This window comes from Oncorhynchus kisutch, linkage group LG21 (genome assembly GCF_002021735.2).
Source record: "Oncorhynchus kisutch isolate 150728-3 linkage group LG21, Okis_V2, whole genome shotgun sequence".
Taxonomy (NCBI): Eukaryota; Metazoa; Chordata; class Actinopteri; order Salmoniformes; family Salmonidae; genus Oncorhynchus; species Oncorhynchus kisutch.
This window is the reverse complement of record NC_034194.2, coordinates 28940292-29012380: the sequence shown is the minus strand read 5'-3', so window position 1 is coordinate 29012380 and position 72089 is coordinate 28940292. Positions and strand designations below refer to the sequence as shown.

The 72089-nt window shown below is 42.7% G+C and overlaps 3 protein-coding genes and 1 long non-coding RNA gene across 7 annotated transcripts; 2 read left to right on the top strand and 2 right to left on the bottom strand.

The window, feature by feature from the left end:
• Positions 1-7960: 7960 nt before the first annotated feature.
• On the bottom strand, positions 7961-8851 carry LOC116356170 (sorting nexin-9-like). Its single transcript, XM_031800166.1, has 3 exons — positions 8717-8851; positions 8332-8446; positions 7961-8070 (listed from the first exon to the last, which is right to left on the bottom strand). Exons 1-3 carry the CDS (start codon positions 8780-8782, stop codon positions 7961-7963), a joined length of 291 nt encoding a protein of 96 aa, XP_031656026.1. The 5' UTR covers positions 8783-8851.
• A 23929-nt stretch (positions 8852-32780) lies between these two features.
• Positions 32781-52115, top strand: LOC109866320 (glycerophosphocholine phosphodiesterase GPCPD1-like). 3 transcript variants are annotated; one of them, XM_020454936.2, is made up of 22 exons: positions 32781-32911; positions 33350-33485; positions 33784-33876; positions 34205-34295; positions 34399-34483; positions 36626-36701; positions 37332-37373; positions 38123-38246; positions 38572-38812; positions 39000-39162; positions 40147-40279; positions 40728-40782; positions 40876-40968; positions 41050-41127; positions 41317-41356; positions 45502-45557; positions 45696-45761; positions 45991-46127; positions 46321-46456; positions 46537-46697; positions 47994-48058; positions 49420-52115. In XM_020454936.2, exons 3-22 carry the CDS (start codon positions 33828-33830, stop codon positions 49461-49463), a joined length of 1935 nt encoding a protein of 644 aa, XP_020310525.1. In that variant the 5' UTR covers positions 32781-32911; positions 33350-33485; positions 33784-33827; the 3' UTR covers positions 49464-52115. The 3 variants fall into 3 exon arrangements, with proteins under 3 accessions (XP_020310525.1, XP_020310523.1, XP_020310524.1); XM_020454934.2 differs by lacking the exon at positions 47994-48058; XM_020454935.2 differs by lacking the exon at positions 47994-48058 and having other exon boundaries at positions 33769-33876.
• Positions 52116-54630: 2515 nt separating this feature from the next.
• LOC109866592 (beta-soluble NSF attachment protein-like) lies at positions 54631-65732 on the top strand. 2 transcript variants are annotated; one of them, XM_020455338.2, is made up of 10 exons: positions 54631-54858; positions 58237-58316; positions 58713-58829; positions 61302-61348; positions 61867-61944; positions 62150-62290; positions 62423-62527; positions 62628-62696; positions 64648-64698; positions 64894-65732. In XM_020455338.2, exons 1-10 carry the CDS (start codon positions 54761-54763, stop codon positions 64993-64995), a joined length of 888 nt encoding a protein of 295 aa, XP_020310927.1. In that variant the 5' UTR covers positions 54631-54760; the 3' UTR covers positions 64996-65732. The 2 variants fall into 2 exon arrangements, with proteins under 2 accessions (XP_020310927.1, XP_031656503.1); XM_031800643.1 differs by lacking the exon at positions 61302-61348 and having other exon boundaries at positions 54662-54858.
• Positions 65733-66190: 458 nt separating this feature from the next.
• LOC116356205 (uncharacterized) lies at positions 66191-67515 on the bottom strand. The gene is made up of 3 exons (XR_004204692.1): positions 67381-67515; positions 67049-67147; positions 66191-66241 (listed from the first exon to the last, which is right to left on the bottom strand). It is a non-coding gene; the product is annotated as an uncharacterized LOC116356205 (long non-coding RNA).
• Between the last annotated feature and the right edge of the window lie 4574 nt (positions 67516-72089).

The window sequence follows — 72089 nt, the reverse complement described above, 5'->3', positions numbered from 1 at the left end:
GTCCACTGTTTTAGTCAACAACCCACTGGTCCACTGTCTTAGTCAACGACCCACTGGCACACTGTCTTAGTCAACAACCCACTGGTCCACTGTCTTAGTCAACGACCCACTGGTCCACTGTCTTAGTCAACAACCCACTGGCACACTGTCTTAGTCAACGACCCACTGGCACACTGTCTTAGTCAACAACCCACTGGTCCACTGTCTTAGTCAACGACCCACTGGCACACTGTCTTAGTCAACAACCCACTGGTCCACTGTCTTAGTCAACAACCCACTGGCACACTGTCTTAGTCAACAACCCACTGGCACACTATCTTAGTCAACAACCCACTGGTCCACTGTCTTAGTCAACGACCCACTGGCACACTGTCTTAGTCAACAACCCACTGGTCCACTGTCTTAGTCAACGACCCACTGGCACACTGTCTTAGTCAACAACCCACTGGCACACTGTCTTAGTCAACGACCCACTGGCACACTGTCTTAGTCAACAACCCACTGGCACACTGTCTTAGTCAACAACCCACTGGCACACTGTCTTAGTCAACAACCCACTGGTCCACTGTCTTAGTCAACAACCCACTGGTACACTGTCTTAGTCAACAACCCACTGGCACACTGTCTTAGTCAACGACCCACTGGCACACTGTCTTAGTCAACAACCCACTGGCACACTGTCTTAGTCAACAACCCACTGGCACACTGTCTTAGTCAACAACCCACTGGTCCACTGTCTTAGTCAACAACCCACTGGTACACTGTCTTAGTCAACAACCCACTGGCACACTGTCTTAGTCAACAACCCACTGGCACACTGTCTTAGTCAACAACCCACTGGCACACTGTCTTAGTCAACGACCCACTGGCACACTGTCTTAGTCAACGACCCACTGGCACACTGTCTTAGTCAACGACCCACTGGCACACTGTCTTAGTCAACGACCCACTGGCACACTGTCTTAGTCAACGACCCACTGGCACACTGTCTTAGTCAACGACCCACTGGCACACTGTCTTAGTCAACGACCCACTGGCACACTGTCTTAGTCAACGACCCACTGGCACACTGTCTTAGTCAACGACCCACTGGCACACTGTCTTAGTCAACGACCCACTGGCACACTGTCTTAGTCAACAACCCACTGGCACACTGTCTTAGTCAACAACCCACTGGCACACTGTCTTAGTCAACAACCCACTGGCACACTGTCTTAGTCAACAACCCACTGGCACACTGTCTTAGTCAACAACCCACTGGCACACTGTCTTAGTCAACAACCCACTGGTCCACTGTCTTAGTCAACAACCCACTGGCACACTGTCTTAGTCAACAACCCACTGGCACACTGTCTTAGTCAACAACCCACTGGCACACTGTCTTAGTCAACAACCCACTGGTCCACTGTCTTAGTCAACGACCCACTGGCACACTGTCTTAGTCAACAACCCACTGGTCCACTGTTTTAGTCAACAACCCACTGGTCCACTGTCTTAGTCAACGACCCACTGGCACACTGTCTTAGTCAACAACCCACTGGTCCACTGTCTTAGTCAACGACCCACTGGCACACTGTCTTAGTCAACAACCCACTGGTCCACTGTCTTAGTCAACGACCCACTGGCACACTATCTTAGTCAACGACCCACTGGTCCACTGTCTTAGTCAACAACCCACTGGCACACTGTCTTAGTCAACGACCCACTGGCACACTGTCTTAGTCAACGACCCACTGGTCCACTGTCTTAGTCAACGACCCACTGGTACACTGTCTTAGTCAACGACCCACTGGTACACTGTCTTAGTCAACAACCCACTGGTACACTGTCTTAGTCAACAACCCACTGGTACACTGTCTTAGTCAACGACCCACTGGTACACTGTCTTAGTCAACAAACCACTGGTACACTGTCTTAGTCAACAACCCACTGGTACACTGTCTTAGTCAACAACCCACTGGTACACTGTCTTAGTCAACAACCCACTGGTACACTGTCTTAGTCAACGACCCACTGGTACACTGTCTTAGTCAACGAACCACTGGTACACTGTCTTAGTCAACAACCCACTGGTACACTGTCTTAGTCAACAACCCACTGGTACACTGTCTTAGTCAACGACCCACTGGTACACTGTCTTAGTCAACGAACCACTGGTACACTGTCTTAGTCAACAACCCACTGGTACACTGTCTTAGTCAACAACCCACTGGTACACTGTCTTAGTCAACAACCCACTGGTCCACTGTCTTAGTCAACGACCCACTGGCACACTGTCTTTGTCAACAACCCACTGGTCCACTGTCTTAGTCAACGACCCACTGGCACACTGTCTTAGTCAACAACCCACTGGTCCACTGTCTTAGTCAACGACCCACTGGCACACTGTCTTAGTCAACAACCCACTGGTCCACTGTCTTAGTCAACAACCCACTGGTACACTGTCTTAGTCAACGACCCACTGGTACACTGTCTTAGTCAACAACCCACTGGTCCACTGTCTTAGTCAACAACCCACTGGTCCACTGTCTTAGTCAACAACCCACTGGTCCACTGTCTTAGTCAACAACCCACTGGTCCACTGTCTTAGTCAACGACCCACTGGCACACTGTCTTAGTCAACAACCCACTGGTCCACTGTTTTAGTCAACAACCCACTGGTCCACTGTCTTAGTCAACGACCCACTGGCACACTGTCTTAGTCAACAACCCACTGGTCCACTGTCTTAGTCAACGACCCACTGGTCCACTGTCTTAGTCAACAACCCACTGGCACACTGTCTTAGTCAACGACCCACTGGCACACTGTCTTAGTCAACAACCCACTGGTCCACTGTCTTAGTCAACGACCCACTGGCACACTGTCTTAGTCAACAACCCACTGGTCCACTGTCTTAGTCAACAACCCACTGGCACACTGTCTTAGTCAACAACCCACTGGCACACTATCTTAGTCAACAACCCACTGGTCCACTGTCTTAGTCAACGACCCACTGGCACACTGTCTTAGTCAACAACCCACTGGTCCACTGTCTTAGTCAACGACCCACTGGCACACTGTCTTAGTCAACAACCCACTGGCACACTGTCTTAGTCAACGACCCACTGGCACACTGTCTTAGTCAACAACCCACTGGCACACTGTCTTAGTCAACAACCCACTGGCACACTGTCTTAGTCAACAACCCACTGGTCCACTGTCTTAGTCAACAACCCACTGGTACACTGTCTTAGTCAACAACCCACTGGCACACTGTCTTAGTCAACGACCCACTGGCACACTGTCTTAGTCAACAACCCACTGGCACACTGTCTTAGTCAACAACCCACTGGCACACTGTCTTAGTCAACAACCCACTGGTCCACTGTCTTAGTCAACAACCCACTGGTACACTGTCTTAGTCAACAACCCACTGGCACACTGTCTTAGTCAACAACCCACTGGCACACTGTCTTAGTCAACAACCCACTGGCACACTGTCTTAGTCAACGACCCACTGGCACACTGTCTTAGTCAACGACCCACTGGCACACTGTCTTAGTCAACGACCCACTGGCACACTGTCTTAGTCAACGACCCACTGGCACACTGTCTTAGTCAACGACCCACTGGCACACTGTCTTAGTCAACGACCCACTGGCACACTGTCTTAGTCAACGACCCACTGGCACACTGTCTTAGTCAACGACCCACTGGCACACTGTCTTAGTCAACGACCCACTGGCACACTGTCTTAGTCAACGACCCACTGGCACACTGTCTTAGTCAACGACCCACTGGCACACTGTCTTAGTCAACAACCCACTGGCACACTGTCTTAGTCAACAACCCACTGGCACACTGTCTTAGTCAACAACCCACTGGCACACTGTCTTAGTCAACAACCCACTGGCACACTGTCTTAGTCAACAACCCACTGGTCCACTGTCTTAGTCAACAACCCACTGGCACACTGTCTTAGTCAACAACCCACTGGCACACTGTCTTAGTCAACAACCCACTGGCACACTGTCTTAGTCAACAACCCACTGGTCCACTGTCTTAGTCAACAACCCACTGGTACACTGTCTTAGTCAACAACCCACTGGCACACTCCCTTAGTCAACAACCCACTGGTCCACTGTCTTAGTCAACAACCCACTGGCACACTGTCTTAGTCAACAACCCACTGGCACACTGTCTTAGTCAACAACCCACTGGTCCACTGTCTTAGTCAACAACCCACTGGTCCACTGTCTTAGTCAACAACCCACTGGCACACTCCCTTAGTCAACAACCCACTGGTCCACTGTCTTAGTCAACAACCCACTGATACACTCCCTTAGTCAACAACCCACTGATACACTCCCTTAGTCAACAACCCACTGGTCCACTGTCTTAGTCAACAACCCACTGGTCCACTCCCTAGCACTAACTGTATTGTTGAACTTGCTGAGATTGTTCTGACTAAGAACTTTTTAATGCTTGAAAATGACATATTCGTTCAACAGAAGGGAACTGCTATGGGTAGTAAAATGGAACTGAATCATGCCAATCTGTATGTGGGGTTGTTTGAGGAGAATTTGATTTTCAGCCCATTCTTGCGATATATCAGACTCTGGAAACGCTTCATTGATGACATATTTCTTCTATTGCAGGGCACAGCAAAGGAACTTCATCGATTCCACTCCTTCATCAATACAAGCAGGGAACATTTGAAATTCACCCTGACCTATGATGCGCATGAAACAAGTTTTCTTGACTTTTTGATTGAGAGGGAGGTGGCGGTTTTAGTATGAATCTATACAAGAAGCCGAAGGACAGGAATTCCCTGTCAAGCGGAGACACCTTCCACCCTACACCCCTAAAAAAGAGCCCCCCCATTAGCCAATACAGTCGCATACGCAGGATTTGTAGTACAAAGAGTGTACACGACAAACAAGCCAACTATCTGGGTGAGCGTTTCAGAGGAATGCTTCCTCTACCCAGAGGAATGCTGCATGACACAAGGGAATGTTTTAAAAATATGATGACAGCCTTACGCTCAAATCTCCACTCCCTCCTGACCAACGCATTCAATGCTTCCTTCAATACTCCCCACCTGGTAAACACTAAAAAACAATGCTTATAATTACATTGTTTACAAACACAGGAGTAAAACAAAGGTATATTTTGGGTTCTGATTGGGTAGACAGTTAAACTAAGCTCATGAGTCATTTCTAAGTTATATTCTTCAAGAATAAAGGGCTATATATCATGCATTTAAAAGTTTAAAAAAAATAGATGTAGCAATCACAGATTGCCCCTTTAAGGTATTTGTCAGAGGGTTTTAGGAGATACAGTATATATTTTATATTTTTTATTTTACCTTTATTTAACCAGGTAGGCAAGTTGAGAACAAGTTCTCATTTACAATTGCGACCTGGCCAAGATAAAGCAAAGCAGTTCGACAGATACAACGACACAGAGTTACACATGGAGTAAAACAAACATACAGTCAATAATACAGTATAAACAAGTCTATATACAATGTGAGCAAATGAGGTGAGAAGGGAGGTAAAGGCAAAAAAGGCCATGATGGCAAAGTAAATACAATATAGCAAGTAAAACACTGGAATGGTAGTTTTGCAATGGAAGAATGTGCAAAGTAGAAATAAAAATAATGGGGTGCAAAGGAGCAAAATAAATAAATTAATTAAATACAGTTGGGAAAGAGGTAGTTGTTTGGGCTAAATTATAGGTGGGCTATGTACAGGTGCAGTAATCTGTGAGCTGCTCTGACAGTTGGTGCTTAAAGCTAGTGAGGGAGATAAGTGTTTCCAGTTTCAGAGATTTTTGTAGTTCGTTCCAGTCATTGGCAGCGGAGAACTGGAAGGAGAGGCGGCCAAAGAAAGAATTGGTTTTGGGGGTGACTAGAGAGATATACCTGCTGGAGCGTGTGCTACAGGTGGGAGATGCTATGGTGATCAGCGAGCTGAGATAAGGGGGGACTTTACCTAGCAGGGTCTTGTAGATGACATGGAGCCAGTGGGTTTGGCGACGAGTATGAAGCGAGGGCCAGCCAACGAGAGCGTACAGGTCGCAATGGTGGGTAGTATATGGGGCTTTGGTGATAAAACGGATCGCACTGTGATAGACTGTATCCAATTTGTTGAGTAGGGTATTGGAGGCTATTTTGTAAATGACATCGCCAAAGTCGCGGATTGGTAGGATGGTCAGTTTTACAAGGGTATGTTTGGCAGCATGAGTGAAGGATGCTTTGTTGCGAAATAGGAAGCCAATTCTAGATTTAACTTTGGATTGGAGATGTTTGATATGGGTCTGGAAGGAGAGTTTACAGTCTAACCAGACACCTAAGTATTTGTAGTTGTCCACGTATTCTAATTCAGAGCCATCCAGAGTAGTGATGTTGGACAGGCGGGTAGGTGCAGGTAGCGATCGGTTGAAGAGCATGCATTTAGTTTTACTTGTATTTAAGAGCAATTGGAGGCCATGAAAGGAGAGTTGTATGGCATTGAAGCTTGCCTGGAGGGTTGTTAACACAGTGTCCAAAGAAGGGCCGGAAGTATACAGAATGGTGTCGTCTGCGTAGAGGTGGATCAGGGACTCACCAGCAGCAAGAGCGACCTCATTGATGTATACAGAGAAGAGAGTCGGTCCAAGAATTGAACCCTGTGGCACCCCCATAGAGACTGCCAGAGGTCCGGACAGCAGACCCTCCGATTTGACACACTGAACTCTATCAGAGAAGTAGTTGGTGAACCAGGCGAGGCAATCATTTGAGAAACCAAGGCTGTTGAGTCTGCCGATGAGGATGTGGTGATTGACAGAGTCGAAAGCCTTGGCCAGATCAATGAATACGGCTGCACAGTAATGTTTCTTATCGATGGCGGTTAAGATATCGTTTAGGACCTTGAGCGTGGCTGAGGTGCACCCATGACCAGCTCTGAAACCAGATTGCATAGCAGAGAAGGTATGGTGAGATTCGAAATGGTCGGTAATCTGTTTGTTGACTTGGCTTTCGAAGACCTTAGAAAGGCACGGTAGGATAGATATAGGTCTGTAGCAGTTTGGGTCAAGAGTGTCCCCCCCTTTGAAGAGGGGGATGACCGCAGCTGCTTTCCAATCTTTGGGAATCTCAGACGACAAGAACGAGAGGTTGAACAGGCTAGTAATAGGGGTGGCAACAATTTCGGCAGATACTTTTAGAAAGAAAGGGTCCAGATTGTCTAGCCCGGCTGATTTGTAGGGGTCCAGATTTTGCAGCTCTTTCAGAACATCAGCTGAATGGATTTGGGAGAAGGAGAAATGGGGAAGGCTTGGGCGAGTTGCTGTTGGGGGTGCAGTGCAGTTGTCCGGGGTAGGAGTAGCCAGGTGGAAAGCATGGCCAGCCGTAGAAAAATGCTTATTGAAATTCTCAATTATGGTGGATTTATCAGTGCAGTGGGCAGCTGGGAGGAGGTGTTCTTATTCTCCATGGACTTTACAGTGTCCCAGAACTTTTTTGAGTTAGTGTTGCAGGAAGCAAATTTCTGCTTGAAAAAGCTAGCCTTGGCTTTTCTAACTGCCTGTGTATAATGGTTTCTAGCTTCCCTGAACAGCTGCATATCACGGGGGCTGTTCGATGCTAATGCAGAACGCCATAGGATGTTTTTGTGTTGGTTAAGGGCAGTCAGGTCTGGGGAGAACCAAGGGCTATATCTGTTCCTGGTTCTAAATTTCTTGAATGGGGCATGTTTATTTAAGATGGTTAGGAAGGCATTTAAAAAAAATAACCAGGCATCCTCTACTGACGGGATGAGATCAATATCCTTCCAGGATACCCCGGCCAGGTCGATTAGAAAGGCCTGCTCGCAGAAGTGTTTCAGGGAGCGTTTTACAGTGATGAGTGGAGGTCGTTTGACCGCTGACCCATTACGGATGCAGGCAATGAGGCAGTGATCGCTGAGGTTTTCTATTTGAGAAGTAGAAGCTGACCTTTTAAAATTGTGTTCTTACCGTCTCGTAGAACTTCACTTGCTCCTCCAGGTACAGCTGCATCACCCTGTTGTAGTCGTAGATACGGTTGCTATGGAAGTGGTTCATCTCAGCTGTGGGCGGGGGGAAAACAGGATATCCACTGTCACGTGATTTAGTATAGATGATGGAACCATCTCTTTATACACCATAGGCTTACAGTACTTTGTGCTAGCACATTTAACCATCGCTAACACATTTAGCATTAGATCAGTAGCCTTACCTTGTAGTGCATATGACATGGTGCTAACACGTTTAGCATTAGACCAGTAGCCTTACCTTGTAGTGCATATGACATGGTGCTAACACGTTTAGCATTAGACCAGTAGCCTTACCTTGTAGTGCAAATGACATGGTGCTAACACGTTTAGCCATGGTCACTTTGTCTTGAGGGGTGATCTTGCTAGCTGCCACCAGCCGGTCTCCCTCCTTCACCTTCTCTATGGCCGCCTAACAGTGAAAAGACAGAGCAGTCTTGAGCTTTACACAAAATCCTAGGGATTCAACTTTACAGCTATACTGGATTAAACAGGGATCTACATTAATAGCAAAGACACTGTAGGCCCTAACCAAAATAAAATGGTTTTGTTCTTTTAGCAATGTTATTTTCATATGGTTGTTATTCTCTCGCTCGCTCTCCTCTGCCCTAGGCTCAGTATCATGTGAATACCAATTTCTCTCTCTCTCTCTCGCTCTCCCTCCCCCCCTGTAGGAGCCTACCTTGTGTACTCCAATGGTGTCAGGGAAACATCCCAGAAGGCCTTTGTACTCATTGTTGTTCTCCATGAGGAAGTGCAGGTCTTTCCTGGGCTACAGGGAGAGAACATGGACAATTAGATATCAAATCACACACACAGCCGCACAACCCAATATCCTCTGCAAACAGAGCAAAAGCCAATTCACATTACACTTTTGGTACTGAGCCAGAAAAGCCAATGAACAAGATGAGTACAATAATACAACTGTGACATCATCAGAAAGAAATGTAGTAGCAATGTCTCAAATAGCAAAAAACAGGAAACCACTTAAAAACTATAGAAATATGACCAAAAACTGAGATAATAAAGGACCATGTAGGGAAAACAACATCCACAAAGGCGTGCTTGGTCATGGAAGAGATCCATAACACATCCATCCAAACATTACCAGAGAACCAAGGTAGGGAACTGTAGGTTTACTATAATGTGGAACTCACACACACACACACACACACACACACACACACACACACACACACACACACACACACACACACACATATATATATATATATATGTATATATAGACAGCACTGTGTCTGAGTGCTAGTAACTACCCAGGACTGGAACTACACAGCTAATGCTAATGATTGGTGGAGGTCAAAAGGTCAAAAAGAAGTCAAACAGAGTCTGGACCAAGGACAGAAACCTCTGGACTGGAGCAACACATGCTTACCAGATGAGTCCTCCATGTCGACGCTGCTGCGACAACATCAAAAACAGGGTGGGGCTTTGATTTCATTACAAACCACACTACACTGTCATGGATATAAATCAGAGAACTGATATTCAAACATTATGTTCAACTGAATTGTCAGAGGAACATAAGAGAACATATTTTGCTCTGGTGGCCTTAAATGTAGTGCTGGTGGCCTTAAATGAATGTCATGGAGTAAAATCATACAAGTCTTGACCCCTTCCCTGCAGATAACACACACACCTCACACACAGGATGCTTAGTGAAAGGGTCAGAACAAGGTCAGAACAAGGATATAAAACACTGTGAGGTCACAGGAAACGCACACAGACGTCCAGGAAGTGACATCAGACAGGAGCAGCTTGGGGCGATGAAGAAAAAAGAGAGACCAAAGGAACGGGAATAGAGCACAAGGCCTTTGGGGCTAAAGGAAGTACACAACGTAGACTAGCATACATTCCCTCAAAGGCTTATTTTGGACAGCAGAGGTGTATTTAGAGGGGAAGTTGGTTAGGATGATATCTATGAGGGTGCCCGTGTTTAAGGCTTTGGGGAGGTACCTGGTAGGTTCATTGATAATTTGTGTGAGATTGAGGGCATCAAGTTTAGATTGTAGGATGGCTGGGGTGTTAAGCATGTTCCAGTTTAGGTCGCCTAGCAGCACGAACTCTGAAGATAGATGGGGGGCAATCAGTTCACATATGGTGTCCAGAGCACAGCTGGGGGCAGAGGGTGGTCTATAGCAGGCGGCAACGGTGAGAGACTTGTTTTTAGAGAGGTGGATTTTTAAAAGTAGAAGTTCAAATTGTTTGGGTACAGACCTGGATAGTAGGACAGAACTCTGCAGGCTATATTTGCAGTAGATTGCAACACCGCCCCCTTTGGCAGTTCTATCTTGTCTGAAAATGTTGTAGTTTGGAATTAAAATTTCTGAATTTTTGGTGGTCTTCCTAAGCCAGGATTCAGACACAGCTAGAACATCCGGGTTGGCAGAGTGTGCTAAAGCAGTGAATAGAACAAACTTAGGGAGGAGGCTTCTAATGTTAACATGCATGAAACCAAGGCTATTACGGTTACAGAAGTCGTCAAAAGAGAGCGCCTGGGGAATAGGAGTGGAGCTAGGCACTGCAGGGCCTGGATTCACCTCTACATCGCCAGAGGAACATAGGAGGAGTAGAATAAGGGTACGGCTAAAAGCTATGAGAATTGGTCGTCTAGAACGTCTGGAACATAGAGTAAAAGGAGGTTTCTGGGGGCGATAAAATAGCATCAAGGTATAATGTACAGACAAATGTATGGTAGGATGTGAATACAGTGGAGGTAAACCTAGGTATTGAGTGATGAAGAGAGAGATATTGTCTCTAGAAACATCATTGAAACCAGGAGATGTCATTGCATGTGTGGGTGGTGGAACTAATAGGTTGGATAAGGTATAGTGAGCAGGACTAGAGGCTCTACAGTGAAATAAGCCAATAAACACTAACCAGAACAGCAATGGACAAGTATACAAGTATACATATACAAAAGTATGTGGACCGGGGCAGTTCTGCCCTGCAAGAGCTGCCCCGGTCAACTGTAAGTGCTGTTATTGTAAAGTGGGAACGTCTAGGAGCAACAACGAATCAACAGCAAAGCGGTCGGCCACACAAGCTCATGGAACAGGACTGCCGGGTCTTGAAGAGCGTATCTCGTAATAATCACCTGTCCTCGGTTGCCACACTTACTACCGAGTTCCAAATTTCCTCTGGAAGCAAATGTCAGCACAATAACTTTTAGTTGGGAGCTTCATGAAATGGGTTTCCATGGCAGAGCAGTCGCACACGAGCCTAAGATGACCATGTGTAATGCCAATCGTTGGCTGGAGTGGTGTAAAGCTCTACGCCATTGGAATCTGGAGCACTGGATGCACCTCCTCTGGAGTGATGAATCACGCTTCACCATCTGGCAGTCAGACTGGCGAATCTCGGTTTGGCAGATGCCAGGAGAACGCTAGCTGCCGGAATGTATAGTGCCAACTGTAAAGATTGGTGGAGGAGGAATAATGGTCTGGGGCAGTGTTTCATAGTTTGGGCAAGGCCCCTTAGTTCCATTAAAGGGAAATCTTAACGTCACAGCATACAATGGCATTCTAGATGATTATGTGATTCCAAATTTGTGGCAACAGTTTGGGGAAGTCTCTTTCCTGTTTCAGCATGGCAATGCCCCTGTGCACAAAGCGAGGTCCATACAGAAATGGTTTGTCAAGATCGGTGTGAGTGGCCTGCACAAAGCCTGACCTCAACTCCCTTGAACACCTTTGGGATGAATTCGAACGCCGACTGCGAACCAGGCCTCATCGCCCAACATCAGTGCCCGACCTCACTAATGTTCTTGTGGCTGAATGGAAGCAAATCCCCGCAGCAATGTTCCAATATCTAGTGGAAAGCCTTCCCAGAAGAGTGGAGGCTGTTATAGCATCAACAGGGGGACCAACTTCATATTAATGGCCATGATTTTGGAATGAGATGTTCGACGAGCAGGTGTCCACATACTTTTGGTCATGTGGTGTACTAATTCATACTTGAAAATAGTTGAAAAGGAGATAAAAAATCTAGTGCTGATAACATAATAGACATAACTAGGACAAATATCAAAGGAAGTTTCTTTATTACGTTCCAGGAGCTAATGCATCCTAGTTCCATACTGTACTGTATAGTGCTCAATGTTTTCTTTGTCAAAGCTTACAGTAATCCTCTTCGTTAATGCTTGACATCCAATGCAACAAGCCTCGGGGGTATATTCTACACAATTATCTTTCTCTGGCCACTGATCTATTTATATATCTATGCCTCTACCACTTGAAGACAGATACTGCCATTTACCGTAATTACATCGACATTATCATTTCCCCAGGGCAGCATTATAATTATGCTGGCTCCTATGGATGAACTCATCAGCAGAGAAGCAGAATAGAAGGTCTTTCCATTGTAGTTTCAAACGAAGAGATTATGATAGTGCCTTGAGGACAACAGTAGTTATCATAAGAGTGAGGTCATTCACTAACTCTTCCTTCACCCAGTCCATATAGATATGCCCCCTCTACACTGAGCTTCTGTGGTTTGAAAGCCTTTTAAACAGTAATGGGGAATGTGTAGCTGTGTTACATCTAAACGTGCTCTCCTTCCCTGGGCTTTCGCTAACGCTAACATCAGTATAGATCTCAAAGTGTCAACGCAATATAGCATCCTTATAAACACAACACTGTCTGGCCAGCAGGAATCAATATCCACAGCCAATTTGTCCCCTGACTGAACCAGGGCCACAATTAGCTTAGTAAAAGGCAGTAAAAGCCTCGTAGGCTTGTGTTGTATTCGATCTTGATCTTACGGACAAACACACGCATATGCACACTCTACACACACTCTACACACACTCTACACACACTCTACACACACTCTACACACACTCTACACACACACTCTACACACACACTCTACACACACTCTACACACACACTCTACACACACACTCTACACACACTCTACACACACTCTACACACACTCTACACACTCTACACACACTCTACACACACTCTACACACTCTACACACACTCTACACACACTCTACACACACTCTACACACACTCTACACACAGCCACACACACTCTACACACACTCTACACACACTCTACACACACTCTACACACACTATACACACTCTACACACACTCTACACACACTCTACACACAGCCACACACACTCTACACACACTCTACACACACTCTACACACACTCTACACACACTATACACACTCTACACACACTCTACACACACTATACACACTCTACACACACTCTACACACACTCTACACACACTCTACACACACTCTACACACAGCCACACATTGTAATATTGTAATGTGGTACATTTTATACTGTACATGTATAGTAATGGAGCAATGTACTGTACATACTGCACAATGTCTGGTTTGATGTACTGTTTTATTTATGATGTACGTTGATGTATTGTTTTATTCCTGTTTGGACCCAAGGAAGAGTAGCTGCTGCCTTGTCAGCAGCTAATGGGGATCCTAATAAAAACAAAATACTAAAATACTACGCCTGTATGGTTTTGGAAAGGAGGAAACTGATCTGATTCTTTGTCTGGATTCCGTGGGCTTTCACTATACCACGTTTTCTCTGTGAAGACATAGACTAACTTTATTATACAAATACTTTAGTGGGTTGTCAGAAAAGGAATGACTCGCTTTCAGAAAACTAGTAGAATATCAGATTCCTACCTTTTCGTCTTCAGCTCACTTTTTATTTTACAGACACACACAGAAAAGACAAATGCTATAAACTTAGTGTACTTGTTAATCCGATGCACAAGCGCAGGGGTTGGAACAAAGATTGTTGAGAGATTGCTTCATTTCTTCAACCCAGACAGTCTAGCAATTATAAACGTGTCGTTTAGTAGAATACAAATCTACCAGGATCGTAAACTTAAAAATTCGATCTGGTTTCATTTCCGATATAATTCTAAAACCCAATGTGCAACGTCTAAAACATACACAAAGATAATGTTATGGTATAGCAACAGTTCACCGAATCCTATTAAGAGGAAGAAATGTTTATGTTATCTCAAATCCCAACAAGCTGATATACAGTTGAAGTCGGAAGTTTACATACAACTTAGCCAAATATATTTAAACTCAGTTTTTCACAATTCCTGACATTTAGTCTTGGTAAAAATTCCATGTCTTAGGTCAGTTAGGATCACCACTTCATTTTAAGAATGTGAAATGTCAGAATAATAGTAGAGAGAATGATTTACTTCAGCTTTTATATCTTTCATCGCATTCCCAGTGGGTCAGAAGTTTACATACACTCAATTAGTATTTGGTAGCATTGCCTTTAAATAGTTTAACTTGGGTCAAACGTTTCGGGTAGCCTTCCACAAGCATCCCACAATAAGTTGGGTGAATTTTGGCCCATTCCTCCTGACTGAGTTGGTGTAACCGAGTCAGGTTTGTAGGTCTCCTTGCTCGCACACGCTTTTTCAGTTCTGCCCACAAATTTTCTATAGGATTGAGGTCAGGGCTTTGTGATGGCCACTCCAATACCTTGACTTTGTTGTCATTAAGTCACTTTGCCACAACTTTGGAAGTGTTCTTGGGGTCATTGTTCATTTGGAAGACCCATTTGCGACCAAGCTTTAACTTCTTGACTGATGTCTTGAGATGTTGCTTCAATATATCCACAGAATTTTCTCTTCTCATGATGCCATCTATTTTGGGAAGTGCACCAGTCCCTCCTGCAGCAAAGAACCCCCACAACATGATGCTGTCACCCCCATGCTTCCCGGTTGGGATGGTGTTCTTCGGCTTGCAAGCCTCCCCCTTTTTCCTCCAAACATAACGATGGTCATTATGGCCAAACAGTTATATTTTTGTTTCATCAGACCAGAGGACATTTCTCCAAAATGTCTTGGTCCCCATGTGCAGTTGCAAACCGTAGTCTGGCTTTTTTGTGGCAGTTTTGGAGCAGTGACTTCTTTCTGAGCGGCCTTTCAGTTTATGTCGTTATATGACTAGTTTTACTGTGGATATAGATACTTTTGTTCCTGTTTCCTCCAGTATCTTCACATGGTCCTTTGCTGTTGTTCTGGGATTGATTTGCACTTTTTGCACCAAAGTACATTCATCTCTAGGAGACAGAACACATCTCCATCCTGAGCGGTATGACGGCTGTGTGGTCCCATGGTGTTAATACTTGCGTACTGTAACGGCCGTTGTCGGTGGAAGAAGGTGAGGACCAAGGTGCAGCGTGGTAAGTGTTCATGATTTTTAATATAATCAAAACTGAACACTAAACAAAATAACAACGAGGAAGAACGAACAAACGAAACAGTCCTGTCTAGTGATGACACACAAAACAGAAAATACAGAAAACAAACACCCACTAAACACAGGTGGAAAAAGGCTACCTAAGTATGATTCTCAATCAGAGACAACTAACGACACCTGCCACTGATTGAGAACCATACCAGGCCAAACTCAAAACCTAGAAAAACAAACATAGACTGCCCACCCCAACTCATGCCCTGACCATACTAAAACAAAGACAAAACAAAGGAACTAAGGTCAGAACGTGACAGTACAAAAAAATGTATAAAGGTGCCCCCCCCCCCCCCCCAAAAGGTGCGGCCGCAAAATCTGAACCTATAGGGGAGGGTCTGGGTGGGCGTCTGTCCGCGGTGGCGGCCCTGGCGCGGGACGTGGACCCCACTTCACCATAGTTTTTCTCCACCTCTTTATCCGCCTCCGTGGCCTCTTAAAAACGGCGACCCTCGCCGCCGACCTCGGACTGGGGACCCTAGCCCCGGGTCCCGAATTGACGGGAGATTCCGGCAGCACCAGACGGACGGGAGACTCCGGCAACTCCGGAGTGAAGGGCGATTCTGGCAGCGCCGGCGTGACGGACGGCTCTGGCAGCTCCTGGCTGACTGGCGGCTCTGGCAGCTCCTGGCTGACTGCCGGCTCTGGCAGCTCCTGGCTGACTGGCGGCTCTGGCAGCTCCTGACTGGCGGGCGGCTCTGGCAGCTCAGGACAGACGGGCGACTCTGGCAGCTCAGGACAGACGGGCGACTCTGGCAGCTCAGGACAGACGGGTGACTCTGGCAGCGCTGGGCAGGAGGAAGGCTCTGGCAGCGCTGGACGGGCGGGAGCACCTGTAGGAAGGAGATGGAGAGACAGCCTGGTGCGAGGAGCTGCCACCGGAGGGCTGGTGCGTGGAGGTGGCACCGAATAAACCAGACCGTGAATGCGCACTGGAGGTCTCGAGCACCGAGTCTGCCCAACCCTACCTGGCTGAATGCTCCCCGTAGCCAGGCAAGTGCGGCTAGGTGGAATAGCCCGCACTGGGCTGTGCTGGCGAACAGGGGGGAAACCATGCATAGGGCTGGTGCCATGTACCCCGGTCCGAGGAGACGCATTGGAGACCAGATGCACTGAGCCGGCTTCATGGCACGGGGCTCGATGCCCACTCTAGCCCGGCCGATACGAGGCGCTGCAATGTACCGCACCGGGCTATGCACACGCACCGGGGACACCGTGCGCCTCACGGCATAACACGGTGCCTGCCTGGTCCCTCTCTCTCAAGAAGGATAGAGGCCCCACAGACCCAGGGAGTTTTCGCCCTATCAGTTTGAACCTTTTCCCTAAATGCGGAGAAGGCATTTGATAGCGTGGAGTGGGGCTTTTTGACATATACCCTTGAAAAGTTTGGCTTTGGCCCTGGATTAACCCAAGTGGGTTAAGGTATTATAGATGATCTCACAAATATCTGGTTATAAGATTCATTGGAAGAAGTCAGAGGCTATGCCTGTATCCAAATGATGTCATCCTGAAATGCCTGGGTATTAGACTGAACAAAGAACTACAGAATATCAGGCAAATTAATATGATGCCACAACTACAAAAAATTAAAGAATAATCTGGATGAATGGAGGTTGATTTTACAATATCGGTCAAATTATTATGGGTTATCTTTTGGATGGGAAAAAAACTGAATTAATGTGAACAAGTTATATGCTCCAAGGGATAGAGGAGGACTAGCATTACCCAATGTGGAATCATACAACATATCATTTGTAGTAGGAATAGGAAATATAGTCAAGACATTGACAAGGTTATAAATAATAATTGTCCTTCAAACTTTGCTTTCATCAAATAATCCTCAATTTGCAGCAATTACAGCCTTGCAGACCTTTGGCATTCTAGTTGTCAATTTGTTGAGGTAATCTGAAGAGATTTCACCCCATGCTTCCTGAAACACCTCCCACAAGTTGGATTGGCTTGATGGGCACTTCTTACGGTGATGCTCCAAACAACAGCTCAATAGGGTTGACATCTGGTGACTGTGCTGGCCACACCATTATAGAGGCATCTGTTTCTCAAACTAGAGAACTTACTTGTCCTCTTGCTCGGTTGTGCACCGGGGCCTCCCACTCTTCTTTCTATTCTGGTTAGAGCCAGTTTGCACTGTTCTGTGAAGGGAGTAGTATACAGCGTTGTACCAGCGTTGTATCTTCCGTTTCTTGGCATTTCTCACATGGAATAGCCTTAATTTCTCAGAACAAGAATAGACTGACGAGTTTCAAAAGAAAGTTCTTTGTTTCCGGCCATTTTGAGCCTGTGATCGAACCCACAATTTCGGATGCTCCAGATACTCAATTATTCTAAAGAAGGCCAGTTTTATTGCTTCTTTAATCAGGACAACAGTTGTCAGCTGTGCTAACATAATTGCAAAAGCGTTTTCTAATGATCAATTAGCTTGATAAAATTATAAACTTGGATTAGCTAACACAACGTGTCATTGGAACACAGGAGTGATGGTTGCTGGTAATGGGCCTCTAAAAATCAGTCATTTCCAGCTACAATAGTAATTTACAACATTAACAATGTCAACACTGGATTTCTGATCAATTTTATGTTATTTTAATGGACAAAAAAATGAGCTTTTCTTTAAAAAACAAGGGCATTTCTAAGTGACCCCAAACTTTTGAACGGTAGTGTATATAAGGGAGTTGCGGGTGAAAAGCTGGGGCATAAGTTAGTACCAATGTGTGTGTAATGGATATTTTTGTTTATTATGTATTATTACTCTTTTATATTACTATTATGAATTTTTAATATTCCAACCACTGATATATGGTTGAAAGGTGGTGTTTTGTTTGTCGTCTTATTGGGTGTTTTTGTTTTTAATGTGATGTAATGGTGTTATGTCATATCGATAGAAAATGTATAAAAAACTTGATTGACACAGTATATGTATTCGATCTGGTAATATAAAATAACCCCAGATCCTCATGGTGATATTAATAGCTGCAGCAGTAATTGCTAATTAAGAAAAGCTACCATACCACTATCCATACACTTGAGAGCTATGGGTTTTCATCATTACAGGCAATTGCTGCAGTGGTCTTTGTTTGTTTGGACCTGTGCAGGTCTCTCAGTGTGACCATGCTGGAATATCCCAGTTTACTTAACCTAACCTGACATACTATTTTACATTTTCATAAAATACAAGCGTGGGCTGCTAGCACACAATACTGTTGCTCCTGGATTGCCATTTAGTTGTGTTCACCCTGGGTAGTTAGCTGTGTTAATTCTGCATCGTAACTTAGCCGTGTAGATCCTAGATCGTCATTTACCTCCCATTGATACTGGATTGTCATTTGAAACTACTGAAAGGAAAGGGGGATACCTAGTCAGTTGTACAACTGAATGCATTCACCTGAAATGTGTCTTGAAATGTGTCTTCCGCATTTAACCCAACCCCTCTGCCATAATCGACATCCACAGAGCCCAGGGAACAGTGGGTTAACTGCCTTGTTCAGGGGCAGAACGACAGATTTTTACTTTGTCAGCTCAGAGATTCGATCAAGCAACCTTTCGGTTACTGGCCCAGTGCTCTAACCACTTGGCTACCTGCCGTCCCTGACAGCTCTTAGATCATGCTACGATTAGATATAAAACACATTCACCAAAACCAACACCTTGGGATGGACGACTGATTGATATTGGCACTGTCGTTCACCCTTCTCTGTTTACGAGGAACATTCACAATGACAGATGCCTTTTCAATCTGGCCAAACCACAGGCAGTGGCCTTTCAGGACATTGGGTTAAATTGACACGGATTCTTAAGGGTTTTTATTTTCTCAGGGGTCTGTGGAGATGTGAGTAGACAGGAAAGACAGCAGACCTGTCTCTATGACCTGGAGAGGGTGATGGAAAGAAAGAGAGCGAGAGAGAGAGAGAGAGAGAGAGAGAGAGAGAGAGAGGGAGAGAGAGAAAGAGAGAGAAAGAGAGAGAGAGAGAGAGATACAAATATAGGGAAGAGAGAAAGAGTGAGAGAGAGAGGGAGAAAGAGTGAGAGAGAGAGGGAGAAAGAGTGAGAGAGTGTTGGAGAGAGGTAAATTAGATTGTTTTGTTTATCACCTTCTTCCCCCAGGCGGTAGAGATGAATGGGGATGGAGGCAGAGGCAGAGGCAGCACACAGCTTCATCCATTTGGACATGATGTGGTAAAAACCTCACCTTAGATCAGCCCTTATGGGCATATTTATATATGCTAATAATAGGCTATTTGAGTCAACTGTAATAATTCTTCACCCATGTCTTACTAATAGGCTTGGTGACTGTCTCACAACTCAGAGATTGACACTAACCACTGGAGTCAGGTCAATGGCAATTTCCAAGAACAATCCAGTTTATCCTACCCTTACAAAACGTTGAAACAGATTGGAGTTGACGTGGGGTTTGTTTTCTAGCTGGTCCTGTGCTGCAGGACTATAGACAGGATACACGCTGGATGAAGATGGATCTCTAACGGAGAAGGAAGGTAATTTCTGCTGAGGGCAAGTGCCTCAATAGCCTCTCCCCTGTCAGAGAGATGCCCTCACAAGCCCTTCAACTGCCTTTCAGGAAACACCAATGTGTGATATCAACATGCTGTGGGGTAACAGCTCGATAACACCACCAAATCAACATGCTGTGTGGTAACATTTGTACAATACTACCATATCAACATGCTGTGTGGTAGAAGCTAGCTATAAAATACCAACATATCAAAATGCTGTGTGGTAACAGCTATAAAATACCAACATATCAAATTGCTGTGTGGTAACAACTATTAAATACCACCAAATCAACATGCTGTGTGGTAACAGCTATACAATACTACCATATCAACATGCTGTGTGGTAGAAGCTAGCTATAAAATACCAACATATCAACATGCTATGTGGTAACAGCTACAAAATACAATCATATCAACATGCTGTGTGGTAACAGCTATAAAATACATCATATCAACATGCTGTGTGGTAACAGCTATAAAAAACCACCATATCAACATGCTGTGTGGTAACAGCTATACAATACCACCTTATCAACATGCTGTGTGGAAACAGCTATACAATACCACCATATCATCATGCTGTGTGGTAACAGCTATACAATACCACCATATCAACATGCTGTGTGGTAACAGCTATACAATACCACCATATCAACATGCTGTGTGGTAACAGCTATAAAATACATCATATCAACATGCTGTGTGGTAACAGCTATACAATACTACCATATCAACATGCTGTGTTGTAGAAGGATTTTTCTTTATTTTTGCAATTCTATACATTGTAGAAATATAGTGAAGACATCAAAACTATGAAATAACACATATGGAATCATGTAGTAACCAAAAAAGTGTCAAAACAAATCAAAATATATTCTTCCAAGTAGCTACCCTTTGCCTTGATTTTGTCACGTTCTGACCTTAGTTATTTTATTATGTCTTTGTTTCAGTATGGTCAGGGCGTGAGTTGGGTGGGTTGACTATGTTCGTTTTTTTATAATTTGGGATTTCTGTGTTCGGTATGGTATGGTTCTCAATCAGAGGCAGCTGTCAATCATTGTCAATCATTGATTGAGAATCATACTTAGGTAGCCTGGTTTCACTTTTGAGTTGTGGGTGTTTATTTTCTGTGTTAGTGTCTGTGCCACACGGGACTGTTTCGGTTTGATTTACTTCACGTTTATTGTTTTGTTCAGTGTTTGTTATTCATTCAAAAACATGAACACTTACCACGCTGCATTTTGGTCCTCCCATCCTTCATACTACTCCTCTTAGTGAGAAGAGGAGGACGAAAACCCTTACAGATGTCAGCTTTGCACTCTCTTGGAATTCTCTCAACCAGCTTTATGAGGTAATCACCTGTAATGCATTTCAATTAACGTGTGCCTTGTTATAAGTTAATTTGTGGAATTTATTTCCTTCTTAATGCATTTGAGCAAATCAGTTGTGCTGTGACAAGGTAGGGGTGGTATACAGAAGATAGCTGTGTTTGGGAAAAGACCAAGTCCATATTTTGGCAAGAACAGCTCAAATAAGCAAAGAGAAATGACAGTCCATCATTACAATAAGACATAAAGGTAAATCAATCCTGAACATTTCCAGAACTTTGAAAGTTTCTTCAAGTGCATACGCAAAAACCATGTGCTGTGATGAAACCGGCTCTCATGAGGACCGCCACAGAAAAGGAAGACCCAGAGTTACCTCTACTGCAGAGGATAAGTTCATTAGAGATAACTGCACCTCAGATTGCAGCCCAAATAAATGCTTAGCAGAGTTCAAATAACAGAGTTTAAATAACAGACACATCTCAACATCAACTATTCAGAGGAGACTGCGTGAATCAGGCCTTCATGTTCAAATTGCTGCAAAGAAACCACTACTAAAGGACACCAATAATAATAAGAGACTTGCTTGGGCCAAGAAACAATGGACATTAGACTGTTGGAAATCTGTCCTTTGGTCTGATGAGTCCAAATTTGAGATTTTTGGTTCCGACCACTGTGTCTTTGTGAGACGCAGAGTAGGTGAATTGATGATCTCTGCATTTGTGGTTCCTACCGTTACACATGAAGGAGGAAGTGTGATGGTGTGGAGGTGCTTTGCTGGTGACACTGTCTGTGTTTTATTTAGGATTCAAGGCACAACTTAACCAGCATGGCTACCACAGCATTCTGCAGCGATACGCCATCCCATCTGGTTTGCGCTTAGTGGGACTATCATTTGTTTTTCAGCACTACAATGACTCAATACACCTCTAGGCTGTGTAAGGGCTATTTGACCAAGAAGTGCTGCATCAGATGGAGTGCTGCATTAGATGACCTGGCCACCACAATCATCCTATCTCAATCCAATTGAGATGGTTTGGAATGAGTTGGACCACAGAGTGACAGAATAGCAGCTAACAAGTGCCCAGCATATGTGAGAACTCCTTCAAGACTGTTGTAAAACATTCCAGGTGAAGCTGGTTGAGAGAATGCCAAAACTGTGCAAGGTTGTTATCAAGGCAAAGGGTGGCTATTTTTGAAGAATCTCAAATATAAAATATAGTTAGGTTTTTTTAAACACTTTTTTGGTTACTACATAATTCCATATGTGTTATTTCATTATTGTGATGTCTTCACTATTATTCTTCATTGTAGAAAATAGTACAAATTTAGAAAAACCCTTGAATGAGTAGCTGTCTCCAAACTTTTGACTGGTACTCTATACTTCCATTCATTTTTTTAACAGGTACCAGCCTACCTTCAGACAGGTCTTGTGAGGCCTGGGGCATCCTAGAGTAAAACAACATGCACATTTTAGTGAGAGTCTCACCTTTCAATAGTGGGGTCATATTAGTGTGTAGCCCAAACCATTCGGATGCTACAGACAGAAGTTAGCAGATCGGCAATACCAACTTTAGACGAGTCCCGTGCGCATGTGGGGAGCAAAACAGAGAACATCATCAAGTTTATGAGAGTTTCATCTTTCTATATTAGTTTGTAGGCCAAACCGTTCGGATGCTACAGACGTTTTCGTGAGAAGACCAATTTTCGAGATGGTCTCTCCTGGTCTGACAAACAGCTCTGCCACCTTCCACCGCAGATGCAGAAGGCCGACATTGCCGGATGTGTTGGATTGAGACGCAGCCCATGCAAAAGAAACAGGCCTCTCTCGAGCTTAAACAGACAGATTTTGATGAGGAATTGTTTATTATGCAAATTAGATGTCCGCGTGGGAATAACCTAAGGGCAGTCTTAGGTTATAGTGAGCAGGTGTGGTGGTGTTTCTTGGTGATGTCCCACTCAGTAATGACAAGGTTGTAATGGGAATTTCCTGGTGAACAAAAAGGAGCGCAGTTGTTGATAACATCACTAATTACAAGTTGCAACAGGGAGACACCTCCAGCACTGAAGCAGAGAAAATATCTGACCTGACCTTCTCTGAGAAGGCCTTATATCCTAATTACACAGCACCAAATGTTCTGTAAACACCAGCTGAGAGGCTTGTAGGAAGTCAAAACATCTTTGTCAACTGCTGTAGAATCACACAGTGTTTAGTAAAAATACAATAATTAATCAGTGTCCTTGGTCCTTGTACCTCCAGTCTGGCGTCAATCACTATCAACAGATATGAGTTGAATCCATAACATACAGTATCAAGTCCAGTGACCATCAACACACACACAGAACACTGGAGAACAAGTATATTACAACCTTGTCATTACTGAGTGGGACATCACCAAGAAACACCACCACACCTTACAGACAGTGAAAATATAGAAATATGCTAATCATTGTGTTAATAACGCTAAACTGAATAGGAACTTTATTCACCAAATTTTTCCCGTTACAAAGGTAAGTACTGCTCACATACAACAGTCAATATATGTTTACCTTGTAGTTAAAATTATTTTTCTTATCTGAGGTGGAAATGCCCTAAGAAGTTATACAGGAATCCTGCATAAAATATCCTGCAGGAGTCCTGCAGAATATACAGTATATCATGCAGGAATAAGTAGTCCTGTCGGATATCCCACAGGATTTTCGGGGCCACTTTCCTGTAGGACAACTCCTGCAGGATCCAGTAGGAATCCTGCAGGTTGTCCTTCAAGAAAACATTAATGCAGGAATCCTGCAAATAGTCCTCAAATAAATCCTGCAGGACTACATCCAGGAATTGTCCTACAGCAAAATCCTGTAGATAAGATTCCTGCAGGTTATGCCACAAGATTGGAGGTGGGGAAACAGTCCAAGCAAGCTAGGGTAAAACAGAGAGAAAGTGATGTTACAATTATACATTTCTATTTGAATCAAACTATTAGTTTATTCAATTATAACCAATTTAATTCATTATAATGTAATTCAGTGAAAACAATGTGATACAAACCATGTTGTAAACCATGTTGTCAACTACATTCCTCCTGACAGAGCTGGTGTAACTGAGTCAGGTTTGTAGGCCTCCTTGCTCGCACACGCTTTTTCAGTTCTGCCCACAATTTTGCTATAGGCTTGAGGTCAGGGCATTGTGATGGCCACTCCAATACCTTGACTTTGTTGTCCTTAAGCCATTTTGCCACAACTTTGGAAGCATGCTTGAGGTCATTGTCCATTTGGAAGACCCATTTGTGACCAAGCTTTAACTCCCTGACTGATGTCTTGAGATGTTGCTTCAATATATCCACATAATTTTCCCCATCTCATGATGCCATCTATTTTGTGAAGTGCACCAGTCCCTCCTGCAGCAAAGCACCCCCACAACATGATGCTGCCACTCCCGTGCTTCACGGTTGGGATGGTGTTCTTCGGCTTGCAAGCCTCCCCCTTTTTCCTCCAAACATAACGATGGTCATTATGGCCAAACAGTTCTGTTTTTGTTTCATCAGACCAGAAGACATTTCTCCACAAAGTACGATCTTTGTCCCCATGTGCAGTTGCAAACCGTAGTCTGGCTTTTTTATGGCGGTTTTGGAGCAGTGGCTTCTTCTTGCTGAGGGGCCTTTCAGGTTATGTCGATATATGACTTTTTTTTACTGTGGTCGTAGATACTTTTGTACCTGTTTCCTCCAGGATCTTCACAAGGCCCTTTGCTGTTGTTCTGGGATTGATTTGCACTTTTCGCACCAAAGCACTTTCATCTCCAGGAGACAGAACACATTTCCTTCCTGAGTGGTATGATGGCTGCGTGGTCCCATGGTGTTTATACTTGTGTACTATTGTTTGTACAGATGAACGTGGGACCTTCAGGTGTTTGGAAATTCCTCCCAAGTATGAACCAGACTTGTGGAGGTCTACAATGTTTTTTCTGAGGTCTTGGCTGATTTCTTTTGATTTTCCCATGATGTCAACCAAAGAGGAACTGAGTTTGAAGGTAGGCCTTGAAATACACCCATAGGTACACCTCCAATTGACTCGAATGACGTCAATTAGCCTATCAAAGCTTCTAAAGCCATGACATCATTTTCTGGAATTTTCCAAGCTGTTTAACGGCACAGTCAACTTAGTGTATGTAAACTTAGTGTATGTTCTGACCCACTGGAATTGTGATACAGGGAATTATAAGTGAACAATCTGTCTGTAAACAATTGTTGGAAAAATTACTTGTGTCATGCACAAAGTAGATGTCCTAATGGACTTGCCAGAACTACAGTTTGTTAACAAGAAATTTGTGGAATGGTTGAAAAACGAGTTTTAATGACTCCATCCTAAGTGTATGTAAACTTCGGACTTCAACTGTACATGACAAGTGTAGATTGATGAGGGGAAAATAATTTAATCAATTTTAGAATAAGCTGTAATATAACAAAATGTGTAAAAAGTCAAGTGGTCTGAACTTTCTGAACCCACTGTACATAACTGGAACCTAGAATAACAGTGGCTGCGTGATCTCTCAGTCAGATAGGAGAAGTTAATCACTTTCGAGGGTTGTTATCTCTTTATCTACCAATCCTCCCTGTTATGTCTTGTTGAGGTTTAGGGTATTGGAGGGTGGAAATGTTGTGTTAGATCAAACGCTTGGTCCAGTGGAACCGTAAGGGGCTGGGAGGAGATGGAGGCAGGAATCAGTCACGCTGTCTGTCTGTCTCCGTTCTGCTTTCAAAGGAAACAGAAGAGGGCTTATTGCTGAATTAATCATCACACGGCACTATTACCACGCTGATCAAAACATCTACTCAGAAGCTCTAAAGCAGTGGTGTACACTTATCGCAGCTGCAGGGGTTCTTGTTGGCCTTTTATCTACCGTCACAGTTGGATGGGTGTGTGTGTGTGCGTGCGGCGTGCGCGTGTAGAATAGTAATGTCTTTCTTTCATTCTTCTCCCTCCTCTACTACCTCTCTTCCTCCTTCCATCTTCATCCATCCTACCCTCTTTCTTCACCTCCTCCCCTTATTTCTTTCATTCTAAATGTTCTCTCATCCCCCTGTCCTCAACCTCTTTCACCCCCCCCCCACCCCCCTAACATGTCCTGTCTGTAACCAGTTTGAACAGGCAGTTTGGATATTGCATGATTCAGGCAGGCCAGTCAGGGCACCATCAGGTCCGACAATCGGTCAGTAGAGATCTGGGGGATATCTGCACTCTGTAATGCCTGCTCAAATAACTGCCATTCAGTTTTACATTAGAGGGTGGCTTCCCTCGCTGATGAGTGTGTACGTGTCCCAGATCACTAGACGGGGTTGGGACTGCAGGCATACATTCTTATAAGAAAGGGTTCCAAAAGGGTTCTTTGGTTGTCCCTATAAGTGAACCCTTTTGAGTTCCAGATAGAACCCTTTTTGGTTGCAGGTAGAACCCTTTTGGGTTCCATGTTGAACCCTATATGGAAAGGGTTCAAATAAAATAAAATAAAATAATAATGTATTGGCCACATACGCGTGATTAGCAGATGTTGTTGCGGGTGTAGCGAAATGCTTTTGCTTCTAGTTCTGACAGTGCAGTAATATCTAACAAGTAATATCAAACAAATTACACAATATATACCCAGATACACACACATCTAAGTAGGACTGAATTAAGACTATATACACATATGGATGAGCGGAATAGACTAAGATACCGTAGAAGTACAGAAAACAGTGTATACATATGAGATGAGTAATGCCAGATATGTAAACATTATTAAAGTGACAAGTGTTCCATTCCTTAAAGTGGCCAGTGATTTCTAGTCTATGCCTATAGGGAGCAGCCTCTAATGTGCAAGTGATGGCTGTTTAACATCTGTAAAAGCTTCTGAGGGTTTTAGGTGACAAGCCAAATGTCTTTAACCTCCTGAGGTTGAAAAGAATCTGTTGTGCCTTCTTCACCACACTGTCTGTGTGGGTGGTCCATTTCAGTTTGTCAGTGATGTATACGCCAAGGAACTTGAAGATTTCCACCTTCTCCACTGTGGTCCCGTCGATGTAGATAGAGGGTTGCACCCTATGGTGTTTCCTGAAGTTCCTGACGTTCACAATCATCTCCTTCGTTTCTAACTGGAACCAAAAAAGGGTTCTAACTCTAACCAAAAAGGGTTCAATAAAGGGTTCTTCTATAAGTACAGCCAAAGATCCCTAAAAGTTTGGAACCACAGGAGACCTCTTCACAGCAATGCACTGATGTGTTCAACAATCCTTTAAATTGGTTAAGAAAACCTGTATACATTCACATTGCTATTGAAGCCATTCTCTTGACCAAGCAGTAATTCATTTCTCTGCCCTCTTTTATGATGTCATCATGAACCAGATCTGCCTATCATCACTTTTCTGCCTGGACCTTCATAAGCCGCTGTAGACTAGCAGAAGATCAGCACACAAGAGATGATTAGATCTGGAGGAGTAAAACTCAGAACTCTGCTTTAATGAACACCCTAAAGGGGAAGGTTTCTTAATCTACAGTTTGAAGGTTATTTTTTAAATCATTTCTTCATTCTGATTTTATGCATGACAACTTAGATTCTCCTCCCAGGAATTGGTCACTGTGTTTCCGATTTCTCTTTGACTTGAGAACCTGCAGAAAGTGGTGATAACTTAATTTTACAGTTCTATTTTATCTGGTGTTTACCTGGGATTGTAGAGACCCACTCACAGAATATGCCTAAAGAAATTACTAGTTAGCAAACCTTACTAGCAACATGTTGGTGTCAGTTTAAAGGAAACTCATTCAAGTTGATTCCTAACTGTTACATTTACAGCTGCTCTCGTCAAGTTTTTAATAGACCACATTCAATATTCAATTTGGCCTTAAATCAGGAACAAGCAATTTTGGAGATGTTCTGGGATTTGTTCCTTCCTTACATAAACCAGCTCATCCCAGAAATAAATCAGAACAGCACATGAAATGACAAATTATTTCAGGCTGATTCAAAATCCACAGAGAAGCAAATTATTAGCTAATGTTCTCTGTTAAAAATAATGTTTCTAATGACTTTTAAATATGACACCGATGATGAAGACCTACTATTACGAATGGGAATGCATATTAACCTGGCCATAATATGCTATTTGAATGGGAATGCATATTAACCTGGCCATAATATGCTATTTGATTGGGAATACATATTAGCCTGGCCATAATATGCTATTTGATTGGGAATACATATTAGCCTGGCCATAATATGCTATTTGAATGGGAATGCATAATAGCAAACCATAATATGCTGTTATGAATTCATATCAATCATAATCCATACAGTGTGGCATACATTATGATAGTTAATGGTAATGACCACCCTAAAATAGAGTGGTCATTAAGAACCTCAGCACTGCTAATTTAGTCTGGGCTACAAACTACCCTATTATACAACAGCATTACTCTATAGCCAACACATCTGGTCATACATTGCTAAGTGCATATACGTACATTCCCCAGGAATACTTGATACTCAAACTTCCCCAGAAGTTTGCATGATACTCAAAATGGGTTTGAAGTGTTCTTAGGCTTATTGCTGTGTACTTATAAATACAAGCACTCTTCATCACATCAGCATCAGTAGTGTTTTAATGTTTGAGTCTGTGGCAGTGAGTTATCTCTGAGAGAGGAGGAGAGAAACGCAATAAAGTTGAGGAGACGAGAGAAAGACTCGTTCTGGGAGGGTTAAATATTTAGAATGCTGCAGTTTCTCCCATCATTGTTTTCTCTTTCTTTCTCTCTCTCACCCCCTGCAGTAGCAGCCACTGACAGACATCGATCAGTGTTGTGTAGCAAGACCTTGCTGTGAAGACACAATCTCTCCCCTTTCTATTTCTTCTCTCTCCAGGAAGTCTTCAGCGTATTCTTTACACATAACACAAACAAGCAACAATTGTAGCTGCAGCAGAAATGCTTTTCAACATAATGCCACAGGCACAGCAGGTTCACGAAGAATAAATCTGCCTCTCTTTCCCCAGGACCGTACCATGGCTCACTGGTGTCCCACTAGACTCCCACTGGAACACAGTCCACATAAGAATTTAATAATATCCTGGTCCAAATAAATATCACAGTGGTTTTCTATGGCTCAACATTCATCATACACTTCCACTGTGCTGCAGCTTTCAGAATTGATTTCCCCCTCAGACTCAACGTCATAAAGTGAGAGACAGATATAAGATTATAAATTTATGAATATAAAGTACCTCGTACATGACCGTGCTTTAAGTTTATCGGTGTTTGAAGGGTGTTTGAAAAAGTGTTTCAGCGTGTTGGGTGGGGAATTATTGATAGGCTAAGAAACTGTCTTTTAAATCCGCTTCTCTCCTCTTTTCTCCTCGGCAGAAAGGAGGGATACCTCCTGTTTATGCAATATGCAATACCCTTTGGGAACATTGGAGGGGGCTAAAGTCACATAAAATCTTTATGCAACCACTACTTCTCTGGCCTGGTCTGGTGAATGAACATGTTGTCATGACAACACAAACTGCTACAGCAAAATAATGTGTGGTTGCCACCATGGGAAACTTAACCTGGATAATGTGCTTTTTGACAATAATTCAAAACAGGTTAATGGTTATGGTTACACTCTCTATTACTCCCTAACCCCACACACACAGGGTCAGTCATGGTTGTGTAAGTGGGAACCCTAGTAGCCTAGGACACATGATGCCTATCATCCACTTTGGTATTTAGATTCAGTCTGTCTCTCGGTCGATTCTCTTGCGAAAGAGGGTCAGGGCTAATGTCACTGTAAGGTCATTGTCTGTAGCCATATTCTGTAAACCAGGATCCTGGTTCAACCTCATGAACAGAAGCCAGGATCCTGGCTCAACCTCAAACAGGGGCCTTATGAGGTCAGAAACACAGGCAATTGATGGATGGTTAGAAGGTGTGCTGATCTACACAGTATACATATCCATAGCCTGTACATATATTGCCTTTGAACTATAAATAGCTGTTCTGTATTCCAGCAATACAAGGACAGAAACACGAATGCTCTGCACACTAGGCTGAGTCAAGACGGGTTTCCCTAATATCATTAGGCTGTACTTCAGGAAAACATGCTGGTCTTTTCCTTAAGCAAGCGTTATAGAAACTCATTTGACTGGTACATCATTTTTTTGTCATGACATAGGGATTAATACTTTACAGTCATTTACTCACTTAGAATGTAAATGGACAAACACAATAACAGGTAGCCCAGTTCAGGAGGTGTTAGTTTAAATGTATAGTCCAATATTTACACGTGTTTTAGGGAAGGGGGGATTGGGGGGCAAGTGTTAAAGCAATACTAGCAATACTGCACAATTTTGGGAACATGAGAAGCTTGGTTTTTCTCAGTGATCCTGTAATAATCCAATTCGAGGAACGGACACTTGAGCATGGCCTAAAAGCACCTGATCTCGCTCTCCTTCAGGCAGAGACAGGCACACATTCACTGGTGGGACTGTAAATAGTCTACTGACTGTTAACTGCCTTATAGCTGTAGTGGGACATTGATGTTTCAGAGCTGCTGATAGTCCTAAAGTAAAATATTGAGTGTCCTGTTAAGCAATGTCTTCATTTAATATTTATTTATAATTTCCTTCTCTTGCATTTGAGAGTGATAGCTGAAATCAAATGGAAACTGAAGCAAAGCAAGCATATCAACAGGAGTTGAATTTTGGCTGTGAGTCACGGGGGTTAACGGGTTTATCCTTGAAAATTTAGCCTCGCTGACGCGACCCACGTGATTCACAGCGCAAGGGGGTCTGTGAGGACTTGGAGAGATGTATGCCGCATTCAAAACAAATGGGAAGTCTGAACTCGGAAATCTCCGACTGGGAAAGTCTTTTGAACGGTCATCCAACTTGGAAAAAATCAAGAAAGAATTCCATATATATATATATATTTATTATCTCCCGAATTTCGTGATATCCATTTACGATCTTGTGTCAACGAGCATCTTTCTTGAGCTCCGACTTTCCGACCTAAGATCACGAGGTCAAATCATGACGTCAGTGATAGGATTTCTTTTCAGACCTTAAGATCACTGACGTCATGATTTGACCTCGTTTTTTCCGAGTTCTTAGTTCGGAAGTCGGATATTTCAGGCTATGTGCACACTGCCCACAACATGAGTTTGACTTCCTAACCTCCTGCCAAATGTATGACCATATTAGAGACACATATTTCCCTTAGATTACACAGATCCACAAAGAATTCGAAAAAAAATCTAATTTTGATAAAATCATATCTATTGGGTGAAATACCACAGTGTGCAATCACAGCATTAATATTTGTGACCTGTTGCCACAAGAAAAGGGCAACCAGTGAAGAACAAACACCATTGTAAATACAACCTATATTTATATTTATTTTCCCTTTTGTACTTTAACTATTTGCACATCATTACAACACTGTACAGTATATAGACATAATATGACATTTGTCTCCCGAGTGGCGCAGCGTTCGGAGGCCTTTATTGTAAAATAATAATTTGTTCTTAACCGACAATTTTTGTTGTTGAAATGTCTTAAAAAGCCGCTTAAATTGAAATTGATTTTCGAGTTCCCAGTTCCGACATTTGTCTCCCGAGTGGCGCAGCGTTCGGAGGCCTTTATTGTAAAATAATAATTTGTTCTTAACCGACAATTTTTGTTGTTGAAATGTCTTAAAAAGCCGCTTAAATTGAAATTGATTTTCGAGTTCCCAGTTCCGACTTCCCACTTGTTTTGAACGCGGCAATAGAACCGGCTACGGTCCTCTGGCGTAACCGAGCAAAACCAGCGGGTGAAAAGACCAGTGTGAAATGAACAGCATTAGCGATGAGTAGCAATAGTGGAATCAGCATTTCGCCTTTTTCCAAATACAAGTCCCACATTGAAACTGATGCAAGCAGGTACAAATAGCCGAATCACACCATAATTGGATTAGATAATGACAAACAAGTTTGGAAAGTTGTTTAATGAATTCAATAAAATACAATAATTATTAATTTTACAAAAATTGTTTTTTGTTGAAATCGCACTCTGGATGTATTGGACTACATAAATGCATAGGGAACATACAGTATATGCACTGTAGGATTACCTGTGAATCTTGGGTTCATGAAATGGGGTATCAGCCTACTCTTATTGCAAAACTTTGACTGGGAAATCTGTCCGATTTGACTCTGATATGCTTGTAGAACATGCACTGTACACAATTTTCTGTACAGTAGGCTATATGTCGCAGTAAAAGCGAGGTTTGTTCAACTGGAGCACCTCTAGTATCCAAATCCACAATGTTTACACACCCAGGGTTGTCGCTGCCCTTATTGTGGCCCTTAAAGACAATCTGCCGGATTATCTGATATGCGTATTGAACATAGGCCTACATATTACACTGTCAACAATTTTCTGAACATTGTGTTGCATTAAAGTGGGGACTCTTCTACTCAGGAGAAACTCTGGTACTGATTTGTGTTTAGCATTATCTATTCCAATTATGGCATGGTGATTACACTATTTGAATCCGGTTGCATCCGTTTTAATGCGGGACTTTTATTTTGAAGGTTAAACGTTGAGTTCACTATTGTTTCTGATCATTAATGTTGTTCATTTCACACCGATGAAAACAAGACTTACTCGGCATCACAGACGTTGTTGATAACTATGCCAAATACTCCACATCGAACAAGATCTGGCCGCTGATGGAGAAATGTAAATGGATACCATCTGTGCTTTATGCGACGATATTGTTTATTTACAATGGTTAAGTTTTGTAGCGAGAGAAAGTAAAAACGCTTTTGTGGCTACGTTAGCTAGCCAACGTTAGTTTACTGGTTGTGTCTGCCCGCCCGCATTGGCGTAAAGGGCGCAGCTAGCTTGCAAGCTGTAAACCGCTGGTTATCCGGTTAGCATGGCCAACGCGTCAGTTTTGTTGACAAATCCTGAATTCCGGAATTAGGCGGTCTGAATTTAACTACATCATACGCAGTGTGCAAAATACAATAACGTTAGCTACCTCAAACATGAGAACGATCTAATACTAGTTTTATATATGTTATCCTGGTAACGTTAACTATTTAGTTAACGATAGTTAGCTTGTTGAAAGTGCCCAAGTGATTGTGTTGATATGGTAATTTTTTTCTTATACAGCACAACGCAGCTGGACCGGACGGTGTTCATTCCAGTCTGATACTTCAGCATGGAATAGCCAGCACGGCTTCTCTTGAATCAAGCCTATAACGTTAATGTTAGCTGTCAACCCTCTGGCAAATAACAAAAAAGCAAGGTATGTAGATATTCATTTTGTCTTAAAGAGAGCTTGTTCCTAGCAAAGAGCTGATTTTCAACATAACAATTGTAATTGTTCTACAATTGTAAAATGTGTTCCCTAAATACCTAACTAGTAAGAATATAACTCTATTGAATTTAAACTCTCTCTCTTCTAAAGAAGAGATGACAATTAACTTGTCTTTTTAGTCATATATATATATATATGGCTAGCTAGTACCCAGCACAGCTTTGTTGGACGTTTGTTGATCCACTAAATCCATGCCTGTTTTACCATTAAGTTCCTGGTTTTCCAGCTTGATTTCACCTCCAATTGACCTTGTTTGTGCCTGTGTCAACTATGGAGACAACTCAAGTGACTTTGGCAGTTAGGGGAGACACATCCCCAGGTAAGACCAACCCCTACTGCAGGGCAACAGACTAATCTGAAACAAGAAGACTATTCAATTCAAGACAACTTTAGACAGAAAAATGGACAACTATCCAGACAGTCAATCAGGAATGTAATCTTTTAGCTAATCTCAGTTAACCTATATCTAAAATCGTGCGTAATAAGATTCCCGATTACAAGCCTGTCCATGAGAGTTTGGCTTTTGGCTAAAAAGTCCTTGATCTTTTGAACCTAATAAGGGGTGGGGGGTGTTTGTGAAAATGCGTGCAAGGTGAGTGTGTGTGTGTGACACATTAATGGAACGTAATAATATGGTGTATGACTAGGTGAGGTGATAGCCGTGGTTGGTAGCTGTGAAGCTTTAGGAGCCTGGTGCTATCAGAGAGCTGTGACCCTACAACCTGCTGAACACAATGGGTACATATCACTTTTCTCTTGGAATATGATCTGAATGATTTCTGTGTTGATGTTTGTAGCTACAGGGTGTTTAAGTAATTACACATATTATGTTTCTTCCCAGCACATTGTGGAAGAGGATCATCAGTGTGCCCAGAGGTGCTGTGTCAACCTATCGCTATTTCAAAGGCCACTTCCTGGAGTCAAAGGTGAGTTCATTTTATGTGCAGTCAGCATGATGTAATGAGTAATATTAAACAAAATATATTGTAGTTGGTCTTTAAAAATGACTGTACCATAATCCAGTTACGTAAATGGTTGCTTTAGTGGTAATCTCATGTTGGCCGTTGAGTGTCAGTTGACAAAGGATTGACAGTATTCTCTTAACAGCAGGTTAGAGCCAGACTACGAGTCGTTGTGTTGTGCTCTTAATCCTTCCTTTTGATGATGGTGATGAATAGCCTGCATACAGCGTGATCAACATTTTATATCCCCACTTCAGTTCTGGAGGCTGCTGATATTTTCACAGCTAATCTCTTTTAGGAAATCGAATGGCATATAAATGTAATGTACTTCATACTAAACTGTTTAGAGGATGTTTTAATTCACACACAGTTCGTCTTCTGTGGAGCCACTGTAATCCAAGTGTGACCGAGTTAGTCTATGAGTAAGTCTGTTTTGAGTGAACACTAGAAAGCATTAGATTAGCTACGCTATAGCAGATCTAAGATCATTAATGGGTTATTTAGCTCACTTTCCCCACATCTGTGTTGATCCCCTCTAGCTGTCCTCTGTGCAGTTGCTACATAACTCTTAGAGAGGAGAGCATGCCTGGAGCTCTGCCAGCTGGCCATAGCTGAGCTCTGATCTGTGCACGTGACGTGAGCCTCTCCCATGTTATTTAATGCTACTCTAGACTTGGAAGTTGGAACAGACACACACGCAAGCACAGTATGTTCTTTACCATTCCAATTATTAATGTCAGTTCTCAGTAATGTTCTCTATATGGCCAGCTTGGAGGCTCAAATTACACCCTTTTTTTAAGCTCTTCCTCTTTGAGAGGGACAGCTAGAGAGAGCGTGTCTGGCTGTTGTGTCCTACAGACAGTAGCATATGAAGTAACACTAACACACCCGTGATGCGATGTGGAAACGAGGAAAAACAACTCATTTGAACTGTGCTGTCCCTTCCTGGTCTGAACTACTGTCAGTGGACTAGCAGCATTACTAACTTGTCAGAGAGCATCATTTGTTGACTCATGGGGTGTTGCTCAGCACACACATTCAGATAGGCCAGCTGTAATGACAACACATTTTACTATGTCTCTGTGGCCAGAAACCTAAAACCAGGACCACATTCAATAATTTTTGTGATTTAACCTGTTTTTAATACCAATTTATAAAACAAGTTGTTTGGATTCTGGATGCTGATTGGTTGATAGCAGGGAGTTATTCACCACAGTCCCTGGGTAATGCCTGTTACAGTTTCATTAGAAAAATCCACTGCCCCACATCACAGCCAGGCAATTTATAAACTTAACCTTCCCTGTAAAAAAGTGACTAGACATTATTTCCCCATGCCACTAGGCTAGCATTTGGTTTGCCTAAACCTTTCTGCCTGCCTCTTGATCTGTGCAACAACTTTGCAGGTTTTTACACTGTGCCGTAGAGAGAATGAATGTGACGAGACTGACAGCTTCTCTGAGCCAGCCAAATTCATTTTGGAACATTATAATGGATATATCAAAAGAAATGGCAAAGGGAAAACAAATGAAAATGCACATAGTTTGTCATTTCAGCTGCTTGGTGTGATTGTGTGTTAGCTTTAGTTGGCTAGGAGAAGTAACTAGCCTGCATGGCAACCTTTTTTGCTTAAAAAGTTTGGAATGGACGACCAGCTCGTTTGGCTATATTTGGACTATATTGTCTGGTGGAAGGATGAAATAAAACAAATGTACTCATTAAAATAACAAAAATCGTGAATGTCTACCTCCTATGGGCTGTTTCCCGGCCCTACGTTCCATGTTGGGCCTTCGAACAACCCTTAGTCAGGAGTTATTCACACAATCATCTCCAGGTTTTCATGCCTTATTGCTTAAATATTGTTGCAGACCAATTTTGTTGGACCGGAGAAAAAATGATAATTCTAAAATGTTTTAAAGTAAGTATTCAAAATCTTTCAGAGGAGATGGCAAAATATGTTAGTGCAGTAGAAGAGATTCTGCCTCATGTCAACTAACAGAACCCCTTTGCAGATATCAACCAATGGTTGCTGACTGGCTTGCTGATTGGTAACCAAAGTGACCGTTGACGATATCTGTCTTAATGCTGTACTAAACATTGGCATTGCAGAGTGCAGGTGGTCCCTGTCAGGTGATAGTCACTAAGTGGGAGACCCACCAGCAGCCACGCCTGATGAGCCCCACAGGTATATAAACCAGAACGATGCCCTGCTTGGTTTGGGAAATGTTTCTATGCTTAGCTGAGGCAAGGGGATTCTGCAGCCAAAAGACTGCTGAACAATTTAATCAAATGGCCACCCGGACTATTTACACTGCCCCCCACCCCGCTACTCGCTGTTTATTATCTATGCATAGTCACTTTAACCCAACCTACATGTATCAATTAATTTGACTATCCTGTACCCCAGCGCATTGACTGGGTACCGGTACCCCCTGTATATAACCTTGTTATTGGTATTTTATTGTGTTACTTTTGATTTGATTTTCTTGTTTAAGAGTTTATTTAGTAAATATTTTCTTAACTATAATTAAGCATTTCACTGTATTTGTATTGGGCACATGTGACAAAACATTTGATTTGAGGCCACTCAAACACTGTTTCAGAACTAAAACAAAGCTCATTCAAAATCAGCTTGATGGGAACAAATCTAATATACTGTAGTTTCACCCTCAATCCTACAGCCTGACACTTTTTGGTCAAGGTTTAAAACATCAAATCTATATAATTATTATCACTATTTTATGTTTCATTTCGAAGTATGGAAGTTGATATGTGTTTTCTTCTATAGACCTCATGCCTGTTTATTTTCTTTCAGAATCACACCTTGATATTGACAATGGCCAATTTGGATTCCACAGTAAGTCCAACTAAATGTATCACATCTTGATTTAATCAATTTTGGGAAATGATCTTTGCCACCCTTTCAAATGAGTGGATTTGGCTAGTTCAGCCACACACAGCAATCTCCATAGACAAACATTGGCAGTAGAATGGCTGGTACTGAAGAACTGTGACTTTCAACGTTGCACCGTCATAGGATGCCACCTTTCTAACAAGTCAGTTTGTCAAATTCCGGTTACTGGCCCAACGCTCTTACCTGATAGGTTGACCTAACCTTAATCCTTACCTTAACCACACTCCATTACCTTAAATTAAGACCAAAAATCACATTTCTCTTTTCAAGAATTGTTACTATATAGCCAATTTTGACTTTGCCCATGTAGTGGAAATTGCTCAGTTCTGCCTCCAAGGCAAGATTCATGACAATAAAACATCAAACTGCTACTAAGTACCTGAGGAATGACTCAAACCTCTGGTTGAACTGAACTCTTCACAGGTTACATGTACAGTCCCCATTAGAGACTGCTAAGATTTGAGGTGACAGTTATCTGGTAAAACATGTGAATTTGACTGTTTTCCCACCCTACACAATATGTTTAAACAATGGCTTTTCTTTCCATAGCAATTTTCTCAAAGTGCTTTGCATTGTTTGCGGATAGCTAACCTCATCCACCACCAAGTACTGTTACTCACCTGGGTGATCCAGCAGGAGCCATTTTGTGCCAGAACACTCACCACATGTTTCTCTGCGATTCCTTTCTGCAGATGGCTTAGAATGTGTGGACTCTGGGTGGCTGACGTGCCAGACAGAGATCCGTTTGCGTCTGCATTACTCAAAGACGTCTCCTGTATCCATCACCAAGAAGAAATATAAGAAGTCTCGCTTCAGGTGAGGCCGAGAGACACGCGGCTCTTATTCAACACTGTTTGCTGACTGAGTGCTTATCTAAGAGACTGTGGCTTGGATCAGAAGGGGCAGAATTTCCTCAAATGCAGATAGAAATGATCCCCCACAAAATTATGGAATCAAATCAAATATGGCACTAAAATAAATCCTCTTTATTCATGAAATATGCAGACAACTCCTGTAAAGGTAGTGATGAGAACACTAGTCCACCTGTTCAAATTCATGACTTACTAGTCAGGCTTGTAAGGTCTCAAACCTTTCCCAATTTGACCACTGTTGACCTGTGACCTTTCCCCCCTTACCCCAGGATCAAGCTGACACTGGAAGGTGTAGAGGAGGAGGAGGATGATGAAGAGCAGGAGCAGAGCGCGGTGGCGTGGCACAAGATGACCACCACGCTGGAGACCAGTATGATCAGTGGAGATGGGTACAAGTCCCGCCACTCCCAGCCTGAGTGTGGTTACGCCCTGGAGGCCTCACAGTGGACAGAGTATGTCATCCACTCCATGGACCCTGACAACCTGGAACTCACCTTTGACTTCTTTGAGGTACAGTTCACAGCAGGATGACTATTGTCAACTCTACAGAAACAACTGTTTTTCGTGTTGTAACTATACTCCCAAACCAGTGTTTTAGCAGAAAGTCGGTATCAGACCGTGTGGTGTGTGTGTGTGTGTATATATATACACAGAGTACAGAGTGAATCTATTAACCATTTCTTCCCCTCCTCAACAGGAGGACATGGGTGAGCATGTGGTGCCAGGGGATGCCCACCCGGGGACCGTGGGTACGGCCTGCCTTCTCTCCTCATTCTTTGTGGAGAGTGGCAAGGACACGGGTGTGGTCACTCTGCCCATCATGAAACGCAACTCCAGACAGACCCTGGGCAAAGTCCGAGGTGAGCAACCCCACCCCTCCTGGAACAAGTGGTCTTGTAATATTTAATTTTTTAAAAAGCTACTAAGTTACTTGACACCCATGTAACTCTTAGTAAATCAGGTAATATCAATGGGATATTTGCAGAAAACTTGATTCGAATGCAGCAGGACTTATTGAATATACTCCAGAGTGGCGCAGAGGTCTAAGGCACTGTATCTCAGTGCAAGAGGCATCACTACAGTTACTGGTTTGAATCCAGGCTGTATCACATCCGCCCTTGATTGGGAGTCCCATAGGGCGGCGCACAGTTGGCCCAGCGTCGTCCGGGTTTGGCCAGGTTAGGCCGTCATTATAAATAAGAATTCGTTCTTAACTGGCTTACCTAGTTAAATACAGGTTAAATTTGAAAACTTCTATATTTCCCTGAGAGTGACTATGTTAAATAGATGGTCTAAAACTCGGATTCAGCCTCTATTGACTGACAGGTCTTTCAGAAATGGAATTAGTCAGTTAATTCACCAAAACTGAAATTCTATTTCAATACTAAAAATAAAATAAAAAATTCTCAAATTGAAAGTGAGGAGCTTCTTATTTCAAAACTTTTAAATTGTTTAATTCAAATCCCTTCCTACATTGGATGACTTAAATTTCTTAAACTCCTTCTAATGAAATTGGGGAGAAAGGGAGGGGGGGGGGGGAATTCTATTGACCCCAACCCTGTAGAATACTGTAGGTCAGCACATCCAGTTCCTCCTGCCGCCCCTTTCCCTATGTAAACAGTCAACTTTCCGCTGAGCATGTAACTGTCAAACAGGGTGTGAAATAGGTCAAAAGAGGAACTAGAATGTAAATGCAGGATTAGATGACTTGGGGCCAGAGGGTTAGCTAAGATGTTTCCCTGGTAAAAAATACAAGTCAGATTAAAGTTAATTAATGAGTACAATTCACATAAAAAAATATATATATATGTAATAATGTACAGTCATGTATTTTTCTGTTCCAGTGGACTACCTGGTGATCCGTCCTATCGAGGGACTGCAGTGTGACATGAGCTCGTCCTTCACCAAGTACTGGAGGAAGAGGAGTGCCCCTCTGGACGTGGGCCACAGAGGGGCCGGCAGCACACACGCAGCCAAGTGAGAGAAACACACGACACAATTGATTATTAGGGATTGATGTACCTAATGATTGTCTATGTGTGTGTTGAAGCAGGACTCTACTCAATAACAACACAACGTCCCTTTTGTACTCTGTTTATTGAATGTTTGAATGCATTTGTCCTGTTCTGTCCGGCTTCAAAGTTTCAGTGCAAGTTTAGGACATGCTCAGTCAGACTGAGACATCAACAGGAAGTGGAGGTCAACGAACAACAACAAAGACATTGTTCTTTCTGGTTTCTTGTCATGTCACTGTACTGGGAAAACCTTGCCTCTGAACCTCAGCCAGAAGCTGTCAGAGTGCAAGTCATTAACTAGTAGTCTGACCGTACACAATTTGTTTGGTATCGGTGTTAATATTGTAAATTGTGATTTTGGTGCCTTTGTCATTGGTTTTGTGCTAAAAATGTCTGATTTTGATTTTCAGACATACCAAAGTTAGGGAGAACACAATTGCCTCGTTTAAAAGTGCTGCCAATCATGTGAGTATTCCTACAAAATGTAAAACACTTGAAAATGTATCTGATCAGGTTTTACATCAGAGTTGACTGCATGTGTGTTGTATGTTTCTGAAGGGGGCTGCCTATGTAGAGTTTGACGTCCATCTCTCCAAGGACTGCGTCCCCATCGTGTACCACGATCTCACCTGCTGCATCTCCACTAAGAAGGTAAACAACAACATAAATGTGGTCGGGTGCACACTGTACAGCATCCTTACTTTTTATTTTATGTTCCTCTCCTCCTGTCAGAAAGGAGACAAACTCTCTCTGGACCTGTTTGAAGTTCCTGTCAAAGACCTCACATACGACCAGCTTCAGCAGCTCAAGGTAGAAGAGCTTTTAACTACAGCTAGCCTCTGGCTTCTCCTTTACTAGTTAATACACTCAGACGCCAGTCCTTGAAATGGGTTAATATGAAGTATTTTTTTTGTCATGTAGACTATGGTTTATCCCACACTATTTAGGAGTAGGCCTATATGATGTGAAAGATGACTTGGTTTTGTGTTTGATGAACAGTTGGGCCATGCTTCTGCCTTGAAGGTGAACGACCACAAAGGTATAGTGTATTTTCTTATATTTCGCTGGCTATAATACCCACCACAAAATCCTACACACAATGCCCCATAATGACAAAGTGAAAACAGGTTTTTAGAATTTTTACAAATATATATAAAAGAATACAAAACATTTACCTTGTTCACATAAGTATTCAGACCCTTTGCTATGAGACTCGAAATTGATCTCAGGTGCATCCTTTTTCCATTGATCATCCTTGATGTTTCTACAACTTGATTGGAGTCCACCTGTGGTAAATTCAATTCATTGGACATGATTTGGAAGTCAAATGCCTGTCTGTATAATGTCCCACAGTTAACAGTGCATGTCAGAACAAAAACCAAGTCATGAATTGTCCCTGGAGCGCCAAGACAGGATTGTGTCGAGGCACAGATCTGGGGAAGGGTACCAAAAAATGTCTGCAGCATTAAAGGTCACCAAGAACACAGTGGCCTCCATCATTCTTAAATAGAAGAAGTTTAGAACCACCAAGACTCTTCCTAGAGCTGGCTGCCCGGCCAAACTGAAAAATCGGGGGAGAAGGGCATTGGTCAGGTAGGTGACCAAGAACCCGATGGTTACTCTGACAGAGCTCCAGAGTTCCTTTACGGAGTTGGGAGAACCTTCCAGAAGGACAACCATCTCTGCAGCACTCCACTAATCAGGCCTTTATGGTAGAGTGGCCAGACGGAAGCCACTCCTCAGTAAAAGTCACCTGACAGCCCGCTTGGAGTTTGCCAACAGGCATCCTAAAGGACTCTGACCATGAGAAACAAGATTCTCTGGTTTGATGAAACTAAATCAAATCAAATCAAATGTATTTATATAGCCCTTCATACATCAGCTGATATCTCAAAGTGCTGTACAGAAACCCAGCCTAAAACCCCAAACAGCAAGCAATGCAGGTGTAGAAGCACGGCGGCTAGGAAAAACTCCCTAGAAAGGCCAAAAGCTAGGAAGAAACCTAGAGAGGAACCAGGCTATGTGGGGTGGCCAGTCCTCTTCTGGCTGTGCCGGGTGGAGATTATAACAGATCATGGCCAAGATGTTCAAATGTTCATAAATGACCAGCATGGTCAAATAATAATAATAATCACAGGCAGAACAGTTGAAACTGGAGCAACAGCACGGACAGGTGGACTGGGGACAGCAATGCGTCATCATGTCAGGTAGTCCTGAGGCATGGTCCTAGGTCTCAGGTCCTCCTCCGAGAGAGAAAGAGAATTAGAAAGAGCATACTTAAGTTCACACAGGACACCGGATAGGACAGGAGAAGTACTCCAGATATAACAAACTGACCCTAGCCCCCCGACACACAAACTACTGCAGCATAAGTACTGGAGGCTGAGACAGGAGGGGTCAGGAGACACTGTGGCCCCACCCGGACAGGGCCAAACAGGAAGGATATAACCCCACCCACTTTGCCAAAGCACAGCCCCCACACCACTAGAGGGATATCTTCAACCACCAATTTACCATCCTGAGACAAGGCCGAGTATAGCCCACAAAGATCTCCGCCACGGCACAACCCTAGGGGGGGTGCCAACCCAGACAGGAAGATCACATCAGTGACTCAAACCACTCAAGTGACGCACCCCTCCTAGGGACGGTATGAAAGAGCCCTAGTAAGCCAGTGACTCAGCCCCTGTAATAGGGTTAGAGGCAGAGAATCCCAGTGGAAAGAGAGGAACCGGCCAGGCAGAGACGGCAAGGGCGGTTCGTTGCTCCAGAGCCTTTCCGTTCACCTTCACACTCCTGGGCCAGACTACACTCAATCATATGACCCACTGAAGAGATGCGTCTTCAGTAAAGACTTAAAGGTTGAGACCGAGTTTGCGTCTCTCACATGGGTAGGCAGACCATTCCATAAAAATGGAGCTCTATAGGAGAAAGCCCTGCCTCCACCTGTTTGCTTAGAAATTTTAGGGACAATTAGGAGGCCTGCGTCTTGTGACCGTAGCGTACGTGTAGGTATGTATGGCAGGACCAAATCAGAGAGATAGGTAGGAGCAAGCCCATGTAATGCTTTGTAGGTTCGCAGTAAAACCTTTAAATCAGCCCTTGCCTTGACAGGAAGGCAGTGTAGGGAGGCTAGCACTGGAGAAATATGATCAAATTTTTTGGTTCTAGTCAGGATTCTAGCAGCCGTATTTAGCACTAACTGAAGTTTATTTAGTGCTTTATCCGGGTAGCCGGAAAGTAGAGCATTACAGTAGTCTAACCTAGAAGTGACAAAAGCTTGGATTAATTTTTCTGCATCATTTTTGGACAGAAAGTTTCTGGTTTTTGCAATGTTACGTAGATGGAAAAAAGCTGTCCTTGAAACAGTCTTGATATGTTCTTCAAAAGAGAGATCATGTTCCAGAGTAACGCCGAGGTCCTTCAGTTTTATTTGAGACGACTGTACAACCATTAAGATTAATTGTCAAATTCAACAGAAGATCTCTTTGTTTCTTGGGACCTAGAACAAGCATCTCTGTTTTGTCCGAGTATAAAAGTAGAACGTTTGCAGCCATCCACTTCCTTATGTCTGAAACACATGCTTCTAGCAAGGGCAATTTTGGGGCTTCACCATGTTTCATTGAAATGTACAGCTGTGTGTCATCCGCATAGCAGTGAAAGTTAACATTATGTTTTCGAATGACATCCCCAAGAGTGGTCCTAAAACGGAACCTTGAGGAACACCGAAATTTACAGTTGAGGACAAACCATTCACAGAGACAAACTGATATCTTTCCGACAGATAAGATCTAAACCAGGCCAGAACTTGTCCGTGTAGACCAATTTGGGTTTCCAATCTCTCAAAGAATGTAGTGATCGAATGTATCAAAAGCAGCACTGAGGTCTAGCAGCACGAGGACAGATGCAGAGCCTCGGTCTGATGCCATTAAAAGGTCATTTATCACCTTCACAAGTGCAGTCTCAGTGCTATGATGGGGTCTATACCAGACTGAAGCATTTCGTATACATTGTTTGTCTTCAGGAAGGCAGTGAGTTGCTGCGCAACAGCCTTTTCTAAAAAAAAATAGTAGCCGATAGTTTTTAAAATATTTTCTGGGTCAAGGTTTGGCTTTTTCAAGAGAGGCTTTATTACTGCCAATTTTAGTGAGTTTGTTACACATCCGGTGGATAGAGAGCTGTTTTATTATGTTCAACATAGGATGGCCAAGCACAGGAAGCAGCTTGACGGTTTAGAGGCCATGATTATTTTCATCATTGTGCCAAGAGATATAGTACTAAAACACTTGAGCGTCTCTCTTGATCCTAGGTCCTGGCAGAGTTGTGCAGACTCAGGCCAACTGAGCTTTGAAGGAATACACAGATTTAAAGAGGAGTCCGTAATTTGCTTTCTAATAATCATGATCTTTTCCTCAAACAAGTTCATGAATTTATTACTGCAGAAGTGAAAGCCATCCTCTCTTGGGGAATGCTGCTTTTTAGTTAGCTTTGCGACAGTATCAAAAAGGAATTTTGGATTGTTCTTATTTTCCTCAATTAAGTTGGAAAAATAGGATGATTGAGCCAAGATTGAACTGTTTGGCATGAATGCCAAGTGTCACGTCTGGAGGAAACCTGGCAAAAACCCTACGGTAAAGCATGGTGGTGGCAGCATCATGCTGTGGGGATGTTTTTCAGTGGCAGGGACTGGGAGACTAGTCAGGATCGAGGCAAAGATGAACGGAGCAAAGTACAGAGATATCTTTGATGAAAACCTGCTCCGGAGCGCTCGGGACCTCAGACTGGGGTGCCAAGCTTTTAGTGTCATACCCAAGAAGATTTGAGGCTATAATCGCTGCCAGAGGTGCTCAACAAAGTACTGAGTAAAGGGTCTGAATACTTAAGTAAATACTTATGTGATATTTCAGTTTATTTTTTAATACTTTTGCTAATATGTTTTAAAGAAACTGTTTTGGGGTATTGTGTGTAGATTGATGAGGAAAAATAAACATTTAATCAATTTTAGGATAAGGCTGTAACATAACAAAATGTGGAAAAGGTCAAGGGGTCTGAATACCTTCCAAATGCACTGCATGTCTGCTGCTTGCATCATTGTTTTAAAGCAGTTGAACATGAACCATCAGAGCAGCTGAACTGTGTATCGGCCTGTGTGTGAAGTGCATGGTTTACTCCCACTTTCTTTCTTAGATGATGATGAAGAGGAAGAGGTTGACGAGCATCAGCCCTTCCCTTCCTTTTCCCAGGTAGTTAACCTCCTAGTTGGCGTCACCGCTGTCGAGGTTACCATATGATGGGGTTATTTGGTGATCTTTGTGAACTAGCCTATCCCAACCTTGAGGTTCTGTGTCCTATTATATCTGATTCCCTATGTCATGTTCCAGATATTCCAAGCAGTGCCTGAAAATGTGGGCTTCAACATCGAGCTGAAGTGGGTTTGTCAGATGAGGGTAGGTACAGCCAGTCAGTTAAACTGGAGATGGGACGTCACGTGGTGGCCATGCTAGAAAGTACCTAAGTGGCTGAACCGATGAGCACGTACATGACCCATCTGTTTTTTGGGGGTTAGGGGTTGCAGTTCAAGTCAATTAGGAACACTTTGTACTTTTAACTATCCTATCATGGTCCTATAGTAACAACCCTTATCACATTGGATGGTTGTGATTTTGTTTACAACAGGATGGTTCGTGGGAAGGAAACCTGTCCTCGTACTTCAACATGAACCTGTTCCTGGACATCATACTGACCTGTGTGCTGCAGAGAGCTGGCAAGAGACGCATCGTCTTCTCCTGCTTCGACCCTGACGTCTGCACTATGTAAGCACCGCTTACCCACCAGTTACCCTACAGTCAGTCTGAAGACCGTGTTAACCTGCCGAGCTGAAGCCTTGTTTACATAGTAGTAATATGTATGTTTATGACTGCCTATGACAAATGTGTTATGTAGCTGTTATGAAGGCTTTATGAATGCATACGTAAAGTTAACCATAAATGCTGTGTTCTCCCCAAGGGTTCGTCAGAAGCAGAACAAGTACCCCATCCTGTTCCTGACCCAGGGCATCTCTGAGATCTACCCGGAGCTCATGGACATCCGCTGTCGCACCACACAGATCGCCATGAGCTTCGCACAGAGCGAAAACCTCCTGGTGAGTGGTGGAACTGGGATGGATGGATGTATGTGTCTGTGCTAATTAAGGGGATCAGTCAACTCTGATTGTGTCTGTAGGGTATTAGTGCCCACACTGAGGAGCTCCTTCAGAATCTGGAGCACATCCGAGAGGCCCAGTCTAAAGGCCTGGTAGTGTTCTGCTGGGGAGACCTCAACAACGACCACGACAACAGGACCAAGCTACGGGAACAGGGCATTGACGGTCTCATCTACGACAGGTAAACATTCGTCTGATGATGGTCTATGACTGGTAAATCCGTTTGGCTCATATAGGGGCAGGTTACCAGACACAGATTAAAGCTTGTGCTAGACTAAAAAGCACTTGTGCTAGCCTAAAAAGCACTTGTGCTAGCCTAAAAAGCACTTGTGCTAGCCTAAAAAGCAATTGTGCTAGCCTAAAAAGCACTTGTGCTAGCCTAAAAAGCACTTGTGCTAGCCTAAAAAGCACTTGTGCTAGCCTAGAAAGCACTTGTGCTAGCCTAGAAAGCACTTGTGCTAGCCTAGAAAGCTTGCTGTTTTACTCCAAGGCTAGGCTTAATGGAGAGGACCCCCCCCCCTTATCTTGCCCAATGTGCTGTTTTTAGTTCCCGAGAGGCCTAGCCAAAGGTTAGCTATAATAAAATATTTTGTTAGGACTTAAGAGTTTGTCCCTCAGGCAGGTACACCCTGATCTCATGTAGTTATGTAAACCAGTGTCTAAGTATCTATCCTGATCACACTATCAACAGCTATTGACTGTTGCTCAATGTTCTTGATTGGACTTCTCAACATTGCTCTAGAGTTTTAGTTACATGCACAGGGTCGCAGATGTAATTGCAGGGTACAGTGAAATTCTTAAGCTTCGAGCTCCAACAGTGCAGGTCAAGAGAAGTGAATGGGATATTAATAATATATACATTTTTACAACTGCAACAATGAAAATGGTCCATTATGGGTCAGTAATTGTAGTGTAAACACAATCAGCGTATCAGTTAAGGACATCATAATATAAGGTTGCATATTATTACAACCTAAAAATACACACAGTAGGCAAATATTGAATCACTTGTCGTTCAGCCACAGTAGCTAGACGAATGAAAGTAATAGTCGTTATGTCATTAGAAAATTCAAGTAGATATAGCTGGGTCGGAGAGAGGCTTCCTTCAAAGAACAGACACGTCATGTGACCTGACATCAGCGAGAACTGGTTTTATAATACTGCCTCCGCAGTATAGACCTATTTTACGTAAATTGCACCTTTGAACTGTGGCCTACATGTTTGGCTGTGATGGGGTTGACTGATTAAACCATTCAGTGGGATTCCTGGGAGATCAGAAATAGATTGCCAGCTGTATCTTATCACTGGATAAGCTTATTGTCATGACAACTGGGAGTTGGTAGAAGTTGCCCCTAACAGCAGATGCAGGGTCAGATATTCTTTGAACCCTTATTGGGAGTAATATAATCTGACCCTAGACCTGTGGTTGAAATGTCAATTTCTACCTGGAGCTGATAACTGTGCCTCTTTCTTTCAGAATATGTGAAAGCTGGTGGCCAAATCATGTCATTGACTCTCACCCTACTGGTTCTTCTGATGCCAGTAATGTTTCTCTGGTTCCTGGTTGTGCTTATTTACTCACCCCTGACTTTGGATCTTTTGTTTCCTCGTGACTACTGCCTGAATGAAAGCCCCCTGGTCTGGTCAATAACTGTAACAGACCAGCAGGGTTCCATGACAATGATGCAAGACAATTGACTTCTCATTTGGCTAAACTGTGTGGAGAACTAGGCTATATTCCCCTTTTCCTGCGATAGTCTCCCTAGAGTTTGCACTTCTTATGAAAAAGTGTGTTGGTAGCAACATTTTACCAGACTTTATATTAAAATGTTAATATTGATTGTTTAAAGCAACGATTGATTGGTCAACTGCCCTGTCTATCATTTTTGAGATGAGACGTCCCCAGTGGATAAAGGTTGCTCCTTATCATGCTTTTATCAGTTTGTTTATGTTCAGCTTTATTACTCCCACTTCCAGCTCTTCTTCAGCACTGACCATTTCCAGACAGAGGCCTATGCATGGCATATAAAGCACCCAGTTAGAGCGACTGGCTGTTTTGTTGGAATGTCAGGTAGTCAGGCAGCATGGCTGATTCACGAGCAAGTGGCTGTAAGAACCTGTTTACATTGAGCTGAATTCTGTTGTTGGTCCATGGGTGTGTGCACTGTTCTTTTCAATGCCCGTTGGAAACATTATGTTCACTGCGCATTCTGGTTTTCACCTGCAAGTATTTCACCTTTCAGATTTGCATGCTCTTTATTTAGGGCCAAGGAAGTATCATGACTTCGGGGTCACTAATACGCCTTCCAGCTAGTTGTAGAATGGATGTTCCCAAACTGGTGACATCGTCCTGTGTGCACAATGTTCTCATGACTGAGAACAGCTTGAGTTCAGCTCGCTGTTCTTTTTGGATTTGCAGAGTATTGTGTATTTCAGTCTGTTACAACTTCTCAGGGATTTCATAGCTTGACGGGTGAACAATGATTTGTTTATGAATTATTTATAATGATTAAGAATCGGCATAGATGCATGAAAAATATGGGTGTTAGCGTAGTGGTCTTTTCCATTAGTGCATGTAATGTAGAGGGGTTGGGGAAAAGCCTATTGTTGTGTTGTCATGAATGATACTGCTAGAAGCTAATCCCTTCTCTTTCGCTTTATGCTACAACATTGTACAGTAGCTGATCATGTAATGTGAGTTTGTTTTTATTGCTAAGGCTTATGTTGACATGCAATCGATCATGTTGATTAGCCCTTTGTTATGTAGACACTGAGAAACCAGATACCAGACATCCTTACTTTGAACAGCACTTCCGTGTTCCCTTGTGTACCTGAGTTAGTTCTTCTGTCTTTGGCTCATGAACAGATGTTTGTTTTTCTCCTTTCCCCATCTTTCTCTCCAGGATCTGTGACGACCAGGTCGAGCAGCCTAACATCTTCAAAGTAGAGGAGCAGCACACGCTGCAGGAAACGCTCAAGAGCTTTGTGTGTTCCTGCTACACCATCCCCTGCCAGGCGGCTCCTGTCTGCCCCTCCTCCACCTCCAAGGAGCACAACGGCAGTGCAGAGTCTGACTCGGGCCTCAGCTCCTCCTGAACAACTCACTGCCCCCTAAGTTTGTCACTAGATAGGACAGAAGCATAAATGCATATAGACAGAATTGATGAGTAAGTGTACACTACTGTTTTTAATTAATTGTCAGAGTGTTACATAGGAGCTACACTAGGGAAGAGGGAAAATTATTGTTATTTTTTAACCCGCTGTACTGGAAGTGTAACTTTTGCCTGCGTGAGCAGAGAGCAAGCCACTTTATCCTAATGTTCTCAGGTGTGAGCTGCTTGTCAATTTTTTAACTTTGAGCAGTGCAAGCCTCTCGCAAAGCTACCGCGCTTACGCCTGGTTTCATTGAAGTGAATTGGAGCGAATCACACTCTGAAAAGGTTGCGCGTCCAGTGTAGCTCCTATGCTAGGGGTTAGGCGATGTGATGGTAATCACAATGGTGGTTTACAAAACACTTCTATCCTATCTAGCACTTCTATCCTGTCTGACCAGAAAGTGACAACCCTTACTGAACTGACCTCCACTCGGTCCACGGAAGCCATACACAAGCTGTGTCCAGATCAGTTGTCTCTTAGCTGTTTGTTTTAACTGGAAAAAGGATGGTGTTTTGCCAGAAAAGGCTTCTGGCATTTGTTATTTGGATTTTAGTTCTACACAATTGAATGACTGTGGGATCTGCACCTCAGTCACAATAATAATGGAATTCCCTGTACATTCACAGGTCTTCACTTATAAATTAATGCCTACTCAAGGAATTTATTTTCAAGTGCATCTTTTATTTAGAAAATTTGCTAAATACAAATCCAACTTAAAGTGCTGAAATTAACTGTATATTAGCTTTTCCAGATATAAAGTTTCTTATTGGAGTATCATAGATCTAATTTAAGCATATGCTGTAGTTTGAAGTCTTTAGGCGGATAATGATTTCCATCTGCGTTATGATTTTCCTCATGATATAGCCAACATTTTACAATAGCAGTGTTATTTTTGTCACTCATATAATTTTGACGGAGTATTGCAGTAGAACAAGATAATTCGGGACAGTGACCAAAACTTTATCAGGTGGTTTTAAATTTAAATGTCAATTTGAACTTAAACTCATGCAATCTGATTTGTATTAGCAGTGCCCTGAGCTGTGCCATTAATGAAGTGTCATTACCTGATGCCCAGATTATGAAGTGTTGCTGGGGGTGCCTAAATCTGAACAGATGAATAATATCACTTTAATGACCTGTTGAATGACCAGTAGAAAAACTGTTTGTTTTTGCTCTCAACACCACCTTGAGCTCAAAAGTCACCATTAGGGAAAGGTATACACTCCTACGTATTTATTTGTACAGTGAAACTAAAATGTTTTGTTTTGTACTCAAGCATTTTGGATTTCAGATCAAATGTTTGAGGCGACAATTACACATCTGTAACTTTCTCACTCGTCATTATTCACCATTCATTTGTGATTATCCACAAAGTGTGGTAGCATCCACATGTAATATAGAAGTGTTCAGAAACCTGTTCTATTCTTATTAACAATTTGTTTTTAAAGTAGAGGCAGTGAATTCATTTCTAAATGGTAAAACACATGTATTTAAAATGCTCTCAAATAAAAGGTGACATTCTGTACTGTCGCCTCATTTTAAAACATTTGATCCCAAATACTGGAGTACAGAGACAAATTCAAAGTTTTAGCTTCATGTCCAAATAGGTAGGGGAGTATAGGTAGCCATTTGTTATGGCTAGGTCTAGTCCACACAACTTCATCCCTATCTCCTTTGATGAGAAGGCTTTTCTTAGTAGCTGTGCTTGCTCAACACATAATATATGCCATTTAGCAGATTCTTTTGTTCTTCCCCCAACGCGACTTAGTCATGCATGCATACATTTATGTATGAGTGGTCCCGGGAATCAAACCCACTATCCCGACGTTGCAAGCGCCATGCTCTACCAACTGAACTACAGAGGACCACATCAGAAAGCCTTAATGGGGAAGTTGTATGATTTCACTCGTCTGACTGCCACTTGTTTCAGTCTCTTCATACCTCTGATCATTTAATGCAATAGAAGACCAGTATTTGTCTTGCATCCACTGAACAAAATGTTTTTCTTCTTTTTTTCCCTTGCACAGTTTTCTTGCTACATTGCAACTCACATTTTTCCTACCGTCTGTATTTTGTTCTACAATCTTTTATTTAAATGCACATGGAAGACATGTAACTGTCTATTTTTCACAAATGGTGTAAACATTTCACTTGAACACAGAGAAGCAAGCACAGCTTGCATTGTTGTAGAAATGTATAGTCTGTCTGCTCGTTTGTCTGTTTTAAGTTATAAAAGTATCTTAATGTTTGACACGTCTACTGTATGTATGGCCTACTGTTAGTCATAATGCATGCCTCTCAGACAGAGTGCTATGGTGGACTGGGTGACATGAGTTGAATGTATCGACTGTCGCTCGTTCATGTGACACCCCTGCTACTCTGTCTGGACAATACAATGCTAGCTAAATGAAATGAAAAATTAATAAAATGATTTAGAAACGTATTTTGTAAGACTTTCTTTTACACATTGCAAAAATTGACCATACCGGTCGGGACTAGTATTTTAAGAGTGTACCGCACAGTATGAGTGATTTGTTTTATTAGAGAAATAATGTTGATCTGGTTCTGAATTTACAACCACTGGAGGAGTCCTTTGGTTTGCCTTGAACATTGTCACCAACCAACATTATCTTACTTAACTCCTTCTGCCTTGGCAAGGTGCCATGTTTTTGTTTGTCTTCTGCAGTGCTGTTTCCAGCACCTGTACTAGTTTAGTGGACAGTGTAACGTTAGGAGTTATGTCACCACACAGGCACAGCTGGAACTATTATCTGTCAACTTTATGCTGACATGCAGAGGCTGCTTTTACACAGTTGACTTCTGATATTTTTCTCACTAATTAGTCTTTTGACCAATCAGATCAGCTCTGAAAAATATCTGATTTGAAAAGATCTGTGATTGTTCAAAAAAACAAAACAGAATTGGGTTGCCTGTTTTAAACAAATGATGTATAAACTCTGGAATGCTGAGACTACATACTATGTATTAGGTGGATTCAAAGCCTATCAAACATATGGGCTCTCCCCAGTAGGAGCAGTCCTCCATGGGAATTATTGGAATTGTACAGTATTTCAATTGAATGTTTCAAGGACAAAAAAAAAAAAAAGAAGCTATTTTTGTAGTGGGAACAGTAACATGAGTAATCTAAAAACTACTTAAGGAAAATGTTTTAATTTGTATGTCGAACACACATAATATAATAAAGTATGCATTAAGTTGTCTGTAATAGAATACACATGTCAAAAACAAATGTAGACATTAATAAATGCATTTATATAGCTTCCAAAACATTTTTGTTGCAATGGAGGAGTACCAAGATGGCTTCACGGCTTCTTCAATACAGCGCACCCTGTCAGTTATCCAGAGTTTATACACATTGGTTTAAACGCAGCCAGAGTAACACGCACACACAGAAGCATACATTTGATCAAATCCTGGGTGTCTAATGTGGCTTTGTCCCTTCGTCTGCACTACTGCTAACATTGCCATTTTGCACTCATCAATCCCGTTCTTCAGAATTCCGATGGAGAAGATGTAACTTTAGTTCAATGCACGGCACGCCCATTTCCTCGAGACAGGTGGTTTGGTGCAGTGTGTTTTAGCCATGATTTTATTGCCACCTAGTGATCAATGATGGAAACAGACTCGAACCTTCTCTTAATGTCTAGGTGTGATGATAGGAGATACTTTTGTATGTATAGCGTATGTGGACACCCTTTCAAATTAGTGGATTCGGCTATTTCAGCCACACCCTTTGCTGATGTGTATAAAATAAAGGACACGACAATCTCCATAGACAAACATTAGCAGTAGAATGGCTTTACTGAAGAGCTCAGTGACTTTCAATGTGGCACTGTCATTGGATGCCACCTTTCCAACAAGTCAGTTCATCAATTTCCTGCCCTGCTAGAGCTGCCCGGTCAACTGTAAGTGCTGATATAGGACACAAGCTCACAGAATGGGACTGCCTAGTAGTGAAGTGCATAAAAGTAATCTGTCCTCTCTTGCAACACTCACTATGAGTTCCAAACTGCCTCTGGAAGCAACATCAGCACAATAACTGTTCTTCAGGAGCTTCATGAAATTGGTTTCCATGGCCGAGCAGCCTAAGATCACTATGCGCAATGCCAAGCGTCGCCTGGAGTGGCTTAAAGCTCGCCACCATTGGACTCTGTAGCAGTGTAAATATGTTCTCTGGAGTGATGGATCACGCTTCACCATCTGGCAGTCCTGGCAGTCTGGGTTTGGCGGATGCCAGGAGAAAGTTACCTGCCCCAATGCATAGTGCCAACTGTAAAGTTTGGCGGAGGAGGAATAATGGTTGCAGGCTGTTTTTTAATTGTTCGTGCTAGGCCCCTTAGTTCCAGTGAAGGGAAATCTTAATGCTACAGCATACAATGAAATTCTAGACGATTCTGTGCTTCCAACTTTGTGGTAAAAGTTTGGGGAAGGACCTTTCCTGTTTCAGCATGACAGTGCCCCTGTGCACAAAGTGAGGTCCACAGAAATTGTTTGTTGAGATCAGTGTGGAAGAACTTGACTGGCCTGCAAAGAGCCCTGACCTCAACGCCATCAAACACGTTTGGGATGAATTGGAATGCCACCTGCGCGCCAGGTCTCATCGCCCAACATCACTGCCCGACCTCACTAATGCTCTTGTGGCTGAATGGAAGCAATGTTCCAACATATACTGGAAAGCTTTCCCAGGAGATTGGAGGCTGTTATACCAACAAAGGGAGGACCAACTCCATGTTAATACTCATGATTTTTGGAATAATATATTCGACGGTGTCCACATACTTTTGGTCAAGTAATGTATTATGCTTCCAAAAACTTGTTTTACTCTATGATCAGAAATGTCTGGGCTTTAATGAATTCAATTTTCAGATGGGAGTTGTAGTTTAACTACACATAAGGGTAACGCTTTTTGCCTAGATGGAAACTCAGTCCCGTGATTCTCTTGGCTACTACTGCAAGGACACGCCTACGCTAAATAAAACCATCGACGGTAATCCTTCATTACAAGAACTTGATGCGGGTACTGTCTGACTGTTAGCTAGCTAGTATTTGCACTGTTATAATCAGAACATGGACAACTCGGGGAAAGAAAAGGAAGCGATTCAGCTTATGGCTGACGCTGACAAGAAAGTGAAAACTTCTGGCTCGTTCTTGGGAGGCATGTTTGGGTAAGAACGATGTCAATAGGGCTACGGTTAGCTAGCGCATCATCTGTAAGCATGCTAATATCTTGCTAAATCAAACTCTGGGTATTATTTGTAGCTACCGTTAGAGGTTAATCATTGGCACCAGGCCATGTAGCTATATAATGCTATTACATGTACATACCTCAGTCTAAGTATGCCGTAGTAAATACATCATAAAAATAACGAGCTAGTAGCTAGCTACATCATCATGAAGTCTGAGTTTAACCAGTTGGCTAGCTAGCAATACCATTGAGCCTTCTAATTAGCAAACTACCTATCTAGTCAGCTAATCTAAGCCTTGAAATATGCAGTCAACGGCACTCTGTCGAATTTGGGCAGTGGCTCAGATGTTAACTAGCTACCTATACATCTTTTGGATGATTTGTGCACATCCTATAAATGTAGATACTGACACTGTCTACCACAAACCAGATAAATGTAGCTACTGACACTGTCTACCACAAACCAGATAAATGTAGCTACTGACACTGTCTACCACAAACCAGATAAATGTAGCTACTGACACTGTCTACCACAAACCAGATAAATGTAGCTACTGACACTGTCTACCACAAACCAGATAAATGTAGCTACTGACACTGTCTACCACAAACCAGATAAATGTAGCTACTGACACTGTCTACCACAAACCAGATAAATGTAGCTACTGACACTGTCTACCACAAACCAGATAAATGTAGCTACTGACACTGTCTACCACAAACCAGATAAATGTAGCTACTGACACTGTCTACCACAAACCAGATAAATGTAGCTACTGACACTGTCTACCACAAACCAGATAAATGTAGCTACTGACACTGTCTACCACAAACCAGATAAATGTAGCTACTGACACTGTCTACCACAAACCAGATAAATGTAGCTACTGACACTGTCTACCACAAACCAGATAAATGTAGCTACTGACACTGTCTACCACAAACCAGATAAATGTAGCTACTGACACTGTCTACCACAAACCAGATAAATGTAGCTACTGACACTGTCTACCACAAACCAGATAAATGTAGCTACTGACACTGTCTACCACAAACCAGATAAATGTAGCTACTGACACTGTCTACCACAAACCAGATAAATGTAGCTACTGACACTGTCTACCACAAACCAGATAAATGTAGCTACTGACACTGTCTACCACAAACCAGATAAATGTAGCTACTGACACTGTCTACCACAAACCAGATAAATGTAGCTACTGACACTGTCTACCACAAACCAGATAAATGTAGCTACTGACACTGTCTACCACAAACCAGATAAATGTAGCTACTGACACTGTCTACCACAAACCAGATAAATGTAGCTACTGACACTGTCTACCACAAACCAGATAAATGTAGCTACTGACACTGTCTACCACAAACCAGATAAATGTAGCTACTGACACTGTCTACCACAAACCAGATAAATGTAGCTACTGACACTGTCTACCACAAACCAGATAAATGTAGCTACTGACACTGTCTACCACAAACCAGATAAATGTAGCTACTGACACTGTCTACCACAAACCAGATAAATGTAGCTACTGACACTGTCTACCACAAACCAGATAAATGTAGCTACTGACACTGTCTACCACAAACCAGATAAATGTAGCTACTGACACTGTCTACCACAAACCAGATAAATGTAGCTACTGACACTGTCTACCACAAACCAGATAAATGTAGCTACTGACACTGTCTACCACAAACCAGATAAATTAATCCCTTTTCAAGTGTATGTAAACAACCTAGCAGCCGGTCACGATTCTTGGGCCTGTGCAATGAAAGCTAGCTAAAAACGGCTATGGCCCATACATTTTAATTGTTCTAATTGCATTTAACGCCTACTCACAATAAATAAAATATAGGGTAATTTGATACAGCACATCAATTCGGTCTTGTTTTTTCTCCAACCCTTTCTGAGTGTATATACTTATAAGTGTAATCCTATATGCCACCTTTGTGTGACATATATTTATAAACGTATTTGCCAGTAATTTATTCCAATAGAGGAGTAGGATAGGAGTAGATGTCTGCCAATTCTAAGGCAACTGCAATGCAGGCCAGTCAGGTTAGTCTCTGGTGCATATAGCCAACCAGACTTGGGAGGATCCCCAATTTAGTAGCCTGTCTGTACCGTACAATATTAGTGAACAGAAGAATACTGTTGTGTACTTACACTAAGACGTACTGCATTCAGTTCCTGGAAGACATCTAATTGTCTTCTTAATTAAATGAAATGGCTCTCAAATGTACCCCCTAAGGGGGAAAGCAATGTAATGGTAGAGGTCTAAATCGGACACATTTTACTCACCCTCATTAGAGAACCTCCCTATATGTCTGGCCTCAGGGCACAGTCTTTCTACTGTACTATATTGGTGGAAAACCATTAACATGCTGTAATGACAATTGTATCAGTTTAAGGTATATCCATTTAGCATCAGTAATGCCTCGTTGCTGTGTAGATTGTCAGAGTGTTTAATTTGGTATGATCAATGACTGAATGTAATTTAACACTCTCTCTTTTTTTTTGTGCAACTAGGCCATGTAGCTAGAGATCTAATCAACAGGAACAGCTGTCAAACTTGCAGCATACCAGACATCAAATAAGGATGTCTGGTATGCTGCATCAAATAAGGATGTCTGGTATGCTGCATCAAATAAGGATGTCTGGTATGCTGCATCAAATAAGGATGTCTGGTATGCTGCATCAAATAAGGACGGACACAGGGTAGGGCGTAGCCGGACACATTGATTCAAGTCAGATTGGGGACATTGATTTGAGTAGGCTGGTTAGTGTATCAGTGACCTGTGGTGTGGACAGTGATTTCTGTTTTGATCAGGCTAAAGAGAGTGTGAGATGGGACTATGTTGCTTTAAGTCTAAGAAGTGACCCACAACATATCTACTCCACTCTATGCTCAGGTTGCCTGTATGACGACGACAATGGCTGTGTTCAAGAGCATCAAAACCGTGATGTATAATGGATAAATTGAGACTGGCTGACTGATCCACAAATAATATTGAGAAGTTATTTATGATGCAAGGTGATTTGTAGATTAAAAGTCGTTAGCAATGTCGAACGCACCCAATGATGTCATCCTGGTCAGAGCATCATTCGTCTACAGCTGGAGGAAACTCATAGGGAGTCAGGTCTGGTAGTAGATCAGAGAGAAATCTATCAGCACTGTCCAACATGGTCAGCTGACTGATGTCTTCACTCTATGCAGTATAAGAGCCTGGTCAATAGAAAGTGCTTGGTTGATGAAAGCACTGCACTGCATTTTCAGATATTTTCCACCACATTGTGTCGGTCTGTTAATCCTATGTATTTTTCTCTCTACAGCGGACCTCATAAAGTGGAGGAGGCATGTGAAATGTACTGCAGAGCAGCCAACATGTTCAAGATGGCCAAGAACTGGAACGGTACACTTCTGTCTGCGCTATTTCACACTAAACACGGTTGACCTTGATGGAATGATTTGCCCATTAGTTATTGCATATTGTGTCAGAGCCGAGGTGTGTGTGCATCTTTGACGAAGGTTTTAATTAAAATTGAAATGTTATTTAAACGCTGTCAGTTTAGGAAGACTCGGTTGTCCCTTTTCCAGTTGACTCTATAGATAGGCTAGATGTCTGTCATTTCCAGTAGCCTACACACATGAAAGACCGTGGCAATGTGCTGCCCTCTGTGTGGCGGCAGGGAATCATTACAACTGTAGTAGAGCAGCGCTATTCTAAGAGGGCTTCGAGGAACACTATTCTTGGAGGGCCCAATGAATTTGCTTCATGTTACTTGTGTGTGTCATTCCATCTCCCCAGCTGCTGGTAATGCATTCTGCCAGGCCGCCCGGATCCACATGCAGCTCCAGAACAAACACGACTCGGCCACCAGCTTCATCGATGCAGGAAACGCCTTCAAAAAGTCTGACCCCAACGGTGAGACACACAACCAACCAATCAATCAATGTGGCCAGCAAGCAGGATAACATAACATGCATACAGTACATGCAGAAAAAAGTCAAAATGATCAGTAATTAACATGCACCACACAATCAGTCACTTGACTGCAGTAATTCTCCCCAAATGGCCTGCTTTAACTTAAATTTTCTACATTTGTCCCTTTATGAAAGCAGATTCACATGTAGTGAATCTGTTGTTGGGTGTTAATTTCTCAGGGCTAATAGAAGTCAGTGGTATGAGTCAGTCAGATACATCCACAGGCAGCAGTGGGACTTGAGGCTCTAGAGCTGTAACTGGAGCAGACTGGGCTCTACAGAGAAGCAAGTCTACAGCGACAATTCCAGTCATTTCTTAGTGACTCGTGATATGTCTCTGGTAGTGTGTCAGAAATCAGGCCATCCAGTATAGGTTGTCTGTTTGTATCTGACTTGGGCCAATCATAATCTGCCCCAGGGTTAGATCAGAGGAGATGGAGCCCTGCTATGTTGCAAACCAATTGTACTTGAGTACCATACAATAAATATCTATTGAATTGAATGGAGTAGAATTGGGAAGCTCTCCAGTGCTCCCTCCACCTTTGGTATGATTAATACTGTAGAGCCGTGGGGCTGGAGTCCCCACCGTGGCGTGGTTATTATTGAGGGTAGTTTGCCATGTTGTCTGACTGGAAGTGGATTTATTAATAAAACCCCGGCTGCCGCTCACCCACCAGCAGTGATGGCGATGGAATTCTAGCCTACTGTAGCCTAGCGTATATCCTCCTAGCTAGATTCAATACACAGCCAGATTCAAGGAGACATTATTGAATGTTATATAACCTTGAACTAACCCTGGAGTACAAGACAATGAATATTATATCAAATGTATGACATTTTCAGATGATAACCTAAACCAGAGTATGTGAGCAGAGTTGAACGGTTGGAAGTCCTTTCCAACCGTTCCACTGAAACATGCTCCTCGCTCACAGGAAGAAACAAAACCTGCCACTCCAAATTCTCTCCATTCATTAACATTACAATGTAACCAACACCCATCAATTTGTGACTACTTAGACCAACCATTTGGTGTTGAAGTATTGAAATAAAACTATATGATTTGAATGAAAAGTATTATTATAAACATGAAAAGGTGAATGTAAGAAGCCCTCATCATTTCAAAAGGCTACATGTCATATTAAACAGCACATAAACACTCTAAATAGGTCAGGAGCCAGAGAGCCTAAAATTATTTAGGCTATATTATTCAAATTATTTCAAGTCTATAGCCTACAAAGAAATACATTGTGAAGCATTTGCGAGTGTGACACACTAGGCTGGTAGGGACTCGGGGACATTAAGCACTCGGCATTTAAACAGCATTTTGTTGTATTAAATCATAGTCTATAAATTGCGCATATAGGCTGTGACTTGGAATTAAATACAAATTAAACAACAAATGCCTTATTCGGCTCAGTCTACCTTGCCTTTGAATTCATCTTTAGAAACACCAGATTGGCCAGTCTGGCTTCAGGCTCATGCGATGGTGTCTGGAGAGCAGCAGAGAATATCCTCTCCACACTTGCAGAGCCACTGGGCCACTGGGTGTGCTTAAACACCCTTTTGCCAGGCTGAACAGGGATGCAGCGTTTCTATTTTTTTCTATAGGTAGGTCTTTAGGCAAAGTAACCCAATCAAAATGGAAAGCTCATTGAAAGAGGTAATATGCCAGGCCTATTGGGCCAAAATCAATGATGTTCTATTGTATAGATAATAGAACAGAAATGAATGAAACTTTTAAGAGATCTGATTATTTTTGTTTTTATAAATATTTTGCTACAATGATACACTTGGTTATCTACCCACCTTGTTCCTTTCTGTTAGCATGAGCATGTAGTAAATACAACATGTTTTCAGGATATGTGTTTTCAGATTCCACAATGATTCTTTAGTGTGGACACATCACCACACTCCCTCTCTTGCTGTTGGTCCTCATCTTTGTAAGTCACCTTGATTTAGCACCTGTGTGTTTTATCAGTTTCTATGGAAAATATTTCGAACTCCATGACAGTAACTAAAGCAAGGGGCTATAGCAGCACACAAGTAGACTACAAATGCATGCTGGGCTGTACATGCCCTGAGCTCGTGAAGTGAGCACTACTGGAGAGAATTCAGAACGGGAGAGAAGGCCGACGCTCCAGCCTTTGGCAATCTTGCGCCGTGCTCCAGTCAAATTGGGCACGCTCTGCTCACATACTCTGACCTAAACTAAGAAAGGGAAATGGGAGCTCAGAGGTGACAAAATAATCATAATGCAAATTAATTTATTGTGCTTTCACTTTTTTCCAGAACTCTCCTTTTGGATGTGAACATTTTGACTGTTGTAATATGTATCTAACCTGCTCTAACCTGCTCTATCTGATACTTTCTCTACCAGTCTAACTCTGCCCTCTTCCTTTAATGCTGCCAATAGAGGCTATCAAGTGCTTAAACGCAGCCGTTGATATATACACAGACATGGTAAGACAGACGCTCAGAGACTGGGACATGCTTGGCCAGACCCAGACAATGCATTGTCATCACAGATACTTTTCTTGTCAGGAATGATCCTTTTAGCCGTAGTTGTAAAACTGTTTTGATAATGCTGGTTCTCCTCTTTACTTCCAATGCTATTCTCTGACTAGCACCTTGCCTATAGTGTAGCCTAGTCCCCTTGAGGACGCTCCTCTCTCTGTTTCAAGAGGGCAATGTATTGTATCATTAGTACGGCGTGGACACTCGAGGTCTGAAGGCCATTTCAACTGAAACATTTGTATTGTGATGCAGGTTAAGTTTAAGGACTTGGCTATCTGTCTGTATACTTACAGCTGTATTTATGACTGGAGTGGCTCTTCTCCATAACGTCATTTAGTGATGATTTCACGCCTCTGTCCACTTAGTAATGATCAGGACCCAGAGTGTTTCCTTGTCTGGCCACATTAGTAAGGCAAAGCTCCCGGCTCCAGTATTAATTCCTGTCCTGTGGTTTGCTCATCCAGGGAAGGTTCACCATCGCAGCCAAACACCACATCACCATCGCAGAGATCTACGAGTCAGAACTGGTGGATATAGAGAAGGTATGTTTTAATGTTGTATATGGACTAATAAGGTGTTCATCTGTGTCTAGCAAGAGTAAAATACACTATTTGGAATAGTTGACCAGTTTCATTTTCTTATTGGCGATTTTTTTTAAAAAGTGTACATTACAAATAAAATTCCTTTGCAATTTCTGGATTTCTACACCAACTGTTTTGGTTTCCCATCCCCCTGGTCCTGCTCTAGGCCATCGCCCACTATGAGCAGGCAGCAGACTACTACAAAGGAGAGGAGTCCAACAGTTCTGCCAACAAGTGTCTGCTGAAGGTGGGGGCCTACGCCGCTCAGTTAGAACAATACGCCAAGGCAATCGAGATCTACGAACAGGTGTGTCCCACCTCTGCATGCATTCTTGTGTGTGCTCATGTATGTGAACAGAAACTGATTTGTATATTAGTGGTTTCCCAATTTAAATTGATGAACACAGTGAATCAACAGTGTGTGTGTGTCTCTCTCCAGGTGGGATCCAGCACCATGGATAACCCCCTGCTGAAATACAGCGCCAAAGAGTACTTCTTCAAAGCTTCTCTGTGTCACTTCATCGTGGATGAACTCAACGCTAAGGTCAGTTAGCAATTACCAGCATCATGTCCACTACACCAGAGGGTTCAGTCCTTTTCTCATTAAATGAAGCAGTAATCTGACTGCTCATTAATTTCTGCAGCTTGCTGTGGAGAAGTACGAGGAGATGTTCCCAGCCTTTTCCGACTCAAGAGAGTGCAAACTGTTGAAGGTAGGTTGGTGACTCTACCGAAAGCCATCTATTTGGATCCCTTTTGTCAGGGATCATCAACTTGATTCAGCCGTGCGCAGATTGTTTTTCTTAAACAGATGATCAGGGGGTCAGATAATTGACTAAAACATCATTTCAAACCGTGCTTACAGTAGTATATGGTCACATACAGTACCAGTCAAACATTAGGACACCGACTGTTTCCAGGGTTTGTCTTTTTTTACTATTTTCTACATTGTAGAATAATAGACTTCACAACTATGAAACAACACATGGAATCATGTAGTAACCAAAAGTGTTGAACAAATCAAAATATATTTGAGATTCTTCAATGTAACCACCCTTTGCCTTCGTGACAGCTTTGCACACTTGACATTCTCTCAACCAGCTTCATGCATTTCAATTAACAGGTGTGCCTTAAGGAAATTTGTGGAATTTCTTTTCTTTTGAGCCAATCAGTTGTGTTGTGACAAGGTAGGGGTGGTATACAGAAGATGGTATTTTACCAAATAGGACTAAGTCCATATTATGGCAAAAACAGCTCAAATAAGCAAAGCGAAACAATAGTCCATCATTACCTTGAGACATGAAGGTCAGTCAATATGGAAAATTAAGAACTTTGAAAGTTTCTTCAAGTGCTGTTGCAAAAATGATCAAGCGCTATGATGAAACTGGCTCTCGTGAGGACCGTCACAGGAAAGGAAGAACCAGAGTTGCCTCTGCTGCAGAGGATAGGTTCATTAGTTACCAACCTCAGAAATTGCAGCCCAAAGAAATGCTTCACAGAGTTCAAGTAACAGACATCTCAACATCAACTGTTCAGAGAAGACTGCATGAATCAGGCCTTCGTGGTTGAATTGCTGAAAAGAAACCACTACTAAAGGACACCAATAATAAGAAGAGACTTGCTTGGGCCAAGAAATACGAGCAATTGACATTAGACTGGTGGAAATCTGTCCTTTTGGTCTGATGAGTCCAAATTTGAGATTTTTGGTTCCAACTGCTGTGTCTTTGTGAGACTCAGAGTAGGTGAACGAATTATCTCCACATGTGTGGTTCCCACCATGAGGCATGGAGGAGGTGTGGGGGTGATTTGCTGGTGACACTGTCAGTGATTTATTTAGAATTCAAGGCACACTTAACCAGCATGGCTACCACATCTTTCTGAAGCGATACTCCATCCTATCTGGTTTGCGCTTAGTGGGACTATCATTTGTTTTTCAACAGGACAATGACCCAACACCCCTCCAGGCTGTGTAAGGGCTATTTGACCAAGAAGGAGAGTGTGGAGGCCAGGTCATCTGATGCACCAATCACCCAACCTCACGGCAATTGAGATGGTTTGCTACGAGTTGGACGGCAGAGTGAAGGAAAAGCAGCCAACAAGTGCTCAGCATGTGGGAACTCCTTCAAGACTGTTGGAAAAACATTCCAGATGAAGCTGGTTGAGAGAATGCCAAGTGTGTGCAAAACTGTCAAGGCAAAGGGTGGCTACTTTGAAGAATCTCAAATATTAAATATATTTTGATTAAACTTTATTTTTGGCTACTGCATGATTCCGTGTGTTATTTCAGTTATTCTACAATGTAGAAAATAGTAACATTTCTAGAAAAACCCTTGAATGAGTAGGTGTCCAAACTTTTGACTGGTACTGTATGCCTCAATATGCCTGGGAATACTTTGGAACAGATTTCAGATTTGCTGGTGTTTTGACAGTCTTATGTCCAACAAGACATAATAACTTTGGGGACAAATAAACTTACCTGTGTGCTTCAGGTTGAGTAGCACTGCATTATGGTGTTGGTCAGGGTAATGGATTGAAGTCACAGTATAATAGATCGCAACGCACTTGCATAGTATGACATATGTCATCCACTACCAATGTGTGCCTCTGATGCATGGCAGCCATTTTGTGGAAGCCACCTGACAACCTTAAATCACTGTTTTACAGAAACTCCTGGACGCTCATGAGGAACAGAACTGTGAAGCTTTCACTGAAGCAGTAAGTCTTCATTTTTGGATTGATTCACCAGGCTTGTTCCTTTTGTCGTTGCTTATAATTGAATTAGTGAAAGTCAGGTATTCAGTACATGTCTTTCATGATTAGTCATTCAATATTTATTTCTTTAATGGGGGGGGGGGGGTGGAATTCTTTATTTGAACAGGTTCTTAGACTTCATCTTATTCCCTCCCTCAGATTAAAGAGTTTGATTCCATCTCTCGTCTGGACCAATGGCAGACTACCATGCTGCTGCGCATCAAGAAGACCATCCAGGGGGATGAGGGGGACCTGAAGTGAGACTACACTGGGGGAACACATCACCACAGGGACATACATCATGGCATGCCACCCCCTCTCCATTACCCCCCCCCCTTACACTCTCGTCTCACATTGTTTTTGTGCAATGTCGAGGTTCTTATAGTTACAGTATGAGTTAACTTAAGCTGCAATGTGTAGGCCTGAAGAGTATGTGTACCCTGTTTATTCCAAATGTTATGTTGAATTCTATTATATGAAGGTATCAGTTGCTCTCGTATTAATATTGCCAAACCCTAGTTAGGATGTGGATCTACAGTCGTACCTCTTCATGGAGGATATTGCCTGTACATTTCCTGTCTAGTGGTGAGTAACCTCAGTAGGGCAGAGAGGTGTTCCACTAATGCATAAACACTGCATGATTTGTACAGTTGTAATTATTCTATAGTTTAGCACGTGACTAATCTAGAAATGAGTATTTAAATATATTTAAAGATGATTTATGATGTTGTAAGCTTTTTTCCATTCTTTCCTTGGTTTCCAACTTGAAAATGTCTTAAAGGGATTTAGAAAGGAAATGTCCATTACTTCCAATATCATAAATGGTTGTTGTAAACTAAAGAATTCGAGCCTGAGTGATGACAATGAATTTGTTTCATATCCAAAACAGCCAGGAAAAATGTCAGCCTGCATATCAAGCTTCTTTCAGGTGGAATAGTGCCCTTTTTTATTTGGTCTGAGAATGGACAGTAATAAATATATCTATAATTCTCTGTTAAGGCTCAGTACTGATATTGCTTTTTGTCAAACAGAACAAGGAAGATCCATCTGAAGACCTACACTCCACACAGTTTGAACATGATATGTACAGTACCAGTCAAAAGTTTGGACACTATTTATACAATATTTTCTACATTGTAGACTAGTGAAGCCATCACAACTATGAAATAACACAGAATCATGTAACAACCAAAAAAGTGTTAAACAAGTCAAAATATTTTTTATTTGAGATTCTTCAAAGTAGCCAGCCTTTGCCTTGACAGCTTTGCACACTCTTGGCATTCTCTCAACCAGCTTCATGAGGAATGCTTTTCCAATCGACTTGAAGGAGTTCCCACATATGCTGAGGTGATTTTCCTTCACTCTGCGGTCCAACTCACCCCAAACCATATCATTTGGGTTGAGGTCGGGTGATTGTGGAGGCCAGGTCATCTAATGCAGTACTCCATCAGTCTCCTCGTTCGTCAAATAGCCCTTACACAGCCTGGAGGTGTGTTGGATCATTGCCCTGTTGGAAAAACAAATTATAGTCACACTAAGCGCAAACCAGCTGGGATGGCATATCGCTGCAGAATGCTGTGGTAGCCATATTGGTTAAGTGTGCCTTGAATTATAAATGAATCAGTGTCATCAGCAAAGCCCCCCCACACCATCAAAACTCAAAATCAAATCAAATGTTATTTGTCACATACACATGGTTAGCAGATGTTAATGCGAGTGTAGCGAAATGCTTGTGCTTCTAGTTCCCACAATGCAGTAATAACCAACGAGTAATCTAACAATTCCAAAACTACTACCTTATACACACGTGTAAAGGGATAAAGAATATGTACATAAAGATATATGAATGAGTGATGGTACAGAGCGGCATAAGCAAGATGCAGTAGATGGTATCGAGTACAGTATATACATATGAGATGAGTATGTAAACAAAGTGGCATAGTTTAAAGTGGCTAGTGATACATGTATTACATAAAGATGCAGTAGATGATATAGAGTACAGTATATACGTATACATATGAGATAAATAATGTAGGGTATGTAAACATATTAAGTAGCATTGTTTAAAGTGGCTAGTGATATATAGAGGACACTGAGAAGGTGACAGAGACAGTGGATCCATCCAGAGAGATGACACCGGCCCTGTCTGTGGTGACAATGCGTAGGTGGGTCCCTGCCTGCATCTCTGTCTGGATGACCGTGAACCCACCCAGGGTGGTGTGGCTGACCAGGGTGATGGTCCCTGGGTCGCCCCAGTTGGCTGAAAGGGTGAAAGGCTCACCATGTACCAACATGGCCCCCTCCTGGAACCTACCTCCAACTCCACTCTCCCCCTCCACCTCAACGCTGTCTTAGAGCTCAGTGCCCTATTACACACAAGACCGGTGTGCCGCAAGCCGCCTCCCTCATGCACCTAGCAGTAGAGAAGAGTAGATATTTATTGTCTCAATAAATGATTAGACTTGCAGCAAATAGAAACTGAAGAGGAAATACCATGTTCATATATTGTAGTTTATTTGGTTTAGCCATTTACAGCTCTAGTTAAAAGTAATGCACTAGGGAAACAGGACGTCAATCCAGAGAATCCTACATAAAAAAAGTGCTACAAAAGCAATCCCAAATCCCCCGACTGAGACCAGTCCTAACCTGTCGTCGGAGGCGCGTCACATCCTTCATGCATTTGAAAGTCTTGGTGCAGACGTCGCAGGGATACACTCTCTCGTCACTGTGGACGTGTCTCTGATGGATCCTCGGGTTTCAAAGGTTGGCAAAAGTCTGCTGGCAGGTGTCATAACGGTATGTCACCTCCCCCTGCACACCGTGGCTCCTCCTGGTGGTCATGGTAACAATCGAGGAGTGTAGTTATTAGAGATGTGATCAGAACAACAATGAAAATAGTTGAGATTTTAGGTTTTCTAAGTGCTTTACATTTGACAGTACATTGGGCTCCCCTCATTTGCAATCCATCCAACAAACGTGTAACTAATGTGTAATGTCCAACTACACCTACTTGATGTGCTTCAGGTAGCTATTCTCATAGTGGAAGGTCTGTTGACACTTGTCACACCTGTTTTGGTTGTCAGCATGTCTAGATGATCTGGTGAGGGCACCTTCCTCACCCATCGCTTCCTTCCTGGGGAAGAAATGTGAGTCATCAGGACAATCCTCGGGTATATCTCCTTCCACATCATCGACGTCTGTTGACCTCAGCCCCGCCCCCTCTTTCAGGCAGCAGCTCTGGAAGGGCCTCTCCTGCCTCCCTTCTGTGTAATAACAATAATCACCACAATCAATTGGATTTATACAGCACTTTTTCAAAATGCTTCACACACCTCAAAGCATGTCACCATAGCAACTACCTGGCTGTCTTGGTCTGAGTGTTGTCAGGCAGATCCTCCCGTCTGCATCTTGGTCTGGTCCTTCATCTTCCTCACGTACTTCTTCTTAGGAATGTCAACGAAGACTCTGCGGCCTGCCAGCCTGTTACTTCTCCCAGAGATCTCAGTATCTTCATTCACCTCTGATCTCTCCTCCTCGGCTGTGACCGGGACCGTTGCCCTTTTCAACGTCCTCTCTGGTCTTGTTGGATAGGTCGGCCTCTTGGTGGAGGCTCTTTTGGGAATTTTGTTTACTCCGACCCCCAGCACCCCCTCCTCTACATTATCCAAATCAGCCTCCATGTCTTGTGACATGGATGATTTATCCCCGTGCGGACTCGAGCTGCCTTCATCGAGAACCGAGCTGCAAGCCTCCATAAGGCTTTTACACTCGAACAGTGTCGCCACTTCACACGCCAATCTTGTCTTCAGCAAACTTTTCATCCACCTCCAGTTTGCCAGTGTATATATATTCCAAGAACCAGGTATAATCAGTGTTTCGGACGTTCCCCAGGAATAGTTTCTTAGGTGGGTCCGGGGCCAGTAGGATGTTCTTGAAGTAGCCGCTGGAGGCAGCTCGTACCACCTGGTGAGCCTCAAATTCCTCCAGCCCACCATGGAAGGCCACCTGGACTGTGACATCACACAGGTGGCTGTGCAGTCTCAGCTGGTGAATTGACTGAAGAATGTCTTCATGGTGGGAGGCTGAGGAGAGCTGGACCACTTGGTCACTCATGTTTCATACTGTCAGTAGTGGAAAAAGTACCCAATTTTCATACTTGAGTAAAAGTAAAGATACCCAAGTAGAAAATGACTCAAAAGAAAGTGAAAGTTACACTGTAAAATACTACAAGTAAGCCTCTAAAAGTGTTTGATTTTAAATATACTTAACTATCAAAAGTAAATGCAATTGTGAAAATATACTTAAGTATCAAAAGTAAAAGTATAAATAATTGTAAATTGCTCAAATGTTCATGTTTTTTTTTATTTACAGCCTGGGGCACACTCCAACACTCAGACATAATTTAAAAAGAAGCATGTGTGTTTAGTGAGTCCGCCAGATTAGAGGCAGTAGGGATGACCAGGGATTTTCTCTGGACCGTTTTCCAGTCCTTATAAGCATTCAAAATATAACTGGTACTTTTTGGTGTCCGTGAAAAATATTGGAGTAAAAAGTTCATTATTTTCTTTAGGAATGTAGTGAAGTAAAAGTTGTCAAAAATGTAAATAGTAAAGTAAGGTTCAGATTCCCCCCCAAAAAGACATAAATAGTACTTTAAAGTATTTTTACTTAAGTACTTTACACCATTGCATACTGTTGTTAATCAAATGCTACAAGAACATATCAATAATCATGCAACGTAATAGCAATCAACTTCTGGCTGAAGTGAACTCTTAAAAAAAAATAGTGAACATCATGTAACTTCTCAGTGTGACCATATGAATTATATCTAGATATTAACATAGCTAGTTAGCTATCAAACTATAATGGTTTAGGCCTATGCTTGGGGTTATCTAGTTAGGTGGCTGGTTAGCTAGCTAGCTAGACGGTTGGAAAAAGCTACGTTAGGTAAGATCAGAAACGAGTTTGACAATCAGCTGCTTATTGTTTTCACTGGCTAGCCGTCAAAACATTGTACGCGGGGAAATGTCATATACTTGTAGCTAGCTAGTTCATTTAATAGCAAACAAAGCAAACAAATGAGTTAGCAGCAAGCTAAACTAGCTAGCTAGAAAAAAAGACACGGCAACAATCTGACTAGTCAAAGACAGAAAAACGATTGATGGTTGTTTTTCAATAAAGCACTTTATCTTGCAGTGTTTCAACGTTATGATCAGCAAGCAACAGTGAACTATGTGCAACGAACGTGTACGCATCTCAACCAGCTATTTTACCGTAAACTCGGTAAAATGACAGCCCTTCACAGATCCATCGTAACGAAAGTATTTTCAGTCAAATCTGCACCCGATATCGAGAGATGCGTTTTAACCACGGCCATTTGGATAGATTCGGTCCACTTCAGCTGATGTGGGATCAGTTCTTAATACCTGTATACCCCCCTTCAACATGACATAAATCATTATTAGACTATAATACAGATCAGGGTGTCTCAATATCTTTTCAAATTGAAGACATTTCCTTCGTCATTACGCAGAAGAAAAACAAAACATTTCATGTCTTTTGAATGGCCAGCCTTGAATTCAGAGATTAGAGAATTACATTCCTTTCTTAAAATCAGTATCCACATGGTGGTGCCATTTAATTGTATTTCAATGTTGTGCCATCAGGCCTGAAGACCTGGCCTTGCCTCTGCAGAGACTATTGGCCTGTAAGGCAGCTCTTGGATAAGTGCAAACACTGTAGTTATAGTCTTCTTCAGTCTGGACCTTGATTATTTGAATTCTGGGCTGTTAGTGCTGGGCTGGAACAAAAGCCTGCACACCCAGGACTTGAAGTTGGAGATCCCTGGTATTCTCATGTATTAATTTATTGTAAAAGTTGGACATTTTGCCCGAGAGGAGCAATAAAACAGAAGTCTTGATAGTTGATTCAACTTGAACCCCATCCACCTCACAAATCAGCCCCATGTTTTCCAAAATGTAGTCTGTTATTCCAAGGTTGTATGCTAAGCTACTTTAGGAGGAATCACTGGGGGCCTGTGAAGCTGCCAGTGGTTTTTTATTGACAGAGGAAATCCATATACCTTACATTTCCCATAATGACTTCTGCAAGCATTCGGCCTCTTCCGGTGGTGGTGAGTCATCCTGCTAGTGCGCTACTAAGGGCAGGATGCTGTGGTTTTCAGCTCTGGCCTGGAGGCTAGCCACCACCTCTGCCTGTCTGCTGTGCCGGGACGCACGCACGCACACACACACACACACACACGCACACACACACACACATACACACACACACACACACACAAACACATACTCAGACGCACGCAAGTATGCACACACACCGGTTGCATCTCAAAGTATTCCCTATTCCCCATGTAGTGCACTACTTCTGACCAGAGCCCCCCCCCTGCATTCGGCCATGTTTTCTCTGCCACAGGGTAAGACTCCTCCATGCAACCAAAATATCACCGCTGACGTCGAGTGGTACACAAACTACGGGACAAAACATCCACTGTGTGAGAGGAGAAAACAAACCCCCAAACGTTGAAAATAAATTTTCTGTTGGGGGTTTTAGAGGACATTCTCATAAACACTCAGTGGCTAAAGGGAATTCAGGCAGGGTTTGTCAGCTGAGGTCATGCAAACACTTTGATTTGGAGCAGGTTAGACTGTGTCCCCGTAAGACCTCTCCATAATTGCCTGGTAGCCTACGTTGAGTCATAATTCAAGCAGATGATGAACTAAAAGGCTGTCGTTGAAGACCAGAACTTTACATGGAGCTGCGCTACTAGCCCCTCTCTCTCTCTCTCTCTCTCTCTCTCTCTCTCTCTCTCTGTCTCTCTCTCTCTCTCCTTTCTCTCTCTCTCTCTCTCTCTCTCTCTCTTGTTCTCTCTCTCTCTCTCTCTCTCTCTGTCTCTCTGTCTCTCTCTCTCACTTTCTCTCTCTCTCTCTCTCTCTCTCTCTGTCTCTCTCTCTCTCTCTCTCTCTCTGTCTCTCTCTCTCTCTCTCTCTCTCACTTGTTCTCTCTCTCTGTCTCTGTCTCTGTCTCTCTCTGTCTCTCTCTCTCTCTCTCTCTCTCTCTCTCTGTCTTGTCTCTCTCTCTCTCTCTCTCTCTCTGTCTGTCACTCTCTCTCTCTCTCTGTCTCTCTCTCTCTCTCCTCTCTCTCACTTTCTCTCTCTCTCTCTCTCTCTCTCTCTCTCTCTCTCTCTCTCTCTCTTCTTCTCTCTCTCTCTCTGTCTCTCTCTCTCTCTCTCTCTCTCTCTCTCTCCTCTCTCTTCTCTCTTCCTCTCTCTCTCTCTCTCTCTCTCTCTCTCTCTCTCTCTCTCTCTCTCTCTCTCTCTCTCTATCTCTCTCTC

Bases quoted from the DNA above. Each gene is read 5' to 3' on its own strand.
- LOC109866592 (XM_020455338.2), top strand. From the start codon at position 54,761: ATGGACAACTCGGGGAAAGAAAAGGAAGCGATTCAGCTTATGGCTGAC. The intron at 61,349-61,866 runs GTAAGACAGACG...TTGCTCATCCAG, and splicing joins TTGATATATACACAGACATG to GGAAGGTTCACCATCGCAGC. The intron at 61,945-62,149 runs GTATGTTTTAAT...GTCCTGCTCTAG, and splicing joins AACTGGTGGATATAGAGAAG to GCCATCGCCCACTATGAGCA.
- LOC116356170 (XM_031800166.1), bottom strand. From the start codon at position 8,782: ATGGAGAACAACAATGAGTACAAAGGCCTTCTGGGATGTTTCCCTGAC. The intron at 8,447-8,716 runs GTAGGCTCCTAC...TTTCACTGTTAG, and splicing joins ACACCATTGGAGTACACAAG to GCGGCCATAGAGAAGGTGAA. The intron at 8,071-8,331 runs GTAAGGCTACTG...CCCCGCCCACAG, and splicing joins CATGTCATTTGCACTACAAG to CTGAGATGAACCACTTCCAT.
- LOC109866320 (XM_020454934.2), top strand. From the start codon at position 33,828: ATGGAGACAACTCAAGTGACTTTGGCAGTTAGGGGAGACACATCCCCA. The intron at 36,702-37,331 runs GTATATAAACCA...ATTTTCTTTCAG, and splicing joins ACGCCTGATGAGCCCCACAG to AATCACACCTTGATATTGAC. The intron at 46,698-49,419 runs GTAAACATTCGT...CTTTCTCTCCAG, and splicing joins GACGGTCTCATCTACGACAG to GATCTGTGACGACCAGGTCG.